Below are 72,089 nucleotides of genomic sequence, written 5' to 3'. Positions count from 1 at the left end.
CTCCTTTGCGTCGCTTACCCATCGAGACTAGCTTTTGAGTATTGCCGGCAATGAGACTTGTGCACATTAGTGATCGTACTTCCCATAGCATACATACATCATTGTTGCATATCTTGGTATCATCTCTTGTGTCACAAGGTTGTCATCACATACACAATTGCTATCTTGGGTCGTGAAGCATTGCATGAGAAAAGAGCTCAAACAACAAAGAGCCAAACAAGCTTTTAAGCAAAAGGGAAAGATAAGCAAAGAGCTTTTAAGCAAGAACCATAACATCATACAACATTTCATCTTGGATCATATCATAGAAACACCTTGCATAGAGCATACTTGGGATAGAAGTCGTTGCATTTTTGCTAAGTAGGTTGTGCACAAGTATTCGTATCTGCCTATTGTGCAATCGTGCTAGCGTCTCTCTAGTGTTGTGCAACAAGAGCATTTTTGTGGATTCCACATTTTGGCTCATCCTTGGTTTCACGACCCCACTTATCCTTTTGCGTGTGTGTTTCCGTGTACCGTATATTGCTTGGTCTACTTGTTGCATTGCAAACTTGCGGATCTTTTCCAACATTATTGAAGCTCACTTACAATTGCATCAAATTTTGTGCCATCATCCTAACCAAGCTCCACCATAAGCTTTTACTTGTGTAGGTGTGATAAACCGACAAGAATTGGTACCAATTGTGCTATTTCCTTGTTCCACATTGGAGTGATCATTGATCCACCTTCAACTTCGGTCAAGGTACATTTGGTATACGTTCTTATCTTTCTACCACTCACATTTTTCTCTTGGAATGATGGATAGGCCAAGTACTTCTACCAACCCACTCTTCATTAAGCACGACGACGACATGAACTCCTACGTCACCAAGAGCCATCTCTTTGGTGCACAACGTGCTTTTCATCAAGAGCAACAAGCAATGAGTGAACGCATTGAGAACCTCGCCGCCGACTTGCGACTCTCCGAGCAACGTACAATGGGCTACTTCGACCACAAGCTCGACAAACACAAGCAAGAGAACGACGGAAGAATGGACGAGATTCGTGCTTTGTTGCTCAATCGCTCTTCTTCCACTTCGTCCTCATCAAGACGGAGCCGTTCAAGTCGACATTCCAACTTCACCCTCTCCGGCTCAAGTACACCGACATCGAACACTCTTCGACATGCCGCGCACAACGATCGTCAAGCAGGCCTCAATCCTCTACGCGAGACCGACTCTCAAGAGCACCGACAACGTCAAACCCAAGCGGCTTTTGCGCTAGCACGAGAACGGCAACAACAACGCCAACATGAAGAGGAAGAGCGAGTGCGTCTACGCCAAGATGCACAATATGCCGATTCACAACGTCAAGAACAACAACTCCGTGAAGCTCAAGCACGTGAGGTGCAACAAGCCCTCCAAGATTCAAGTCGAGCCATAGCCAACCGAGGTCGACAAGCTCGTGAACATGAAGAAGCACTTCACGAAGAAGCTCACGAACGAAGATTTCAAGCTCGCGTGCAACATCAAGCTTTACAAGTACCTCCACAAGCTCGCCAAGAACACGAGGTTTGCCAAGAGCATGAAGACAATGGAAATCCTCCACGACAAGAGCAACATGAGGTTTACAACACTCTTCACCAAGAGCAACATGAGCTTGACAATCATCAACAACACGGGCGTCAGCATCCCCGACCCCAACACAATGAAGAGCAACGCTATGGCAAGCTAAACTTCACCATGCCCAAGTTCAATGGAAGCAACGATCCAGAAGAGTACCTTTCATGGGCATTGAAGGTCGACAAAATTTTCCGCTTGCACAACTATGAAGAAGAGAAGAAGATCGCGATGGCATCCCTTGAGATCCAAGACTATGTCCTCATTTGGTGGGAACAAGTCATCGAGCGCCACGAGGCAAGAGGAGAACCACCCATCACTACTTGGGCGCAAATGAAGGATGTCATGACAGCACTCTTCGTGCCTACCTACTACAACCGCGACCTCTTCAAGAAACTTCAACTTCTCAAGCAAGGAACCAAGAGCGTTGAAGAGTACTATAAGGAGATGGAGATTGCCATGATAAGAGCCAATGTCACGGAAGATGATGAGCAAACAATGACACGTTTCTTGAATGGAATCAACCATCCTATCAAGAAGATTGCCGAATTCCAACCATACTCGAACCTCATCGAGCTAGTGCATCAAGCTACCAAAGCGGAACGTCAAGTGGAATGCGATTACAAGTATGCCAAGTTCTCATCCAAGTCATACGGCTTCTCCAACACCCAAGCTTCAACAAATCCAACACAGTCTAGCAAGCCTTCCACAAGCAACATCGACAAGTCGAGTTCCAAGAAAGCTTCGTCAACTCCAAGTCATCCTCCTACAACGAGCAACTTCAAGCAGAGAGCTTCATCATCATCTACCTCAACCGATGAGCCAGTTAAGACAAGTTACTTCAAATGCTTCACATGCGGAGACCGAGGCCACAAGTCCTATGAGTGCACCAACAAGCGGACCATGATCCTCAACGACGACGACACCTATGACTCAATGAGTGAAGGAGAAATGGAAGCCCTTGAGCAAGTGGCCATACACTGGCAAGTGAACGACGAAGAGGAACAATTCTTTTGCGATGAAGATTCAAGTCCCGCTCTTGTTGTCTCCAAGTTCTTGACTCTTCAACATCAACAAGAAGAAGACCAAAGATGCCACATATTCCACACAAAGGCTGGCATCAATGGAAGATCCGTCAAGGTCATCATCGATGGAGGGAGTTGTCATAACCTCGCAAGTGAAGAACTTTGCTCCAAGCTCCAATTGCCCAAGACGAAGCACCCACATCCCTACAAGGTTCAATGGCTTAGCGACTCCGACACTATCCAAGTCGAGCATCGAGTACAAGTCTCCTTCAAAATTGGTGCCTACGAAGACACTTTGGAGTGCGACGTCGTTCCAATGACCGTTTGCCACCTTCTTCTTGGACGCCCATGGAAATTTGATAAAGGTGTCATCCACAACGGCCTAACAAACCACTACATCTTCAAGATGAAGGGAAAGGAGTATGTACTTCGCCCCATGTCTCCAAGCCAAGTGATCGCCGACAAGCAAGCCACCCATCGTGGAGAGAATAGTGAGAAAGCGAGCCACAAAAAAGAGAGTGAGCGCCACAAGCCCAAATCGAGTGCCTCCACGATGAGCGGCAAGAAGAACTTAGTTCTATTTGCCACCAAAAGTGAGATAAGAGGAGTGTGTGAGAACCCATCTAGTGTCCTACACTATGTCCTTTTGTGCAAGGACAATGCAACACAAGCTAACACCTTTACTGTTGTCTTCTCTTTTGCAGGAATTTCAAGATGTTTTCCCCGATGATCTACCTCCGGGACTACCTCCACTACGAGGCATCGAGCACCGCATCAACCTCATCCCCGGAGCACCTCTTTCGAACAAAGCTCCATACTGCGTCAACCCCAAAGAAACCAAAGAAATACAAAAGCAAGTAAAGCATCTCATAGACCGTGGACATGTGCGTGAAAGTTTGAGCCCTTGTGCCGTCCCGGTCATTCTTGTGCCAAAACAAGATGGTAGCTTTCGCATGTTCTCCGATTGTAGACCTATCAACGCTATCACCGTTCGCTATACGTATCCCATTCCACGCCTTGATGATATGCTTGATGAACTTAGTGGTGCCACTATATTCCCCAAGATTGATCTTAAAAGTGGTTACTATCAAATCCGCATACAAGAGGGTGACGAATGGAAAAGCGCTTTCAAAACCAAGTTTGGGTTGTATGAGTGGTTAGTCATGCCTATGGGTCTATCGGAAGCACCGGGTACTTTTATGCGTCTTATGAATCATGTCTTTCGCCCTTACATTGGTGTGTTTGTTGTGGTCTACTTCGATGATATCCTTGTTTATAGCAAATCTCTTCAAGATCATGTCACCCATGTTCGAACCATTTTGCAAACTCTTTGAAACAAGCATCTCTTTGCTAACATGGAAAAGTGCCTTTTCGGCGTTGATAAGCTTGTTTTCTTGGGTTTTGTTGTATCTTCTACAGGTGTTCATGTAGATCAGTCCAAGATCAATGCTATTAAGACTTGGCCCCAACCAACCAACTTGCAACACGTGCGAAGTTTTCTTGGCCTTGTGGGTTTCTATCATCGCTTTGTGAAAGATTTTAGCACCATTGCTTCGCCCTTGCATGCTTTGAGAAAGAAAAATGCGCCTTTTGTTTGGGGACCATTCCAAGATACCGCTTTCAATGAGCTTAAGAATTTGCTTACTTGTGCTCTCGTGCTTGCATTACCCAACTTTGACAAAACCTTTGAGATTCATTATGATGTTAGTGGTAATGGCATAGGAGGCGTGTTAACGCAAGAGAAGCGCCCCATAGCTTACGTTAGTGAGAAACTTTCCGGAGTGCAACTCAATTACCCCATCTATGACAAAGGGCTATATGCTTTAGTGCGCGTTTTGCATGAATGGGAACACTATCTTCACCCTCATGAATTCATCATTCATGCCGATCATGAAACACTCAAGTATCTTAAGGGCCAAACCAAGTTGAACAAGTGTCATGCTAAATGGAGTGAATTCATAGAGTCTTTTCCTTATGTCATCAAGTACATCAAAGGTAAGGAAAACATTGTGGCGGGCGCTCTTTCTTGCATATGCATGCTTGTTACTCAACTTGCATTGGATGCCATTGGCTTTGAGCACATAAAAGACTTGTATAAGCATGATCCTACTTTTGCTATTCCTTATGCAAAATGTTTGAAGCATTCCTTTTGGGAACGCTATTACATCAAAGATGGATATCTTATGAGAGCTAACAAACTTTGCATCCCCGAGTCCTCTCTTCGTTTGTTGCTTTTGCAGGAATCCCATGGAGGAGGACTAATGGGACATTTCGGATGCGACAAGACTTTTGTTACGCTCTCCAAGAAATACTATTGGCCCAAGATGTTTCGCGACATCAACCGCTTCACCAACCGATGCTCTACATGTCGCAAAGCTAAGTCTAAAGCTCAATCCCATGGCCTTTACATACCTCTCCCAATTCCATAACAACCATGGGAAGACATTAGCATGGATTTTGTACTTGGTTTTCCTAGAACTCGAAATGGAAAGGATTCAATATTTGTCGTTGTGGACCGTTTCTCTAAAATGGCACATTTCATTCCTTGCAACAAGATAGACGATGCTTCACATGTTGCAAATCTCTTTTGTAGGGAAATATCACGTCCACACGGAGTTCCAAAGACGATCGTCTCAGACCGCGGCATCAAGTTCCTAAGCTACTTTTGGAAGACCCTATGCGCCAAGCTCGGAATCAAGCTACTCTTCTCCATGGCTTACCATCCTCAAACCGACGGCCAAACGGAGGTGACCAAGCGCACACTCTCCGCTCTACTTCGAGTGCTCATCAAGAAGAACATCAAGGAGTGGGAGGAGTGTCTACCTATCGCCGAGTTCGCCTACAACCGAGCAAGACACTCAACAACCGGCAAGCCCCCCTTCAAGGTCGTCTACGGATTCAACACATTCTCCCCATTGGAAATTCTCCCTCTACCACTACAAGAGCTCATCAATATGGACGCAAGTGCACGTGTGAACCATCTCAAGAAGGTGCATGATGATACAAGGCACACCATCGAACGCCAAGTACAACGACTTGCGACCTAGCGGAGCATTAACAAGCACCCCATGGTATTCAACATTGGAGATCTTGTGTGGCTACACCTTCGCAAGGACCGCTTCCCCCATGAACGCAAGTCCAAAATTCGACCACGAGCGGATGGACCCTTCAAGGTGCTTGAACGCTACAACAACAACACCTACAAGATTGACCTCTTGCGCGACAAATACTCCGTCAGCAACATCTTCAACATCAGGGATCTTCGCCCTACCATGGCGATGAGGATTCCAATCCAAGGTCGGATCTTTCCCAAGGGAGGGGAGATGATGCGGATCATCCTACGGTCATCCCCATGTACCTACCATCGTCTAACGAAGTGCCAAGGACCCATGACTCGAGCTAGAGCTCTCGATACCGAGGTGACTTCTCTCCTTAGTGATACTACATATGATCCTCTCGAGACATGGCTACTACCTAAGTCCGAGACATTGTGCATGATTAGGTACCAAGAGGACCTTCCCGAAGATGCACGTGAAGACGGACAAGCCCCCAAGTCCACGGATGAAGAGAACCAACGGAAGGAGACAAGAACACCTCCCAGGCCCCGGACGTCCGGCCGTGACCCCGGACATCCGGCCCCTGGAGCGTCGTCCACTACAGCTGCTCAACCACCAAGTGCCTATAGGCCCCGGACATCCGGCCCCGCCAGCCCGGACATCCGGCCCTTCCCGAGCTCCCGGATATCCGGCCTCCAGCTCGGAAATCCGGACACCCCCGAACCCGAGAGCGACATGGCCAGCTTCACCAGCCCGGACATCCAGCCCCCACAGCTCGGACATCCGGCCTCCACAGCCCGGACATCCGGCCCGACGCCCGGACATCCAGCCTCCCCTGTCTGCACACAGTGTAAGGGCCGAGGCCCGTGTACCCCTTCGCCCACCTAGACTATATATACTCTTCTCCTACCTACGTTTTAGGGTTAGCATTGGTTTAGCTCATATTAGAGATAGAGCATTTCTCATCCACATTGGATCTACTCCACGAGAGAGACTGCGGCCCCTCTTCGGAGAAGATCCCTTTGGATTCAAGACCTCCTTGCGGAGAAGACCATCAAGACCTCCTCATGGAGAAGACCGGCTACATTTGTATCGTCCTTAGTTGTCCATGGATCGTGTGATCTCTTATGTACTCGAGGATCTAGCATATGTGTGACTATTTCTTACTGGTTTAGTGATTCTCTCGTGTTTCCCCTCGTGTTTTCCCTCGCGTTCGTCGTGTTCATCGCGGGATCCGCTCCTTTCGTGAAAGATCGGGCGATTAGGGTTCCACCCCACATCACCATTTCAACAAATTAGAAGTAGTACAAGCTAGGAAAGAATGCGAGATGTAACCTATATCACACTCCCAAGTTAAACGTGTCTTATGATAAATTATTGTTGCAAGTTACACAACAATAGTTCTTTGATGTATGAACATGGTGTGATAGACATATATTGTATATTCTAGAAATAGGAACACATGTCTTATTCACAAGTATAATGTGTAAAGTAAGCAGATGAAATTCAACGAAATTAGATGCAATACAAGCTAGACATCATACATAACATGCAACCACATATAACAGTGCCAAGTTAGAGGGAGCACCTGTGATGGTGGACTAGGGAAGATGTGCTCATCATCAACATAGCTACATTGAGTGTCTGTGCATGTGTTGTCTTCCAAATCTTGTTGGGGGGGGGGGGGTGGCGGAGTAGAATCTGTAGAGGCCTTCTATTTCAGTTGGTTGGAAGGTACACATTATACACTGCCTTACTAATTTCCTTCTGCTGTATTGATTTTGCATTTTCAAGTAAAACCAACAAGAAAAAACAATAAATTTCACTCATCAGAACTCATTCATGCATGATACCGACAATCATTACTTTGATGTAAGGCAAACACATGATACGAGGATGGAATATGTACGAAAAACAGGACGGCATGGCATATTCACAACTATTTGTGTAAACTAAGTAGAAGTATTTTAATCAAATTAGAAGCAATACAAGCTAGACACCATATGCAACATGCAAGACAATATCACACTGCCAAGCTAGCACTAAAAAAAAGACACATCCGTGACATTTTGGGCCGAACACATTTTTTTCTATCATTCTTATGACACTTCTATGACAATAATTATGACAAAACCCGGTATCATCATATATGTCGTGGGCTCCTACTTCCATGATAAAAAATCATGACAGAAAATGGGCTTTTCGTCCTGGGCGGACCAGAGACGTAGCTGCATGACATTCTTTGGGCCGTCCATGATGGAAAAAATCGTGGTAGAAGCGAGGGCGAGGACAATATCGGGGAGTTCCCGGTTACGGTGGGTGGTCAGGGACGAGCGATGCACAGAGGTTTCCGCGTGTCTCTCATGTACGCGCGTATGTGCGAGGCATTGGCTAACTGAACCCGAGTGATCGATCCCTTGGCTATTAACTGAACCCGAGCGATCCATTCGCTGCTGATTGAATCCGAGCAATTCCTGCGCTGCTGCTGCTAACTGAACCCAAGCGATCGATCACTACTGCTGCGCTTACTGAAGCCGATCGAGCCCCCGTGTGAGACGTAGCCAGTCGGTGTTGGGTTGCATCTCTATGAAGAGTGACTGTTGCTACCATGCACGCGTTACGTAGAATGAGTCGAAACATGGTGAGTCGAGCTAGTTGGTTGGCTGTGGATGAACAGTTCCCAGTGGGATTTGGATGAACAGGACCTCTGGAACACCCAAGATGTGGCTATATCTCCCGCGTGTCAAGGCACGACTTAGAGGCATAACCGCATGTTGGTTTTGTCGCAAGAAGGGTCATCTTCACACAATCCCATGTAATGAATAAGAAAGGGATAAATAGATAGTTGGCTTCCAATAGCCACGTCACACAATGATCAAATAGTTCATACATCATTCAGAGTACACACATCCGACTACGGACAAATCCAAATGAACATAATATAACCCCAAATGCTAGATCCCCGATCGTCCCAACTGGGCACCAGTACTGATCATCAAGAAAAGACACGTAGTAACTGCCAAGGTCCTTGCCGAACTCCCACTTGAGTTCAATAGCATCACCTGCGCTGGTATCATCGGCACTTGCAACTGTTTTGGTAGTATCTGCGAGTCATGAGGACTCAGCAATCTCAAAACCCATGAGATCAAGACTATTTAAGCTAATGGGTAGGATGTGGTTATGAGGTGGACTTGCAGCAAGTGCTAAGCAAATATGGTGGCTAACATACGAGTACAAAAGTAAGAAGAGAAACTACACAACGATCGTAAGACTAGAAGCGATCAAGAAGTGATCCTAAACTACTTACGATCATACATAACCCAACTATGTCCACTTCCCGGATACCGCTGAAAAGAGACCATCATGGCTACAGACACGGTTGATGCATTTTAGTTAAGTCAAGTGTCAAGTTCTCTACTACTGGATATTAACAAATTCCAATCTGCCACGTAACCACGGGCACGGCTCTCGAAAGTTTATACCTTGCAGGGGTGTCCCAACTTAGCCCATCACAAGCTCTCACGATCAACGAACGATATTCCTTCTCCCAGAAAGACCCGATCAGTCTTGGAATCCCGGTTACAAGACATTTCGGCAATGGTAAAACAAAATCAACAAGACCGCCCGATGCGTTGACAAATCCCGGTAGGAGCTGCACATATCTCGTTCTTAGGGCTCACCGGATGAGACATCCTACAAGTAAAACCAACCCTCAAGTTTCCCCGAGGTGGCCCCGTAGTCTACTCAGTTTGGACCAACACTCAGAGGAGCACTGGCCGGGGGGGGGGGGGTTGAATAAAGATGATCCCCGGGTTAATTACTCCCTAGGCAAAATTTTAGGTTGTTGTTAGACAAATGTTAAAACCAAGGTTGGGCCTTACTGGAGGAGTTTTATTCAAAGCGAATTGTCAAGGGGGTCCCATAACCCCAACTGCGTAAGGAACACAGAATCCAGGAGCATAACACCGGCATGACGGAAACTAGGGCAGCAAGAGTGAAACAAAACACCGAGCAAAAGGCCAAGCCTTCCATCCTTTGTATACAGATGCATTAATAAGAGATGTTGTGATATCCCAACATATCCATGTTCCAACATGGAACAACCTGCAAGGCACCTGCAACTAGCAACGCTATAAGAGGGGCTGAGCAAAAGCGGTAACTTAGCCAAACAACGGTTTGCTAGGAAGGTGGGTTAGAGGCTTGACATGGCAATATGGGAGGCATGATAAACAAGTGGTAGGTAGCGCGACAGAGCGATAGAATGAACAACCAGTAAGCAAAGATAGAAGTGATATCGAGGGTAATGATCATCTTACCTGTAGAGTCTCAAAGTTGTCGAAAGCTTGCTCCTGGAAACGTACTCAACAGGTTCCTCGTTCATGAACTCGTCTCCCGGCTCTACCCAAAGCAATAACACAAGCAACGAAACAACAATCAATCACGGTGCAATGCACAAGCAACATGATGCAAGACATGGCATGGAATGCAAGGTATGATGTGCAATGCATAAGGATACTCCGGAAGGGAAAAGCTGATCAAGGAATCAACTTGGAAAACCAAGCATGCGGCTAGAAAGATGGGGTGATTTTGGTCCAAATCGATATAAGGATCACTGGAAACGGATGCGCGGTTTGCAAATGATGAGCAAAATTAGAATGATGCAAAACTGTGCTTAAGAACATCATAACACTTAAGATGCAACAAGAAACTATGCTACAACACTCCAACATAGCAACAAAGCACACAGTAGTAAAGTACAAGTGAATCTCTACAAATCATGAACACTGAGATCTTGCTAGAACTCACTAGAACAAGCTTAAAATAGCATGGAAAAAATTCAAATGATAACAGCTTCACAGACTTAGAGAAAATACTAAACATGGTATAAACAACATCAGGTAGCAATGTTTAGAGCTAGCAAACAACATGCTACAGGAACGTATCATGGCAAACAAAGGCATGGCATGCTAGTACTGAAGAAAAAAACAAAACTCCCTTACTGAACTTTAACCAAAGATGCATGGAAAATGAGGTAGCACCCATGCAAACATGGCAAGTGATATGATTAGTTTCAGACTTTGCAAGCTCATGTCACTCACCACAAGACATTACATGGCATCACAAGGTAACCAACAGTAAGTAGACACATTTATGAAGATAAAAATGGCAAGAGCTAGTTCATAGGGTGCATGGATCCATAGCAAAACACATGGCAAAAATGAACTTCATGTTAACAATCTGCCAGCAACAATATTTAGCAAATGTAGAGCATGGTAATGACATGCTAGAGTACTCCATAATTGCAACCAGGGGCATGAACGGATAGAGCATAACCATATCTTCAAAACACTCTTATTGAACTAGCTCAAAATGTGAATGGATCTACTTGTAGCAGCAAGACAACATATCATCATAATGTGACAGGAAAGGACTGTGAAAATACTAAGTGTCTGAAATCAACAACATCATATAGCCTACTTTGCATGGTTGTGCTAGTCACCACAGAGCTCATAAAAATACAAGTCTTGCACCACTGTAAAGGTGTCATGGAGATGCCCCAAAAACATGTAGACATCATGCTCATAGGATGCACACACAAAATGCAATGAAAATGACAAATCATCAAGTTATGATAAATTCCAGCAGACAACATCATATAGCACTTTTGCAACGAAGATTAGGGCATCAATATGGACAGTAACATACATAAAAATGACACTAACATGAAGAGCATCACGAGACGCACATTTCGATATATCATGCACGCAAAATGGAGCTACAAGCATGGAGATATCGCATGTCAAATGGGTGCACATAATGTTGGATCCCAGGGACTTGGACGGAAATATCACCTCGCGGATCTAGGGTTTGTCCGCGACACGCGAACCAAGGTCGCCAGAAAAGTCGCCAGAGTCGAGGGAGAGGTGGCCGGAGTCGACGGGGATCGCGGGAGATGGCCGGGGAAGAGGTCCCCAGCGAGGGGCTGGCCGGATCTGGCCGGCCGGTGCCGGATCCGGTGGCGGCGTCCGGTGGTGCGGCGCGCGTCGGCGGCGGGGCGAGGAGCGGCGCTGGCGCAACGGCAGCGGCGGGTGGTGGTCGTCGTCGGCGGCGGGCAACAACGGGTGATGGGCCGGAGGGGGCCCGCTACGGGCTCGGGCGGGTTGGCCGAGGTGGAGGCGGCAAGGCGACACATGGCGAGGCGCAATAGATCCGGGCGGCGGCGGCGAACGCATCCGGTGGCGCGGAGGTGGTGGGCGCTAGGGTTTCGTCCATAAAATGAGGAGGGGGAGGCATATTTATAGGTAGGGGGAGCTAGGAGAGTCCAAATGAGGTGCAGTTTTCGCCCACATGATCGTGATCCAACGATAGAGAGCATGGAGAGAGTTTAGATGGGCTAGTGGGCTGTTTTGGGTGCTGGGCTGCAAAGAGACAAGGGCTTTTGCGGTTACCCGGTTAACCGTTGGGGCATCAAACGACCTCCAAATGGAACGGAATTTGATAGGCGGCCTACCAGTGATGTACCATGGCCACTCGACAAATCTCGACCCATTCCGAGAACATTTTTCTCCTGCTCACGAAACAAGATCTGAGAGGTGCAACTGGTGCATGTGGGAGTGTCAGATTCCGAAACGGACAACGGGGAAAAGACCGGATGCATGAGACGAACACGAATGCAAATTAGATGCAGATGATGACATGAGATGAAATGCATGACATGAACAAAATGTAACACGAAAGACAAAACCCCAACCATGAAGGATATAGCATATCACATAGCCGGAAATGGCAAGAGTTGTAGTTACAGTTATGGAAAGTTACATCCGGGGCGTTACAACTCTCCACCACTACAAGAGGATCTCGTCTCGAGATCTAGGACTGAAAGAACTCCGGATATTCGGAACGGAGGTGATCCTCACGCTCCCAGGTGGCTTCTTGGTTGGAATGGTGCGACCACTTAACTTTCAGGAATTTGATCGACTTGTTGCGAGTTTTGCGGTCGGTTTCTTCAAGAATGGCAATGGGATGCTCATGATAAGACAAGTCTTCTTGGAGATCAATATCTTCAAAGTTGATAGTGTGCTCGGGGGTCTTGAAGCACTTGCAAAGTTGGACGGCAGCTCGAGTTGATAGGTGAGGTCGCCTCTTTTGCCAATGATCTTGAAAGGACCCACATATCTAGGGGCAAGCTTCCCTTTGATACCGAAGCGTCGAGTGCCTTTCATTGGAGAGATGCGGAGGTAGACATGGTCTCCGATCTCGAAAGCCAAGTCACGGTGCTTGCTATCATAGTAACTCTTCTGGCGTGATTGCACGGCTTTGAGATTTTCACGGATGACTTTACACATTTCTCCAGCTTCTATGATCAAGTCATTGCCAAGAAGTTGGCGTTCACCAGTCTCGGACCAATTGAGAGGAGTACGACACTTTCTGCCATATAGAATTTCAAATGGGGCCTTGCCAGAACTTGCTTGGAAGCTGTTGTTGTAGGAGAATTCAGCATATGGAAGGTAATCTTCCCACTTCATACTGAAAGAGATGACACAAGCCATGAGAATGTCTTCGAGGATTTGATTGACTCGCTCGACTTGGCCACTTGTTTGAGGATGGAAAGCCGCACTGAAGCGAATGTTGGTGCCCATGGCCTATTGGAAGGAGTCCCAGAACTTAGAAGTGAAAATGCTTCCGCGGTATGAAGAGATCAATTGCGGAATACCGTGCAAGGAGACAATTTTGGAGGTGTATAGCTCTGCCAACTGAGCTGCCATGATAGATTCTTCGATTGGAAGGAAATGATCCACTTTTGTAAGCTTGTCAATGAAAACGAAGATAGTGTCATTCCCACGCTTGGAATTTGGAAAGCCAGTGACAAAGTCCATTTTGATATGATCAAACTTCCATTCTGGAATAGCAAGAGGTTGGAGGAGACCAGCTGGTCGCTGGTGTTCTACTTTCACCCTTCGAGAGACATCACATTCATTCACGAATTGAGTGATCTCTCGCTTCATTCGAGTCCACCAATACGACTGCTTGAGGTCATGGTACATCTTTGAACTACCTGGATGAATGGAAAGAAGAGAATTGTGCGCTTCATTCATTATGACCTTCCTTAGATCACCTTTAGGAACCACCATCCGGTCCTTAAAGAATAAAGTGTCTCTGTCATCAATGCGACAGCACTTTTATTTGGGTAAGCCCTTGGCAATACCGTGTTTCACCCTCTTCACCATGGTATCAAGGAGTTGTGCCTCATGAATTTGGTCTTCCAAAGTTGGAGTGACTTGAAGGTTGGCAAGAAAACCTTGAGGAACAACTTGGAGGTTGAGCTTGCGGAAAGCTTCACAAAGATCCGGTTGGAATGGCTTGAGAATTAAGCTGTTACAATAAGCCTTTCTTCTCAAACATCTGCAATCACATTGGCCTTGCCTGGAGTATATTCAATACTCAGATTGTACTCTTGAATCATTTCAACGCAACGAGTTTGCCTGAGGTTGAGGTTGGGTTGAGTGAAGATATACTTGAGGCTCTTGTGATCGGTGAAAATGTCCACTTGCCTTCCCAACAAGAGATGTCTCCATGTTATTAATGCATGGACAACTGCCACCAACTCAAGATCATGAGTGGGGTAGTTCCTTTCGTTGGGCTTCAACTGACGAGAGGTATAGGCCACAACTTTCTTCTCTTGCATTAACACAGCACCGAGACCTTGCAATGAGGCATCACAGAAAACTTCGAATGGCTGGGATTCATCAGGAGGAGTTAAGACAGAAGCTGAGATTAGCTTCTCTTTGAGAGTTTTGAAAGCAATGTCACACTCAGGAGTCCAGACATACTTGACATCCTTCTGGAGGAGGTTGGAAAGATGCTTATCAATCTTCGAAAAATTCTCAACGAATCTTCAACAATAGCTTGCAAGCCCAAGGAAACTATGGAGCTGCTTGACATTCTAAGGAGGTTCCCAATTCACAATGGCAGAAACCTTCTCCGGATTAACAGCAATGCCCTTGGTGGAGATGATGTGGCCAAGGTAAAGAACTTCATCAAGCCAAAACTCACATTTAGAAAACTTCATATAGAATTGATACTCTCTGAGCTTGTCGAGCACCAATCTCAAATGTTTGGCATGATCCTTCTTATTCTTGGAGAACACCAAGATATCATCGAGATACACCAGGACGAATTCATTTGTGTAGAGGTTGAATATGAAGTTCATCATATGAGAGAATGTTGGAGGAGCATTGACAAGACCGAAATACATGACAGTATATTCATAAGAACCAAAGCTTGTTCTGAATGCTGTCTTGGGTATATCTTCTTCACGGATGCGAATCTGATGATAACCCATACGGAGGTCAATCTTGGAAAACACCTTTGCACCTTTAAGTTGCTCGAATAGCTCATTGATGTCGGGAAGTGGATACTTGTTCTTGATTGTCTTCTTGTTCAATGGACAGTAATCGATGCAAAGTCAGTCCATGCCATCCTTCTTCTGGACAAAATGAACACCACAACCCCACGGAGATGAATCCGGTCTGATCAGACCCAAATGCTCTTGTTCATCGAGCTGTTTCTTCAATTCCTTCAGCTCCTTTGGTCCAATCTTGTATGGACATTTGCAAACGGGTTCAGTACCAGGCTCCAGACCGATAACGAACTCAACTGGCCGGTGAGGAGGCATACCCAGAAGCTCTTCTGGAAAAACATCTTGGTACTCACAAACAACTGGAATCTGAGAGATAGCGTCTAGCTCGCCCTTCTCATTGAGAGAGAACAACCGAATGGTTTCATCACGAGCGGCATATATGATCACATCCTCAGAAGAGTGTGTCAACCTAACCTCCCTGGCAGCACAATCAAGGAAAGCCTTGTGCTTAGAAAGCCAGTCCATGCCGAGAATTAGATCAATATCCGAGTCGCCAAGAACAATTGGAGAAGCCAGAAATTTATAGTTGCCCAACTTGATAGAGACATCGAGAGCTACCAAACTAGAAGTCATAAGCTTTCCCGGAGAAACAACTTGCATAACTTTGGAAAAAACCTCTGTGTCAACATTGTGCTCCGATGCAAATGGGTATGACATGAAAGAATGCGATGCACCAGAATCAAACAATAGTTTTGCAGGAATGGAGTTAACTGAAAGGTTGCCCATGATCACATCTGAAGAATCCTCTGCTTGAGCTGCATTCATCATGTTCACCTTAGCATGCATGGGATTATGCTTGACCACTGCACTGCTAGAAGATCTCACAGGAGGAGGAGTCGGAAGGCGCCTTTGGTTGAAGCACTTGTTCGCATAGTGACCTCACTACAAAAAAATACACTTCCGTGATGATACGTGTTTGTCACAGTAGGTCGCTTTTTTGTCATGCATGTACATCCATGACAAATTTATGACAGAATCAATATAGTCATACCTATGCTGTCGTAGAAGTGTTCCATGACATTACCAAAATTATCATCACGGAGTGTCCACTTCCATGATGATAAATCACGCGTCACAAAAGTGTTTTCGTCAAGGGTGACCGACACGTGGCATCCATCGTAACGGAACACCGTTAAGCTATCGGGTCGGGTTTTGGATCCGATAACCCGTTAACAGCCCCGACTAATGGGGATTTTCCACATGTAAAATCATCATTGGCTAGAGGAAACACGTGTCAGCTCATCGTCGGGACAGATGTCATCCACTCACTGGACAGAAGGCGCCTATGATACGTCGACACGTGGCACGGCCAAACAAGTTTAAATGGGCCGGCCCAACTAAAGCCCACAAGATTTTGCGGACCATAATGGGCCGACCCAGCTAAAGGCCCACGAGATTTTGCGGACCATAATGGGCTGGCCCAGCTAAAGGCCCACAAGATTTCGCGGGCCATAATGGGCCGGCCCAGGTAAAGGCCCACAAGATTTTTGTGTGCCATAATAGGCCGGCCCAGATAAAGGCCCACAAAATTCTTGCGGATCATAATGGGCCGGCCTAGGTAAAGGCCCACAAGATTTTTGTGTGCCATAATAGGCCGGCCCAGATAAAGGCCCACAAAATTCTTGCGGATCATAATGGGCCGGCCCAGCTAAAGGCCCACGAGATTTCGCCGACATTAATGGGCCGGCCCAGCTGTAGGCCCACAAGATTTTGAGGACCCTAGTAGGCCGGCCCGTTAACTGGCTGCCATGTTTTGGGCCAAATGCCGGCCCATATTTGATCCGGTCTATTAATGGCCTGCCACGCTCCGGGCCTAATAGTGGCCCGTATGAGATCCGGCCCATTAAAAGCCTACCACGTTCTGGGCCAAATTACGGCCCAGATCAGGTCTGGCCCTTTAAGAGGTTTTGGGCCTAATTATGGCCCATATCAGATTCGGCCCGTCAACTGGACACTATGCTTTTGGGCCCACTTGCTAAAGGCCCACTTAGTAATTCGGCCTGATATTAGTTTTGGCCTGTTAAGGGCCTGTTTAACATTTTGGCCCTATATTAATTTCAGCCTGTTAAAAGCCCGTCATATAGTTGGGCCTAACTACGGCCCGGTTTGCATCCGTCCTGCTCGCAGCCGATATCTTATTGGGCCAAACAAGGACCGAGACAATTTTTTGGCCTATTAAAAGCCCGTGATTTGATTCACACAATCATGGGCCGGGGTTCATTTCGGGCTGCTGCCGGCCCGTGAGCTGGTCGGCACGTTTCAGGCCCAACCTACATCGTGATTGCATGACGGCCCGATTATGTACCGTAATTTTACGGTTTAGCCGGTTTACTGCGAAGACATGATATATATACAGTAAAATAACTGCAGCATCGTGAATAAGAAAAAACCTATACAATACAATAAAGAAATTACGACATATTACATCCACTGGGCATCAAAGTTCGCCACTATGATAATAAAGCACAAGCAGATAGCAGATTACATACACTGGGCATCAAAGATCGCCACCAGTGCAAATAAACACGCCGACAAAATAATATATAAAACCGACAACACTTCAATAGAGTTCAAGAAAGGTTAGCCCTGCTGGGGAGCTGCAGCGCAAGCAGCTGAGCAAGATGATGAGACTGCGCTTGTTCAACACTTATATCTTCCTCACTCTGAAAGATAAACAAGCAGACAGATGATAGGTTTTGCACATAAAAGTATCAGTGCTGACAATTCATCACATTTCTTACTGACGAATAAAGTAAAACAGTTTAAATTCACAATATGGTATTGTTCAGGTTAAGACATGGCAGGAAATGACATTGTGAAGGAGTTGGCAGCTTCACGACACCACTGGATTACAGATCAAGAACTCATAAGTATCAATGGTTAGTGTTCTGTCAATTTATACCATTTCAGATTGGCAAATAAAGAGACGATTTAAATAATAGTAGAATGATATGACATTTTTCATAGTTCATACATTGCAGAATATGACATTGTGCTGTAGTGGGTAGGTTTACCACACCACTGGATTACAAATGAAGAACAGAAGCATACATGCAGTGTAAAAGAAGATCACTTGCTCTGTATAGTTTAATTTACATGGTATGAAGAAGGAACTTGGTTGTACAACTGAAAACTTAAATTGAGAAAGGACGAACTTTTGTTTATGAACTACATACAATAAACTTTAAACAAGCAATTTGATGCAAACACCAAAAAATAAACAGTTGTTGCAATCATGCCTAACCAAATATATACAACAAAGTTTGAAGGCTTGAGATGGACAAACTTACATTATTGGTGAAGACAGGCTCTATAAAGGCCTTGTCCATGCTGATGGGGGGGGGGGAATTCAAGAAGTTTACCACAGAATATTTTTCAGAAGCATTGCCTTTATTCTACATTTTGTTAAGAGTAAATATAGATGTGATAATATACGAAAAAATGGAGAATATTTAAGATAAGATGAAGAGTGATGCTACATAACCAAGTAGCTATAAATGTAAGTGCAGGGATATAGGCAAAAGGTACAACCAAGAGCAATGCACAGCTAAACTTCTTCAGTACCAACCTTATGGTAAGAGTAAATATATATCTGATGTGTAGAAAATGGAGGGCAAAGGAAAATAAGCTGCAGAGTGATGGTATATGAACAACTACCTGTCATTATAAGTACCCTGATAAAGGACAGCATGTACTTACAAGAACAATGCAGAGCTAAAAAAACATTGGCATTGGATATATTCCACACTAATGTAACCATTCATACAGATCAGATAATTTGGAGTGAACAATTGATAAGCAAGCTATCATGCATACTGCTGTCACATAATGAACCAGGTATGTATGCAAGTACATTGATATAGGACAACAGGTACTAACAAGAGCAAAGCAACGGGCATCATATTTGCGATATCCTGTCGTTCTTGTCAAACCGGAATTCTTCTTCGAGCAGATTTCCTGCAAAAAAGATCCGTAAGGCACATGCGGAAAAGTAGAAGTTCAAATTGTCATGTGATTTCATAGACAGTACCTCATCCTGGGAACGAGACCAGTGCATAACAAGGTTTTTCCATTCAATGTCTTCTAAATTTAGCACAGGAGACTTCACCAGAAATTCGTTTATAGACTTGCCATCAAAGTGTGATTTCCTCAGGTAACACCGATACTGCTGCAATGCTTCCTTGAAAAGCACAAGCAAGCTTTGCTCGTCATGACTATCCAGATTGACCCTCGCCTATTTACAACAATGTAATGTAAATCATTGATGTGTTCAATCAGCAGAAAATAGGAAAATAATAACCATGAATAATAGCACTTACACGTAAGTTGGACAGGAAGATGTGAAAATGGTGTTTGTCTTCACAATAATCTTCCCATGATGGGAATATATGCACGTAGTCCCTAACAACATTGAAAGCATTGTCTTTTAAACTGGGAATACATGGAATGGGGTTCCAATCTGCAGGAATTGGCCGTCTCTGCAATTGGGATAGGTCTTCGGCCGGTGGACTTACTGTACTTTTTGCCGGAGTGGGATTTTTCTGTGGTACAGCTGGTGCTATGGCAAATGAAATCGGTATACCTTTTGCTGGAGTGCAGGTCCTGTGTGGTGGGGCTAGTGGTGTGGCCAGTGAAGTATGGGTATAGTCTGCTGGAGTCGGTCCTATGTTTTGTGTCACTGGTTGTACAGCCAATATAAGTGGGGTGTTGTCTGATTTCTCCGGCACCACCACATTTTTCAAGGACTTTGCCGGTGCTCCTTCAGGTTCGGCAATCACCCTCTTCCTTTTTGATGTCTGATGCACAAGAACAACATTTGAGTGAAAAACATGGTATGATGACAGATGGAATATGTATTGATAATGGATGGGCATGGCATCTTGACATATATGATGAGTAAACTAAGCAGATGGCGGTGCAACAAAGTAGAAGAAATGTAAGACAACATATGCAAGATACGCACAATCAATAAAACCTTGCCAAATTAGAACAGACACCTTGATGGGTGAACAGGACATGCCATCTGCCTTTGACTCCTCGAGGTTAGAATAGTCATTAGGATGATATTCTGAACAAGAATCAACAGGTGGGGAGCGGACGAGTTTCATTGCTTCCAGAATGGCACTCAATGCCTTGCTGCCAATTTTGTAAGTCATTGCAATGTTCCACAATATTCTTTTGATGCGCGGATTCTGATATTTACTATAATTGCATATAATATCTGAGAACCATGAAAACATAAATAGTTGTGAGATTATCTTTGTAATGCAGATGATATTCTAATATAGGGGCACCCCTGTAGACACTTGTGTGCTATCACTGGATTCTGATGAGAGAGCTCATGTGTGCTGTAATATGGTGCGTGCATTTATATAATCTGGCACAAGTACACAAAAAAATAGGCTCCAGAAGTAAGGATAGCTGGCAGATGATAGGTTCATAATATACTGTATAGAGAGTTTATTGCCAAACCATGATAACAAGAGCACACAACAACTAGGCAGATCATAGTGTACAATAACAGGGGTACACCATAACCAGGATATATAAATCGGGAAAGTGGAACTGGCTGGAAATTACGGTGTTGTATCGCCGCTAGTAATTGAAAGCCTATCGATCACGTACAGGCCAGCTCTATCAGCTGTTGACTGCAAATGTCCCTGCTCCCCTTCCTGACAAGGAACATGCTGTGCTTCCCATACAGAACACCGCACGGGCCGCCGGCCGAACCACCAGCCCCACCGCCCGTGTTCCTCCGCCACCCCCACCCGCGTCGAGTTTTCTTCATTCGACGAGGCCCCACCACCGCCCCCACAACCACCGTCCCCACCCGAGCCCCTTCGATCGCACCGGCGAACTCCGGCGAGCTCTGAAAAATCGACTGACCCAATTTTGAAATTTAGTCTACTGTGATTTAACTAGTGTGGAATATAAAAGGGGAAAACCATAAGCATTGCGAGTATGGTGTTGAGCGTGCCATGGCGGATCTGAAGGTTTAAACCGGACAAAGGCAACTTCGCAACCAAGACAAGAAATCAGAGTAAAGCAGTGGTGATCTATTTTCTTACTGCGATAAATAAGTTGAGCAGATACGAAAGAGTACCGCCTCTGGTGCGGCGCCGTGTATGCATCTGCTGAGAATTTGATGGTGCTGCGGTAGCGATGGCTGTCGGCGGCATGGAAGCAGATCTAGGAGGGTAGATGGTGGCGGCGGGGCGCGGTGGACGAGACGGTCATAGGAGTGGCGCTGGCAAGGTGGACGACGGTGGGGATGAAGCGAGAGGACAGGATGCAAGGATCCCGGTCCGAACCGTGGATGAGAGAGGTCGATCTCTTGTAATGGACGACGGCGTCGGGGTATCAGCTCCAGCATGGTGGAGGAGGACAGCGGTGGATGGGGTGGCGGACGGCGACGGACGGAGGAGGGTGGGGTGGAGAGGGTGTTTTGGCGCCCACGGAGTACAAATGGGGAAAAGGGAGGTAGAGAGGAAGGGGGAACCATGTATTCAGGGCACGCTTGTCTCAAATGCGAGGAAATTTACAAACTTAGCCCCCGTTTCAAATTTCTACTACATCACAGCAACACTAGTCGGTTGGGGATAGGACGGTAATCTCGCATACACCGAATATTTGCCGACGAGAGTTTGTTTTTGGCGCCCACTGTGTATGAATATGAATCAGGGAGGGAGTCGATTTCGGCCGAGGACACACTGTGTTTTGGCGCCCACCATGTATGAATCCGGGTGAGGCGGTTACGTCATGTTTGGGTGAAATTACAAACCTACCCCTATCGAAACCTATAGAAATCCAGCATACAGGCTTTGCGTGGCAGGGATAGGCAGTAGCGATTTCCATCTTGCAGATTTTGGTTTCGGGCGGTTACTGCGACTTTCCCCGCTTCATTCAAATTTTGCAGAGTGCATGTTTACCGTGCCAACTCAATTCGAATCCTGTTTGTATTCTATTTTTTTCGGACGGGATCCATTTTCAATTGGAATTACATTCTATATACATCATTTTTTATATATACTTTCAAAAGCACAACAAAGAATTCTGCTCCTTTATATGTATAATATGATTTACAAATACAACGATCTCGAAATCTTAAGGTTGAATTCGAATTTTTTTAACCAAATTATGTTCTACTAAAATGTATGGATCAGTAATATGTACATATTAAATAACATAGATGTGCGTGAATTCATATGAGTATGCATGTTTGATAGATCAATTTTGGTTTGAGTATGGATTACATGTATCATCATCTCGAATTCAAATATTTGAATCCCTTTTTTGTTCACTCCTTTCATGCCCATCTCTCTCGCATGCATGCTCCTTCAGGTAGCTATCACTCTCTTTTCTCCAGCTCACCTGCACGCTCACTTCATGTTGCTCCTATTCTCGCAAACATGGTCTCTCGACGTCTCCCTTGAGAAGTGTCACACTCTCCCTATCATTATAAATTACACGGTTTTCATTATCTCTCATGTCTCTACTGTTCTCTGGTATCACTCGATACCTAAGCTTTCTTTTTCACCGCCAAACACACAGTCTCCACTCGTCTTTCACTTTGTCTTTCTCTCTATGGGATTCTCTCACACACCCTATATGTCTCTACATATGACTCATACCACTAAAATTACTCTCTCCATCTCTCCTGTAGACACAACATTTGTTGCGGTCTCCTTTTCGTCTCCATCCCAGACTGACATTATTCATTTGTTTACCGATCAGACAACCCCGAGTACCGTCTCCTCTCTCTCTCTCACAGACACACACGCACAACTCCTGCTTCCACTCCCCTTCCCGACTACCGTCTCTCTCTCTCACACACAAAACTCTCGCTTTCGCACCCCGACTCATATTTCTCTCACAAACATTTATCGACTAGCTAGCCTCTAGATAGGTTTATACACCCGCACACTCGTGCTTCCACCATTGCATACATGTCTCTCTCCCGTTCCTTGTATCTATGTAGATTTTTCTTCCCTTCTTGAGACACGCCCTCTCGATCGTGCACACACACACTATTGCCTCATTTTAAGCTGATACCTATCACACACACACTCCTTGTGTCTTTGTCACACATGCACTACGTCCTCCTCCACTCGCCCTCTCTCTCACACACACATGGGCTTTTTGCAACAACTAGCAAGATGCCCATGCGTTGCATGGAACATCAAGATGCATTTGTATGAGTAGTTTATCTTGTGGGGGAAAAGGATGAATGAGGGAAGGCCTTATTTGCAAATGTGAAGAGGGGTGTGGGTATCCTTTTGAAAAATTGCCATAGTTTCCTTCCTATCTGTCAGATATAGATCGGACAGCCTATATTGCAGGATGGCATGCACATGATCATCACCGACAATGCTTATTATAAGGGTAGGGATAAAAAATAGAGTTGGTGATGATGGTGGGCCTGCTGTCTGTGTCAAAACCGGCGGATCTCGGGTAGGGGGTCCCGAACTGTGCTTCTAAGGCAGATGGTAACAGGAGGCGGGGGATACAATGTTTTACCCAGGTTCGGGCCCTCTTGATGGAGGTAAAACCCTACGTCCTGCTTGATTAATATTGATGATATGGGTAGTACAAGAGTAGATCTACCACGAGATCAGAAAGGCTAAACCCTAGAAGCTAGCCTATGGTATGATTGTATGTTGTCCTACGGACTAAAACCCTCCGGTTTATATAGACACCGGAGGGGTTAGGGTTACACAAGGTTGGTTACAAAGGAGGAGATACACATATCCGTATTGCCTAGCTTGCCTTCCACGCCAAGTAGAGTCCCATCCAGACACGAGACGAAGTCTTCAATCCTGTATCTTTAGTCTAACAGTCCGGCCAATGGATATAGTCCGGCTGTCCGGAGACCCCCTAATCCAGGACTCCCACAGTAGCCCCTGAACCAGGCTTTCAATGACGATGAGTCCGGCGCGCAGTATTGTCTTCGGCATTGCAAGGCGGGTTCTCCTCTGAATATACCACGGAAGAATTTGAATTCAAGGATAGTGTCCGACCCTGCAAAATAAGTTCCACATACCACCGTAGAGAGAACAATATTTCCACAGATTCAATTTGCTGACTTGTTTTGGCAACATGACATTATGTCACGGCCCGACGATTATTCAAACCGTTTCTTTTAACTAGCCCCGCACATGACGCAAGGCAATTTTTTGACATGTCTCGTCAAAGCAAAGATCATGTCCCCTTATCACGGGATTCTCATCAATACGGGCATGGGTAACCCAACCGCGTCTAGGACTCCTAGATTATAGGCAAGCCCCAAACGGCCACGGAGAGGACGCTTGGTATTCACCCTCTTTATAAAGGGCCAATGCTTTCACTTTTTCCCTCCCATGCTCAATTGAATCCTTCCCCCGCCTCGAGTTCTAACACCCAAAGCCCAGGTCAGGTGCTCCGGATATTCAACCATGTCCGGATCCAGCCTTCAAGGCCGATGGATCCCTCCTCCGTTACGGAAGAGGATATTAAGAAGTTGAGGGAGGCCAGATACCTGACCGCCGAGGTTTCGCATCGGCTGCCTGCCCGAGGGCAGGTCATCCCTACTCCTGAACCCAACGAAGACGTCGTGTTCATCTCCCACTTCCTCCGAGGTCTAGGCCTCGCTCTGGATCCCTTCGTAAGGGGTTTGATGTTTTACTACGGGCTAGACTTCCACGATCTAACCCCTGATTCCTTTCTTCACATCTCGGAATTTATTGTCGTGTGTGAGGCCTTCCTCCGCATTACCCCTCACTTCGGCCTGTGGCTCAAGACCTTTGATGTGAAGCCGAAGACAATCGAGGGACAGCACGCAGCGTGCGGAGGAGCATTAATAAGCAAGATTGCGGGAGCTCCGTGGCCAAAAGGTTCCTTTCCAGAGGTGTCCGGATTATGGCAACAAGAGTGGTTTTTCATCACATCCCCCAGAAGTACCAAGTGGGTGGCTCCCCCCGCTTTCCGCTCGGGCCCCCCCACCACAACTGATGTCATGGATTAGCAGAGGGCTGAGCTAGGGTCCAGCCAAGGACGTGCCTATACTGCAAAGCCGCATTCGAGATATCTTCGAGGGAGATTTTAATTTGGTTATGGTAATGCAAGTCATGCTGGTTCATCGAGTCCTGCCATGCAAATGCCGGCCCCTTCGCTTGTGGGAGTTCAACCCAGAAGGACCGCGCGCTATTCAAAGTTTCCTCGGCCTGACGCACGAGGAGATGTACAAGTCATTCTTCGGACCTCAAACAGAGTGTCCGGACACTACCGAGGACGTGGGCCTGAGTAGCAACCGCACCGCCGAACAAGTAAGTAATCCTCTAGCCGAACACACCATCTTTTATTTACCATGACGTCATTTCTGAGAAATCGCCCTCTGACCAGGACTGGATAACAAAGGCGAAGATGATTCGGTGTTCGGCCCCCCTCCCTGAGGGTTTGGAAAATTCGGTACTGGAAAAGATGCTCGAGCTCGCACCTTGCCCGGAGCCCTCGAAGGAAGACATGGGGGGGGATAATATGGGCAAAAGCGGGCCCCCGTCGCTGCCAGTTCCAACCGAGGGAATGAGCGCCTCCATAAGGGAGTATAACCAAGGAGAAGATTTTGGCCTTCTCTCGCTACGGGGGAGGAAGAGGACTGCCTCTGTGGATCTGGAAACCGAGGCCTCCAAATGGGAGAAGAAGTCTCCAACAGAGGGTCCTGCCTCGGGGGGTGCTCTTGCCACACAAAGTCCGCGCGGGGATCAACCCTCCAACGAGTTGTAAGTAATCAAAAAATACTTTAATAGTGAAGGTATACTACGTTTCCTCTAAGAAAAATAACCGAAGAATATATCTTGCAGTTCGGATCTTAGCCCTTCTCAGTCGAGCTCGTATTCGAGGGATCTTCTTCCGGAGATGATGGAGAGCGAGACGCCTCCCCCGGACTCCCCCGCTCAAGAAGCGGGCGACCTCGAAGTGTCGTCACGGAGGGCCTCTCCGGCTCTGGTGAGGCCAGAAGATAATCCCATAGTCACCCGAAGTCCCCAACGTCCGGCTCTCAAAGAGAGCAAACAAAAGTGTCCGGCACCGTCTGGTATGCGGTCGGACGTTCTGAGGGAGCTGTTGGAGCGAGCGGCCATCTCAGAAGAACACTGTACGTTGATGGGTACGGTGATGGAAAGAATTTCGTCCGCCGAAAGCGGATTACATGAAGCCTTTATGAGTCTACTGACGGGCTTTGAGGTACGTGAAATGACATACTTTTTGATAGTACTGCACATGTTAGGTGTGCCCTATGTAGATAGTAGCCCCTGAGACTCTGGTTGTCGTTGAGAACAGCGGCGAACAGAGGATCATAGTCCCAGGTAATAACCAGACTGCCTTTATATGCAGGTGGTGGAAGCTCCGGTGGCTAGCCAGACTAATGAGTTTGCCGAACTAAAGTGACAACTAGATGCGGCAGACGCCGACATCTAGCTTGTTAACAAGCGGCTTGATGAGTCGCAGGGTAAGTAATGTTTTCCTGGGGAATGTCACATAATAAGAGAGCATGATGCCAATATCTTTAATATGTTGTGACTGTAGACGGAGCTGCCACCGTGGAGACCCTTCGGGCGGAACTTGCCCGAGCCAAGGAACAAGAAAGAGTTAGTAATGCGGCTGCTTTGAAGGCGGTCGAAGAGTTAAGAGCCGAGAAGGCCGCTCATTGAGAAAGCAAAGAGAAGATGGCCAAGATGGCCGTAGAATTAAAATACACTACCGACCGTTGCCAGTTCCTTGAAAAAGTGAACCTAGTGAAGGCAGCAGACCTTGAAAAGGCCACGATGGTGACCAGAGACACTCGCTCTGCTATGAGGGCGAAGAAGGAGGCGCTACGCGAAGCCGGGGGCATTGCGGCTGGGAAGCCCTTTCTGCTGCAGAGGAAGTTCGGGGATCCGCGGTATGCCCCTCTGGATCGGCTGTGGAGTTCGGCAGACGCATATATGGACTTGGCGGCAAGCGCTGTCGATGCGGTCGAATACTTCTGAGATCAGACAAATCGTGAAGTGGACAAGCTGTTCTGGTCGCAGTTTAACGTTCCAGAGCGTCCGGTTCCCTTGACTGATCAGCTAGCCGAATGTGCCAAACTTAATAGGTTGTCCGGACTTGCCATGAGGTCCGTCGTAGATCATTTGTGGCCGGAGAAGCCGAAGCCGAACAACTATTTCAGCTTAGTGCATCAGTTCCTTGGTGTGGTGCCGTGCATCAATGCGATGGAGAGGTCGGCGTGCATAGAAGGCTCGCGGATGGCCTTTGCCCGTGTCAAGGTATACTGGGCGGAGATGGATGCTACCACTGTTGCGGCGCAAGGTTCGGCCATAGGCCGAGTGGCTGCCGAGCACTATTTTGAAGAGGTTCTTGAGGGTGCTCGTTTGATAGAGTCCCAGTGCTCAAAGAATATTATGTTTGAGTGACATGTATTCCCATTGTAAGCACAATGTTTTTATGAAATGTAGTAAGGCTGTATTTATACTTTTGCAGGAAAGTAATATGTTGCCTCCTGTGCGACCGTTTATGTATATATGTATATAACCTGAAAGATTGCAGTCGTCGGCTTCAACCCCCACGCATATAATGCGGAGGTGCTCGCAGAAAACACATGTTCACACTTAACCCAATGTCTTGGTCCTATTAAGGAGGTGATAGCACAGCGAACGAGGCAACCGGACTATGATGCTTTAACACTTTCACTTAGCCATAGGAGTTTGACGGTGGGGCTACTATATAGCCCCTGGTGGCTCCGCACTCTCCCGAACTCGGGGTGCGTATATGCCTGGCCGGGAAACGGCCCTTCGTTAAAGTGGAGGAATTCTAATATTCCAATAGGTCATCGAGTGGTTGACCAGTCTCGCGCTATATCATGACAGTCAGTTTTCGGCTTTCTCTACTGAGGTGCTCGTCCGGACGAACCAGGGCACAATCGCAGTAGTTCTCCTGGTGCTGCCTTAGCCGATAGAACGGAACATAAGGCACCAAAACACAGGAGCTAGGCAAACCCAACATTTGACCAAAGACATGATTTAGAGCTGATGCATATAAGGCCAAACTCACGACGCCGAACACTCCCTTAGGTATTCGGTCTTTATGGTATAAACCGGGCCTAAATAGTGCCCTTTGTAAGAAGCCCCTTGTGTCCGGGTACGTGCGTTATTCTGACGTGGCCACATGCCAAGACGTCAGCATCCTTCTCAATTATACTGAGAATCCTAGGGATGTATATCAACAAGAGACAGTAAAAAAGGTTTATGCAGGGTCTTAATCTAAAAAGAATCCTTGGATCGGGTCCCTGCTGCATGTCTGCGCCTGTGTCTCCGTTGTGCCGTATCCTGGACGGGTGTAGCACGATGGTCATCTGTAAAAGAGAGGAACTTAGGTGAAAAGTTGTCGTGAAAAAGGTAGTTTTTAAAGAAACCATGTATAATTAAAGATGAGTAAAAATTGCCACTTGTCTGCGTGTTTTGAGCCCCTTGTATTTGTAATAGGGGTGTGGCCATCAATCCGGTATGAATTACATGTAGCTGCGCCGGACTCGTCTAACCGTGTCCATGGTCTTGACGACCTATCAAGTGCTTTAGTTGGTGAGGCCGTTTTTAGTGTGCGGCTGCCAAGGCGGCCGCACTCTCCTCGGCGCGCAAATATCGCTCAATATTTCCATTCACTATAATGATGCCACGTGGACCGGGCATCTTGAGCGTGAGGGAGGCGTAATGCGGTATTGCATTAAAGCGAGCAAAAGCTTCGCGTCCAAGTAGTGCTTGATAGTCACTTTGGAACGGAGCAATGTGGAAGGTTAAATGTTCGCTATGGAAGTTATCGGGGAAGCCGAATATAACCTTTAGTAGCAGGGAACCCGTGCAGTGAGCCCCTGGGCCAGGCGTTACTCCTTTAAAGGTAGTGTTGCTGTGGCAAATTTTCGTTGGGTCTATCCCCATTTCACGGATTGTATCCTGGTATATCAGGTTTAGACTGCTGCCACCGTCCATCAGGACTTGTGTAAAGTGGTATCCGTTATTTACTGGGTCTAATACCAGGGCAGCCCATCCTGCATGCTGGATACTTACTGAGTAATCACGATGGTCGAAGGTGATCGGTTGAGACGACCAGTGGCAGGACTCCGCGGTGATAGGCCCTTGGGCATATTTTTCTGGGAGTGCCGCTTTGTTTCTCCCCTTGATCACGTGTAGCACGTTGACTGTTTTGACTTATGGTGGAAACTTCTTTTGTTCCCCAGTGTCTTGCTTGGGAGGCTCATCCTCGTCTTCGCTTGGTGTATCCTCCCCCTTGCGTACGGCGTTGAGCTTGCCGGACTGCTTGAAGACCCAACATTCTCTGTGGGTATGATTAGCGGGTTTACCGGGGGTGCTATGGATCTGACATACTTGGTCCAGAATTTTGTTTAGGCTGGACAGTTCGTCTCTGGCACCTTTAGAGGGCTGCTTTTGCTGACTTGGCCGAGAGCTTCTGAATCCGGTGTTTACTATCGTGCTCTTCGTGCTGTCTTCTTTATTCCGGCGTTTGTTATTGTTGTTGCACCGTGATTTCCCGTTTCCATCTCTAACTACGGATGTACTTGGGTCGCTGATGCTGCATCTGGCTAGCCAGCTATCCTCACCCACGCAAAAGCGGGTCATGAGGCTTTTTAATGCTGCCATTGTTCTCGGCTTTTCTTGGCCGAGGTGTCTGGCAAGCCATTTGTCACGGACGCTATGCTTAAAAGCTGCCAAGGCTTCGGCGTCCGGACAATCGACTATTTGGTTCTTTTTAGTAAGAAACCTATTCCAAAGTTTTCGGGCTGACTCTCCGGGCTGTTGAGTTATATGACTCAAATCGTCCGCGTCCGGAGGTCGGACATAAGTCCCCTAAAAATTTGCCCGAAAAGCATCTTCGAGATCTTCCCAGCTTCCAATGGAACTTTCGGGGAGGCTCTTAAGCCAGTGCCGAGTTGGCCCTTTGAGTTTGAGGGGTAAATACTTAATGGCGTGGAGGTCATCTCCTCGAGCCATATGGATATGGAGGATATAATCCTCAATCCAGACACCAGGGTCTGTTGTTCTGTCGTATGCCTCTATATTTACGGGTTTGAATCCCTCTGGAAATTCATGATCCAGCACCTCATCGGTGAAACATAGGGGGTGTGCGGCACCCCTGTATCCGGGTGTACCGCGTTCTTCGGATGTTTGTTGTGTTGTGTTGTATGCTGGAGCGCGCTTACATGGTCCATAGATGGATCTGGTTGTGCTATCCTTTTGATGCGAGTCCTCGCATGGATCGCGTATTGGCTTATGTGCAGCGTTGTTTGCCGCTCTATGTTGGCCGTGAGGTCGCCTATCCGGCCAGATGGCTGTTTTGATTTTTGGTTGTGGGGGATCTAAGGCCTCCTCATCGAATTCAGGTAGCAACTTCCGCTTCGGGTAGCTCTTGGTAGGGAGATTACCGCTGTACTTCGCTGCTGTGTTGAGTACTTTGTTCCATCTAATTTGGAGTGTGTTTTGCGCAGCCTTGAGCCTTTGCTTCTCCTTTTTTAGACTTCTCGCGGTGGCAACGAGCCTTTGATGGGCATTCTGTTGCTCCGGATGTCTGTCCGGTGTGACGTCATCTAGACTATGATCTTTGACAGAGTCGGGTTGTTCGGCTTGATTCTCCGTGTTGCCGTGGTCCAACAATGGTTCCCCCTGCTCTAACGCTGGGTCTGTATGATCATTGTTTCTACCGAGGCGGGATTTGGGGCGGTGCTTACGCTGCCGTTTTGACCGCGTTTCGAGGGAACAACCCTTCATTGCGTCCTTCCGTTCCTCATCGTCGTTTTCCTTTGGTGTGTCCACCATGTATACGTCATGTGGTGAAGTGGGCGTCCAGTGCCCTGGGGGCAGTGGTTCCTGTTCGTCTCCTGCATCATCGTCCATACCGTCGATGTCTTCGGAGTCGGAGTCGAGCATGTTGGTTAAGTCATCGACAGTGGCTATTAAGTGGGTGGTGTGTGGGCAACGAATTTCTTCGTCATCCGCATCCCAATCCTGCCGGGCATAGTTCGGCCAGGATTCTCCTGACAAGGAGAGAGACTTTAATGAATTCAGTATATCGCCAAAGGGCGAGTGTTGAAAGATATCCGCGGAGGTAAACTCCACGATTGGCGCCCAACCAGATTCGATCAGAACGGGCGCAGGTGGTTCAAAGTCCATGGCCGGAGAAGTATCCGACAGTTTAACAAGACGGCTCTCGTGCAAGGTAAAGTTGATGTTCGGCTCGATCGCCGCTGAGGGTAAGGCCTCCGTGGCGGGGTCCATGCACCCGTCCGCGGAAGGCGCAACTGGCTCTAAATTGAGGGTCGAAGCAGCTGCCGGTGCGATCTCCTTAACATCGTCCGATGGTAGAGCTAAGTCATACTCATCGTGACCGCATGACGCACAAGGCAGAGGCTCGAATCCGTCAAAGATCAAGTCTCCACGGATATCGGCCGTGTAGTTTAAGCTTCCAAACCTGACCTGGTGGCCAGGGGCGTAACTTTCAATTTTCTCCAGATGGCCAAGCGAATTGGCCCGCAGTGCAAAGCCGCTGAACACGAAGATCTATCCGGGGAGAAAAGTCTCACCCTGGACTACATCGCTATCGATGATAGTAGGAGCCATCAAGCCTAACGGCGACGACATAGAGGAACTCTCAATGAAAGCACCAATGTCGGTGTCAAAACCGGCAGATCTCGGGTAGGGGGTCCCGAACTATGCGTCTAAGGCAGATGGTAACAGGAGGCGGGGGACACAATGTTTTACCCAGGTTCGGGCCCTCTTGATGGAGGTAAAACCCTACGTCCTGCTTGATTAATATTGATGATATGGGTAGTACAAGAGTAGATCTACCACGAGATCAGAGAGGCTAAACCCTAGAAGCTAGCCTATGGTATGATTGTATGTTGTCCTACAGACTAAAACCCTCCGGTTTATATAGACACCGGAGGGGTTAGGGTTACACAAGGTCGGTTACAAAGGAGGAGATACACATATCCGTATTGCCTAGCTTGCCTTCCACGCCAAGTAGAGTCCCATACGGATACGAGACGAAGTCTTCAATCCTGTATCTTCATAGTCTAACAGTCTGGCAATGGATGTAGTCCGGCTGTCCGGGGACCCCCTAATCCAGGACTCCCACACCTGCCATCCTACAATGTAGGTCGTCTGATTTATATCTGACGGATAGGAAGGAAAATATGGCAATTTACCCGCACTCTTCACCACATTTGCAGATAAGGCCTTCCCTCGTTCATCCTTTTCTCCCACAAGATCTTGATGTTCCATGCAACGCACGGGCATCTTGCTAGTAAGAGTAGAAATTAGACATATACCACTTCTCGAATCTTGAAACCAACAACATTCCTCCCTTATCTCATCAAAACCGCCAAAGGAATATATTTTGAGTGAAACATAACATACTTTTAGTGATATATGTATTTCAAAGCTAGACTTTTTTCTCTCTATCGAATCGGTGAATATGTATTAATCCAGTGGCGGAGATAGGCCTGGGGCAGCTAGGGCTATAGCCCCAGGCCTAGAAACAACTTCCTTTGTAATTTCTTCATGAAAGCATAGAAAATCATAGAAGTTTATCACTCAACATAGCACAACCCCAGGCGTAGTCTGCATCTAGCTCCGCCACTGTATTAATCTACTTTGATCGTGGGGCAACGCATTGGCACATTGCTAGTAGTTATTATAATTTTTTGGACACCAGACAAACGGTGGAGTACATATACGAAGAGAAGAGGCGCACACACATAGTCGGCCTCTCGCTGTCTCACACGCATGAGTGTTACGTAAAGGCGATGTTAACAAATAAACCCAAAAACCCTAGGGGCACGATTGCTGCATTCGCGGGTACCGGGTACGTGGTGGAGCACCTTTGTAGGAATAGTCGGCTCGCGTGATAATTTGATCTGTAGGATTTGATGGTCGGGACCATAGGTGAACGACTTGGAGCGCGGTGGCTCGCCAGTTGCCAAAGATCGAGTAACCGTGTTTGAAATATCGTTTTTTAGCGGGGTTAAGAGTTCTGATTTGCAATGGCGCGTTATAAGTAGTAAGTCGTTTTTAGAATGATTGGTATGGAGCGAAAATGGAATTCATAGTACTACGTACCTCCTTGGCGTATGGTTGTATGGTTTGTTTTTTTGCAATGGAGGTTGTATGGGTTTATGTTGTGAGATGTTGAACCTGGTAGTTCTAGGGCAAATACTATGGTTTAGATTTAGATGCTGATTTTCTTTAATGAAAATCGGAAGGGGAAACCCTTCTTCGATTAAAAAAAACTACTACCTCTATTCTGGTTTACTAGTCCCCATCGTACTTTGGGTCAAAGTTTGTCCATGAACTTTACTTGTAAAATGTGAATGGAAAACGAGATTTTGTTATACCCAAACAAAAAAGGACTGGAGGGAGTGATTGCTCTGACACGGACGCGACCTCTCATAGCGCAGGCATTGAACCGGCGCGCCGGCCAAGAGGGCCGCACTCGCTGCAGGCCCGGCTGAGCATGCCTCCTCGCCGCGTGCAACCAGCTTAAGACTGCCCCACCTGCCTTCATTGAATCCGCGCGTGTGCCGGCAACACGTCCTTCCGCGAGCCGACAGGCATTTTAGAACACAAAAAATGACTAAAATATAATTAATTTACGCATGGTCTTGACTTGTTGTGCTCGCACTGGTAGCAGGAACTAGTAGAGGATTTTCTTTATTTATAACTCTCCTCACATTTTTTTGGCTTTGAAGTGAATCATGGTTGTGAACATTATGTATGAATGTGCAGATATATGTGAACATGAGTTTGATGTGGAAGTTGAACTTGGAATGTCGGGCTTGCGCGTGAACTATACCATGTCCAATGCTTCGTCTGTTACTGTTTGGAAAGTAATTGCTGTTATTACATGACCCGAAAAAAAACATTTTGTGCCACATCAGTAGATGCACGGACATCACAACAGGCATGCTGACTGGATAAACATTTGAACCTAGCTATTATGAAGGAAATTTTGTATTGACAACAGTTTTGGATAGCAGGAGACGCCTAGCCTGCTCTGCCTCTGCTAGCTTATTTCTGGCTTCTTCCATCTCTTCTTTGACAACATGAATCCGGCCCAGGTACATGCTCATGGTCCCCTAAACATAAATAAGTAAATAAATAAATAAATAAAGCTAAATGCTCATGCACCAGTTCTTTGGGAAAATAGGTAGCCCAGTATTTCTTTTTGAAGAATACCCAAGCTAGGCCTATTTGTTTTCTCCGAATTACTGGGCTGCAAATCTTTCAAGAGGAGGAGGGATGCATTCCGGCCTGGCTTAAGAGTATGGTCAATGTCTGTTAAAAGTAATATCAAAAGGGGTTGAAAATTCCAAAAAAATTATAGCAAATGGGATATAAGTTTCTTTTTTTGTTTTTGTTCTTCACTGATATCTTATACGTATTTCATTGGATTTAACATGACATAGTACTAATTTATTTTTAAATTTGTTTTAGTATGGCTATTAATTTTTGGATTAAGAATATTTCGTTCCCCAGCAAAAATTTGCGAATTTTCAAAATTTCCCACATATTTAGTGAATTGTTTGACCCTGGTACTAACCAGAAAAAGGCCAACAATTCTAAAAATGGAAAAAAGGGCTGCAATAAATTCCATATGAATTAGAAAATGAGTAAAAATTATAAAAATAATAGCAAATGGGCTGTACACGCCACCGATTTCGAGGCTGACTTGTTCACACAAGGCTTTGTCAGTGAACACACGATTCGAGCAGCAGTTAGTGTTGGATGTCCATCCAACGGCCGACGTGCTTCTTCAATCTCTGATCTTCCTGCTCCAGCCGCCTAAACTAGCGCCGGCGAGACTGCCTGCTCCCTCCTCTTGTGGCCTGCTGTGATGCCGCGCAGGCTTCCCCGGCCCACCCTACTCCCTCCGCTGGCCTGGCCACACGCAATCAACTGCCTCCTTATTACGTGAAAAAATGATTCCTCCCACTGACATCTGGGGCACACCGGTTGGGAGGCTGACCTATGGGCCTACTAAGTTGACACGTACACATGGCTTGTCAACTTAGTCAACAAACGATTCTAGCAGCAGTAACCGTTGGATTTGAATCGAACGGTCCTGCTGCTTCTTCAATCGCTGCTCTTCTTGCACCAGCCGCCCAAACCAGCGCCGGGGAGACCGCCTGCTCCTGCCTCCAGTGGCCGGCTCTGCTGCCGATGAGGCCTCATCACCCCCTACTACTCCCACCGCTAGCCAGGCCCTGCGGCGACGGCAGCCTCACACCGCAGCCGAACCAGTGAACCCTCGTACTCCTCTCCGCATGGGCATCCACTGCCGCGTCTTCCTCGGCTCCGCGTTGTCCCCTTCCTAGGCCTCGCCGTCATCCACCGCCTTGGTGCTCTCGGCGTGGCATGGTCAACGTGGTCAACAACATTCCATCGGAAGAGTACTGTACGTGGAGAGGCTGATAGCTAGGTCCATGGCCACAGCCTAGTTTTTTTGTGATTTGCCAAGTTGGGCTATTGGGCTGCAAATCTTTGTCAGGCCTGTTGGGCTGCAAATCTTTCAAGAAAAGGAGAGCTTTCATTCGGCTGGCCGAGAAAATGGCCCATCAGTAATGAGAAATGGGCTGTACATTTTTAAAACACATCAAACCGGCAATTAGTTTCAAATATCTTTTTTTTCATTTCGAGATTTGAAATTACATTAATTTTTATGCGTGGAGAATTTGTTGGATTTTATATTGATATAAATTTATTTTTAAAACCAGTTTGAATGTGAGTCGAAATTTCGGGATTAAAAACAGTTCGGACCGCACCGAAATATGCAAAATTCCGTATAATTTTTTAACCGTGGCCACAATATGGCCTGTAATGCTAACAAAAAGAATATGGGCTCCAAAAAACCTTAATAATTAGCAAATGGGCTGTAAATTATTAGAAATAATGGCAGATGGGCTGTATGCTGTTTTCCATAGATTTGAGGCTTTCCTAAAAAAAGGTTGACGCACAAGCAGTGTGTGATAGCCTGGCTTAATAGGGATGATAGATTACTCATATCAATAAGGAATTCCTTCTTTTCCGGGAGCCCATTCAGACAGAACTCCAAAGTTAAGCGTGCTTAGCTTGGAGTAGTGTCAGGATGGGTGACTGACCGGGAAGTTGCTCCCGGGTGCGCACGAGTGAGGACAAATTGCGCAGAAAGGACTAGTATTGATCTGTGGGGCCAGTCTAGATCCCGCCAGGAGTAACGACCACCGGCGGGTGTGTCCAGGGCGTTACAAGTTGGTATCAGAGCCGACCCTCGCGGTTACACGGATGTTTGCGGACAGGTTCGCGGTCATGTTGTTCATGACGTTTGTGACCCGTCGTGGCACCCGGCATGGCACATGTACCGGATTGGATGCACAGACGTATGTGCCAAGAGGGAACGTTCTTGTGGCCCGACGAGGACGTTGGTTCCTCTGAGTGGGGGTGTATGTGATAGCCTGGCTTAATAGGGATGATAGATTACTCATATCAATAAGGAATTCCTTCTTTTCCGGGACCATTCAGACAGAACTCCAAAGTTAAGCGTGCTCAGCTTGGAGTAGTGTCAGGATGGGTGACCGACCGGGAAGTTGCTCCCGGGTGCGCACGAGTGAGGACAAAGTGTGCAGAAAGGACTAGTATTGATCTGTGGGGCCAGTCTAGATCCCGCCTGGAGTAACGACCACCGGCGGGTGTGTCCGGGGCATTACACAGTGACTGTTGGATGGCCATCCAACGACCGTCGTCCTTCTTCAATCTCTGCTCTTCCTGCTCCAGCCGCTCAAACAGGCGCCGACGGGACTGCCTGCTCCCTCCTCCCCACGGCCGGCTCTGCTGCCGCACATGCCTCACCGCCCCACCATACTCCCATCGCTGGCCTCGCCATCCCTCTACTCACCCACACCTGCTATTATTCTCCGGCGACGGCAGACAAACCAGTAAACCCTCATACAGTCATACTCCCCTCCGTGTGGGAAACAACTGCCGAGTCTTCCCTGCCTCCGTGTCGTTCCCTTCCTAGGCCTCGCCATCGTCCACTGCCCTGGTGCTCTCGGCGCGGCCTGGTCAACGTGGTCAACGACCGACATGCATCTGAAGTGGACTTTACGTGGAGAGGCTGACAGCTGGGTCCACGGCCGCACGCAAGGAAATGCCTCCTTATTACGCGCAAAATAATGATTCCTCCACCTGACATCAGGGACCCACCGAAAGGGCCTCTGTATTTCGCAAAAAAAACATTACCGCCGCTGATAGCTCGGACCCACTAGCTATATCTTCGCAAGCAAGGAAGTGCCTCCTTATTACGCACAAAAAAATGAATACTCCCCCTGTTAGCTGGGACCCAGTATAGTGGCAGGCTGACTTGTGGGCCTACTAAGTTGACGGGGACGAAGGGCTTTGTCAACTTAGTCAATATGCACGATTCTAGCTCCAGTGACCGTACGATGTCCATCCAACGGCCGTAGTGCTTCTTCAACCTCTGGTCTTCTTGCTCCAGCCGCCCAAACCAGCGCCGGTCGTGCCTCGTGCTCCTGCCTCCCGTGGCCGGCTGTGATGCGGTGGAGGCCTCACCGCCCCCTACTACTCCCACCGCTGGCCAGGCCATCCCTCTACTCACCCACACCCCCTGTTATTCTGCGGTGACGGCAGCCTCACACCGCAGCGAACCAGTGAACCCTTGCACTCCTCTATGCATAGGCATCCATTGCTGCGTCTTCCCCGGCTCCGCGTCGTCCCCTTCCTAGGCCTCGCCGTCATCCACCGCCCTGGTGCTCTCGGCGTGGCGTGGTCAACGTGGTTAAGGAACGGCTTTCATCGGACGTGGACTGTACATGGAGAGGCTGACAGTTGGGTCCACGGCCGTAGCAAGGAAGTGCCTCCTTATTACGTGCAAAATAATTATTCCTCCACCTGACAGCGGGACCCACCGGACGGGCCACCGTATTTCGCCCCCTGACTGCTGGGACCCACCATCTACATCTTCGCACGCAAGGAAGTGCCTGACAGTCGTGACCCACCTGGTCGCAGTGTATGTAGCATTGTCATTCTGGTCGCGAACGTGTACTTACATATATACTGGTCGATGTAGAGGCACGCACGTGTCGTAGTAGAGGAGGCCAGGGTGCAAGAAAGAAAATACGGCCACGTATGTGTACATACGGGCGGGGTCTCGAACGCCTACTCGTGCATACGTACGGCCAGGGCTCGTGTACATGGCTGGGTCGGAACGGAGAAACAGCGTCGTCGTCGTGTTCATGGGGAGGCAATGGAATGCGTCGTGTTCATGGGGAGGCAACGGAATGCATCGTGTTCATGGGGAGGTAACGGGATGCATCATGTTCATCGGGAGGCAATGGAATGCGTCGTGTTCATCGGGAGGGCTTGGACGGAACATGCGATGGAAACGAGGCCTGGCGTACCGTAGAACGGAGGAAATGGCCTTGTGTTCGACCGACCACGTTCGAAATGGGATCCTGTTCATCGGGAGGGGTGTGGCGTACTGCAAAACGGAGGAAACGGACCTCCTATGGTCGAAACGGGGGTCCTGTTGATCGGGAGGGGTGTGGCGTACCGCAAAACGGACGAAACAGACCTCCTACGGTCGAAACGGGGGTCCTGTTGATCGGGAGGGGTGTGGCGTACCGCAAAATGGAGGAAACAGACTTGTGTTGGAGCGCTACATTCGAAACGGGGGTCCTGTTCATCGGGAGGGGTGTGGCGTACCGCAAAACGGGACTCCACGAGATACTGTTCATCTCCACCGTCGACCTCCTCTAGCCTCCACGGGCTCTTGTTCATCCAGCCTCCATGGGCTCCTGTTCATCCAGCCTCCACGGGCTCCTGTTCATCCAGCCTCCACCGCACGCTAGTCCACCGACTACTGTTCAACCACCCCTCCACCGTCTACTGTTCATCCAGCCCTCCACACCACGGGGTCCTGTTCAACCACCCCTCCACAGGCACCCCTCCACCGTCTACTGTTCATCCAGCCCTCCACACCACGGGGTCCTGTTCAACCACCCCTCCATGGGCACCCCTCCACCGTCTACTGTTCATCCAGCCCTCCACCACACCACGGGGTCCCATTCATCCAGAGGCAACGCCACCGCTCACTGTTCATCCAAACCCCCCCGCAACGCTCACTGTTCATCCCAGAGGCAGCATCGATCGGCTTTAGTTAGCAGCAGTAGCAAAGGAATCGCTCGATCGGGTTCAGTTAACATCCATCGATCGATCGCTCGGGTTCAGTAATGCGTAGCCTGCAGTTCAATCGCTCGGGTTCAGTTAGAGCCCAACGCCTCGCTCGGGTTCAGTTAGAGCCAATGCCTCACACACACACGCGTACATGTACGAGAGAAACGCGCATCGCTCGGCCCCGACCTCCCACCGTAACCGGGAACTCCCCGAAATTTTCCTCCCCCTCGCTTCTACCATGGTTTTTCCATCATGGACGGCCCAAATAATGTCATGCAGCTGCGTCTCCGGCCCGCCCAGGACGAAAAGCCCATTTTCTGTCATGATTTTTTGTCATAGAAGTAGGAGCCCACCACATCTATGATGATACCGGGTTTTGTCACAATTATCGTCATAGAAGTGTCATATGTATGACAGAATTTTTTTTTCGTTCGGCCCAAAATGTCACAGATGTGTCTTTTTTTTGTAGTGCCTTTTTGCTGACACTTGTTGCAAATAACTTCTGAGAGCGGACGATGATAAGAAGTAGGAGCACTTGTCCTGGGAGCTTGAGTCTGAGACTTGTTTTGATAGCCCGGGTTGGGTGGGTGGGAAGATCCATGGCCACCTTTGTTCTTCTGCTGGTAGGGCTGATGAAAAAGAGGGGGCGGAGGAAGCCAGAACTTTTGTTGCTTAGCTGCCACTTGTGAGGAAGAGGAAGACTAAATTGCATCCCTGATTCTCTTCTTTGAAGTCTCACACTTGAGCTGAGCACCTTCTTGCTTGAGGGACATGTTATAGAATTGATCGAACTTAGTAGGCTTAACAAGAATGAGCGCTAACTGCAGATCCTCTCTGAGGCCACCTCTGAAGTGATAGATCATGCTCTTTTCATCAGGAATGTCCTGCCTTGCGAAGCGAGCAAGTTTCTGAAACTAGATGTTGTATTGGTACACAGACATGCTTCCTTGCTTGAGATTGCGGAATTACTTGCACTTGCTCTCAACAACACTTGTTGGAATATGACAAGATTTGAAATCCCAGCAGAAGTCATCCCAGGTAATCTCGACCTCCTCTAGAATCTTTGTATTGCTGATACCAATCAACTGCTTGGTCCTTGAGCTGAAAATAAGCAAACTTGACATAGTCCTTAGGCCTGACATTGCTACATTCAAAATGCTTGCTGATGTCCATGAGCCAATCATCGGCATCCGTGGCCTTTGCATAGTTGCTGAAAGACTTTGGCTGATTTGCAAGGAACTGGTCGAGGGTAGCAAACTGAGGTTGATTGTTGAATTGCCCTTGACCTTGATTCCCTTGGTTGCCTGGACCTTGGTTGCGGTCTTGCCAGAGTTGCAAAAGCATCTGAGTGTTCGCGTTGGTGGCTGCCATGGCAGCTTGCCATGCCTCCGAAGGCAGAGGAGGTGGCGAAGGTGGAGGGTTTGCCTGTTCCCCATCATTGCATTGCGGATTCAGACATGTTGGAGGAGCCATCCTGAAGAGGGTGACATCTGTTAGAACCATGATAGACAGATAGACAAGCTGAATCAACGTATAGAAATCACAACATATAGTCTTCACAAAAAACATTCGAACAGATAATGAACGAATGAATTCCAAACTTAACATTACACTACCATTAGGGTGAGAAGCCACTTAGATAAAGGTTGATGAATGAAACAACAAGGTACAACTGGAACAAATAAGTGGTAAGGATTACCCAATCACAAACCAAATATCTGCCGGAAGAATAAACTAAGAGCTACTTGAATTCCCACCTATTAACTCCCGAAACTTTCTGGTTATGCAATCTGGTGTTGGGGATACAGGGATGCACAATATATATCACACAACTTGAAGGAAAAATGCCCTAGAGGCAAAAATAAAGTTATTATTTATTTCCTTATTTCATGATAAATGTTTATTATTCATGCTAGAATTGTATTAACCGGAAACTTAGTACATGTGTGCATACATAGACAAACAGAGTGTCACTAGTATGCCTCTACTTGACTAGCTCGTTGAATCAAAGATGGTTAAGTTTCCTAGCCATAAACATGAGTTGTTTTTTCATTAACGGGATCACATCATTAGAGAATGATGTGATTGACTTGACCCATTCCGTTAGCTTAGCACTTGATCGTTTAGTATATTGCTATTGCTTTCTTCATGACTTATACATGTTCCTATGACTATGAGATTGTGCACCTCCCGGATACCGGAGGAACACTTTGTGTGCTACCAAACGTCACAACGTAACTGGGTGATTGTAAATGTGCTCTACAGGTGTCTCCGATGGTACTTGTTGAGTTGGCATAGATCGAGATTAGGATTTGTCACTCCAATTGTCGGAGAGGTATCTCTGGGCCCTCTCGGTAATGCACATGCAAGAAATGTGACTAATGAGTTAGTTGCGGGATGATGCATTACGGAACGAGTAAAGAGACTTGCCGGTAACGAGATTGAACTAGGTATTGAGATATTGACGATCGAATCTCGGGTAAGTAACATACCGATGACAAAGGGAACAACGTATGTTGTTATGCGGTTTGACCGATAAATATCTTTGTAGAATATGTAGGAACCATTATGAGCATCCAGGTTCCGCTATTGGTTATTGACCGGAGATGAGTCTCGGTCATGTCTACATAGTTCTCGAACCCGTAGGGTCCGCATGCTTAACATTCTGTGACGATTTGTATTATGAGTTATGTGATTTGATGACCGAAGTTTGTTTGGAGTCCCGGATGAGATCGGGGACTTGATGAGGAGTCTCGAAATGGTCGAGACATAAAGATCAATATATTGGAAGGCTATATTCGGACATCAGAAAGGTTCCGAGTGATTCGGCTATTTTTCGGAGTACCAGAGATTTACAGGAATTCGTATTGGGCCTTAATGGGCCATACGGGAAAGGAGAGAAAGGCCTCAAGGGTGGCCGCGCCCCTTCCCCATGGACTGGTTCGAATTGGACTAGGGAAAGGGGGCGCCCCCTTCCTTGCTTCTCCTTCTCCCTTACCTTTTTCCTATTCCATGTGGGAGGTGGAATCCTACTAGGACTAGGGAGTCCTAGTAGGACTCCACACTTTGGGCATGCCCTATGAGGGACGGCCTCCTCCTCCCTCCATCCTTTATATACGTGGCCAGGGGGCACCCCAAAGACACACAAGTTGATCATTGACCCCTTAGCCGTGTGCGGTGCCCTCCTCCACCATAATCCACCTCGGTCATATCATCATAGTGCTTAGGCGAAGCCCTGCAACGATGGCATCATCAATACCGTCATCATGCCGTCGTGCTGATGAAGCTTTCCCTCGACACTCAGCTCGATTGAGAGTTCGTGGGACGTCACCGAGCCAAACGTGTGTAGATCACAGAGGTATCATACTTTCGGTACTAGGATCGGTCGATTGTGAAGGTGTACGACTACATCAACCGCGTTGTCATAACGCTTCCACTTACGGTCTACGAGGGTACATGGACAACACTCTTCCCCTCTCGTTGCTATGCATCACCATGATCTTGCATGTGCGTAGGAATTTTTTGAAATTACTGCGTTCCCCAACAGTGGCATCCGAGCCAGGTTTATGCGTAGATGTTATATGCACAAGTAGAACACAGAGGAGTTGTGGGCGTGGGTATATACATATTGCTTGCTGTCACTAGTTGATTCTTGATTCAGTGGTATTGTTGGATGAAGCGGCTCAGACCGACATTACGCGTACGCTTACGCGAGACTAGTTCTACCGACGTGCTTCACACAGGTGGCTAGTGGGTGTCTGTTTCTCCAACTTTAGTTGAATCGGATTCAATGAACAAGGTTCTTTCTGAAGATCAAAAAGCAATCACTATACCACGTTGTGGTTTTTAGGCCATAGGTAAGAACGGTTCTTGCTAAGCCCGTAGCAGCCACGTAAAACTTGCAACAACAAAGTAGAGGACGTCTAACTTGTTTTTGCAGGGCTTGTTGTGATGTGATATGGTCAAGACGTGATGAGATATAAGTTGTTGTATGAGATGATCATGTTTTTTTGAAGTTATCGGCAACTGGCAGAAGCCTTATGGTTGCCTCTTTATTGCATAAGATGCAAGCGCCAAATAATCGCTTTACTTTATCGCTATGCGATAGCAATAGTTGCAAGAGCAATAGTTGGCGAGACGACCATGTGATGCCACGTTGATAGAGATCAAGATGATGGAGATCATGGTGTCAGGCCGGTGATGATAGAGATCATGACGGTACTTTGGAGATGGAGATCAAAGGCGCAAGATGATCATGGCCATATCATGTCACATATTTTGATTGCATGTGATATTTATCCTTTATGCATCTTATTTTGCTTAGTTCGAAGGTAGCATTATAAGATGATCTCTCACTAAATTTCAAGGTACAAGTGTTCTCCCTGAGTATGCACCGTTGTGAAAGTTCGTCGTGCCGAGACACCACGTGATGCTCGGGTCTGATAAGCTCTACGTTCACATACAACGGGTGCAAGCCAGTTTTGCACACGCAGAATACTCGGGTTAAACTTGATGAGCCTAGCATATGCAGATATGGCCTCGGAACACTGGAGACTGAAAGGTCGAGCGCGAATCATATAGTAGATATGATCAACATAGTGATGTTCACCATTGAAAACTACTCCATCTCACGTGATGATCCGACATGGTTTAGTTGATTTGGATCACGTGATAATTTTGGTGACTAGGGGGATGTCTATCTAAGTGGGAGTTCTTAAGTAATATGATTAATTGAACTTTAATTTGTCATGAACTTAGTCCTGATAGTATTTGCATAACTATGTTGTAGATTAATAGCTCATGATGTAGCTCCCCGTTTATTTTTTATATGTTCCTAGAGAAAAACTATGTTGATAGATGATAGTAGCAATGATGCGGACTATGTCCGTGATATGAGGATTATCCTTATTGCTGCAGAGAAGAATTATGTCCTTGATGCACCTCTAGGTGACGGACCTATTGCAGGAGCAGATGCAGACGTTATGAACGTTTGGCAAACTCGGTATGATGACTACTTGATAGTTTAGTGCACCATGCTTTACGGCTTAGGACTTCAAAAAACGTTTTGAACGCCATGGAGCATATAAGATGTTCGAAGAGCTGAAATTGGTATTTCAGACTCATGCCCGAGTCGAGAGGTATGAGACCTCTGACAAGTATTTTGCCTACAAGATGGAGGAGAACAACTCAACCAGTGAGCATGTGCTCAAAATGTCCGAGTACTACATTTCTTGAATCGAGTGGGAGTTAATCTTCCAGATAAGATGGTGATTGACATAGTTCTCTAGTCACTATAACCAAGTTACTAGAACTTCGTGATGAACTATAATATGCAAGGGATGACGAGAACGATTCCCGAGCTCTTCGTGATGCTAAAATAGACGAAGGTAGAAATCAAGAAAAGCATCAAATGTTGATGGTTGACAAGACCACTAGTTTCAAGTAAAAGGGCAAGGGAAAGAAAGGGAACTTCAACAAGAATGGCAAGCAAGTTGCCACTCCCATGAAGAAGCCCAAAGATAGACCCAAGCCTGAAATTGAGTGCTTCTATTGCAAAAGAAATGGTCACTAGAAGTGGAACTGCCTTAGATACTTGGCGGATAAGAAGGATGGCAAAGTGAACAAAGGTATATTTGATATACATGTTATTGATGTGTACTTCACTAGTGTTTATAGCAAGCCATCAGTGTTTTATATTGGTTCAGTTGCTAAGAGTAGTAACTCGAAACGGGAGTTGCAAAATAAACAGAGACTAGTTAAGGACGAGGTGATGATGAGAGTTGGAAGTGATTCCAAGGTTGATAAGATGTTTGCGTTGAACCTAAAATAAATGTTATTTGGTGTTTGCGTTGAGCATAAATATGATTGGATCATGTTTATTACAATACGGTTATTCATTTAAGTCAAAGAATAATTGTTGTTCTATTTACAAGAATAAAACCTTCTATGGTCATACACACAATATATGGTTTATTGAATCTCGATCGTAGTAATACACATATTCATAATATTGAAGCCAAAAGATGCAAAGTTAATAATGATAGTGCAACTTATATGTGTGTGACGCTCCGAGACCGATGTGCCAGGTGTCCTCCTGTTATTCGCTGTTGTTGCGTTGTCATGCATTGCATATCATGTCATCATGTGCATTTCATTTGCATACATGTTCGTCTCATGCATCCGAGCATTTTCCCCGTTGTCCGTTTTGCAATTCGGCGCTCCTATGTCACCCGGTGTCCCTTTCTACCTCTTTTTCATGTGCGGGTGTTAAAAATTTCTGGATTGGACCGAGACTTGCCAAGCGGCCTTGGTTTACTACCAGTAGACCGCCTGTAAAGTTTCGTACCATTTGGACTTCGTTTGATACTCCAACGGTTAACCGAGGGACCGAAAAGGCCTCGTGTGTGTTGCAGCCCAACACCCTTCCAATTTGGCCCAAAACCCACCAAAACCCTCTCCATCATCTAGAGCGTTCGATTATGACCGCGTGGCCGAAAACCCCACCTCATTTGGACTCTCCTAGCTCCCTCTATCTATAAATAGGTGCACTCCTCCGAATTTTCGGGTCCAAACCCTAGCCTCTTCTTCCCCGCACCACCGGACAAAAACCTCGCCGCCCGGACATGTCCGCCCCGCCGCCTCAGCCACTCCCGCGCCACCACGTCACCTCCGCCGATCCACGCGCCGCCGAGGCCCGACGGGCCCAGATCAGGCCCTCCCGGCCCGTTCCTCCGCCGCCCGCGCCCGACTCCTTCTCCCCCCGAGCGCCGCCCGCGCCCGAAGCAGCGCCGCCGCGCGCCATCGCCGGTACCTCGCCGCCCCGCCGCCGTGGTCGCCGTTGCTGACCTCCGCCGTTCCGCCCGCTTCCTCCACCGCCTCGCCGGCGTCCGCCGAACGCTGCGCCACCGCCCGGCTTCCACGACACCGCCCTCCGCCGCCCTCCTCTCCCGGCCGGCGAGCCGCCCCGGCAAGCTCCCTCACTCCGGTGAACTTTTCTCCGGCGAGATCCGTCTCCGGCGAACCTCGTGCCGCGTGCGTGAACAGTACCCGCGCTGGATCTGGATTTGAAATCCCCCTCGATTGACTTTTTCATCCCTAACCCTAATTATTTTGCCATCTTCATCTTGTCGTAACTTTGCATCGATAGATCCGTTTCGATCATGTAGCATATCAAAATGTTCGACTCAGAGAGCACATCATTTCATCTCATTGCATCATTTTCATTTGAGCTCATCTTGATGCCCGAAATGCTATTGGAAGAGTGCTATTTGAGTTAATTGTCAGATCTGCTGCTCCAAATAGCTATTTGTCATTTTTGCCATGATTAATGTGTGCATGATATGCTCCTGAGCTCTACATGTGTTTTGTTAAATGCTTTGCCATCTTTCCAGAGGTGCTATCCATGTATTTTTGTGATGTGTGTGGTGACTAGCACAAGCTTGCAAAGTAGTGCATTCGTTAATGCTGATTTCAGGGACTTAGGATTTCATTAAGTCCTTGATCTGTTTTTATCAATATGCCATATGTTCATGTTGTTTCCTAGTGATCCGTGCCTCTTTTGAGGATGATCAGTAAGGGTGATATTATTAATATTGTGGTGCTCTATCCATCCATGTCTTTGTTTGCATTTATGGAGCATCCTAGCTTGAGTCAATCGAGCTCTACTTTTGCTATTTCGTGAATCTGGGCAGATTGTCTACTTGTTAGCAATTTTGCCAAGGATGTTGTTGTTGATCCGTGCATGCTATGTTGTTGCTCTTACCATGTCTAGCTTATACAATGTATATTCTTGATGGGTGCATGCTTAGATTGTCATGCCTTGCTCTGTAGTGAGTGCATCGAGCTCGCGAACATGCCTACTCGTTAACAGATTTGCATGCTCCAGTTTTTCTCTAAGTCCGAGATCTGATTATGTTTTTGCCATGTTCACATGCCTTCAATTGTATTTTCTGATCCCTTTTGGCTCAAGGTCACTAAGGGACTTTTGTTAAGCTCTTTGAGTAGCTCCATGCCATGCTTTACTTTGCCATGTTCAGTTCCTGTAGCATATAGTTTTATTGCTCCAAAGTGTGGTACCTGATATGAATTCCAGGCTTGTGTTAATTTCACTAAGTCTGAAACCTCTTTATCAATTGCACTTTTTCCATGCTTGTTTGAACCTGTTAATGGATGCATTGGCCGTAGATAAGTGTTCATCTTTTGTTAAGCATCATGACTGGATACCTGCCATGTATTTTGTTGTCTTGTTTGAGTGCTGTAGCATGTTTCTTGTTGCATTTAGATGGCTACTTGCTATTTATCACAGACCGATGCCATATTTGTTTTGCTTGCCATTTCCAAACCGTGCCTCCGATTCTGGTGTACTTTATATCGATTCCAACCGAAATCACCTCACCTTTCAACCGGCACACTTGGTTTTCCAAGTTGAGGCCAGGTTCAATCATTCCTTGTCAAATCATGCATATGCATCGCATACCGCATCTCGCATATCATACCATGTTCATGTGTTGGTTGTTTACTATGTTGTGTGCTTCTTTCCGGTGTTTGCTTCTTCGGGTTGGTTCCGGTAACATCGCGGTTGTGAGGATCCGTTCGACTTCGTTCGTTTGTCTTCTTCATGGATTCGTTCTTCTTCCTTGCGGGATCTCAGGCAAGATGATCATACCCTCGAAATCACTTCTATCTTTGCTTGCTAGTTGCTCGCTCTTTTGCTATGCCTATGCTGCGATACCTACCAATTGATTACCCTGCCTCCTATATTGTTGAACCAAGCCTCTAACCCACCTTGTCCTAGCAAACCGTTTCTTGGCTATGTTACCGCTTTGCTCAGCCCCTCTTATAACGTTGTTAGTTGCAGGTGAAGACTGAAGTTTGTTCCTTGTTGGAACATGGAGATCGTTCCTTGATGGAACATTGTTTACATGTTGGGATATCATAATATCGCTTATTTACTTAATGCATCTATATACTTGGTAAAGGGTGGAAGGCTTGGCCTTATGCCTGGTGTTTTGTTCCACTCTTGCCGCCCTAGTTTCCGTCATATCGGTGTTATGTTCCCGGATTTTGTGTTCCTTACGCGGTTGGGTAATAATGGGAACCCCTCGACAGTTCGCCTTGAATAAAACTCTTCCAGCAATGCCCAACATTGGTTTTACCATTTGCTACCTAGCCTCTTTTTCCCTTGGGTTTCGCGGACTCAAGGGTCATCTTTATTTTAAACCCCCGGGCCAGTGCTCCTTTGAGTGTTGGTCCACCTCGTCAGCCGCCGGTGGCCACCAGGGGCAAATCTGGGCTGGCCTACCGGAAGTTTAGACAATCCGGTGTGCCCTGAGAACGAGATATGTGCAGCTCCTATCGGGATTTGTCGGCACATTCGGGCGGTGTTGCTGGTTTAGTTTTATCTTGTCGAAATGTCTTGTAACCGGGATTCCGAGTTTGATCGGGTCTTCCCGCTAGAAGGAATATCCTTCGTTGACCGTGAGAGCTTGTGATGGGCTAAGTTGGGACACCCCTGTAGGGATTTGAACTTTCGAAAGCCATGCCCGCGGTTATGGGCATATGGGAATTTGTTAATGTCCGGTTGTAGAAAACCTGAAGTTTATCTTAATTAAAATACATCAACCGCGTGTGTAACCGTGATGGTCTCTTTCCGGCGGAGTCCGGGAAGTGAACACGGTGTTGGAGTTAGGTTTGACGTAGGTTGTCTAGGATCACCTCTTGATCATAGTTGTTCGACCGTGCTTTTGCCTTCTCTTCTCGCTCTCATTTGTGTTTGTTATCAACCATATATGCTAGTCGCTTGCTGCAGCTGCACCTCATACCTTTACCTAACCCATAAGCTTAAATAGTCTTGATCGCGAGGGTGCGAGATTGCTGAGTCCCCGTGGCTCACAGATACTTCCAAAACCAGCTTGCAGGTGCCGATGATGCCATTCCAGGTGACGCAACCAAGCTCAAGGAGGAGCTCGACGAAGATCTTGTCCTTTGTGTTGTTTCGCTCTAGTTGATTAGTAGTGGAGCCCAGTTGGGGTCAATCGGGGACCTTGTCGCTTTTGGGGTTCTTCTTTTATTTTTGTTCCGTAGTCGGACCTTGATTGTATCTGGTTGATGTAATGCTTTATTCATGTCATTGTGTGAAGTGGCGATTGTAAGCCAACTATGTATCTTTTCCCCTATTGTATTACATGGGTTGTTTGCGAAGATAACTCACTTGCGACATTGCTTTCAATGCGGTTGTGCCTCTAAGTCGTGCTTCGACACGTGGGAGATATAGCCGCATCGAGGGCGTTACAAGTTGGTATCAGAGCCTTCCCCAACCCTAGGAGCCCCCACTGCTTGATCGAATTAGTGGACGAGTTGAGTCTAGAAAAAATGTTTTGAGTCATTTAGGAATTATATATCGGAGAGTTTAGGAATTCTTTTTACTCCCCAGTCCCTTCATTGCTCTGGCAAGGCATCCTGACTTAGAGTTTTGACTCTTCTCTTCTCAAATTTCACTAAATTTTTTTTTAGGATCACGCGGGTATCTTGGAATCGTTCCGATGGATTTGTGACGAGAACATTGTTCTTGGTGCCTCCTGTCATTTAGGGCTTGTGGCAGTGTCCCGAGGAGTTGAGCTCCGAGGTGTTGTCGTCACAATTTTATCATTGCAGTTCTGGAATACCTGAGTTTAGTTTCGCCGACATCGAAAATCTCTTTTATGCAGTTGTTGGTGAGATAACCTCGACGCCACCCAGTACTGGGGCGGGAGTTCGGGAGTATTGCCATAACTTGTATAACGGATGCTTTTCGAAGGTTGAGGTAGATGATTTCCGAAGGTTTCTTGGTTATGTGTTGAAGGATGGATACAGCTGGATGTAGGATTTGCTAGATTTGGGTGAGATATTATGCTTCCCCTGTATCCCCAACACCTGATTGCATAACCGGAAAGGTTCGGGAGTTTCATAAGTGGGAATTCAAGTAGCTCTTAGGATATCCTTCCGACGGATGTATGATATGAAATTGGGGTTCGACGTCTAGTGGTCCTCCTATTCACGGTTGGTTTTATAGTGGTCTCGTTGTGTCTTAAAGAGTCCTTGGCTATGCCGACTCGGGGACGCTTCGTATGTCATGTGCACTGCCTTGTACATGATGGTGTTGTACGATCGATCCCGTGTAGGCCCCACCATGAAAACTTCGGACGAAATATCTATCATATGTTTGTTCCGGCTTATTCTGCAAGCCAATACTTGTTTTGTTTTGAGTTGTGGTATTCGAGTTGCTTCAATGTCAAATGTTGATTCCATACCTTTTCCTAAGTGGTGTTCTCATATTTCTATGTGGATAGTAATCCTTCTCGATCATCGAGTTTGTCGTGTCAATCCTTTTCACCAGTGTGTTTCTCTTCTAGTGGTTCCGATCATTTCAACATCAGCAAAGTCAAGTATCAGTTCTTCTCAACGTTGGTTGTTTTCATCCATCCCAAGTTGCCTTTGTTTTTCCCACCCTCCCACCCTTGTTTCTTCAAGGACCCAGATTTCTTATTCAAGTATCCATTTTATTGATGGAAGTCTCTCCATTCCTTTTCCGTCAATGTTCTTATCCGATGATTCAGGAAGATTCTAATGGAGCTTCAAGTTCGTCATTCTTCATTCTTTTTCTTCTTGGTGGATTCTATTCAAGATTTTGGTGTTGATCATACCCTTTTCCTCATTTCAATGCTTTCTCATGCCGGTGCAATTCTTAATCATTCACCTCTCGCTATTCAGTTGTTCCGGAGTGCTAAAGATATCTCGGAAGGCTCGTTTTTCCTTCAAGATCCGTTCAAACCTAATCCGAGGTTGTTATCTCATTCAAGCCATTTTATTTAACCAGTGCTTTCTCTCTTTCAAATCGTTCAACGGTGTATCTTTTGAGTGGGCCCTAACCCACAGGTCTTTTCCCAGGATCTTACCTGACTCTTCTTATTTTCCCGGAGCTATCCTCAAATTTTATTTTCGAAGTTTGACGTAAGAATGAATTTTCATCAGTCAGAGGGTTTCTCCAAGATCTTTCAAATTCTTTTCATCGTTGGCTCAACCTCTTTGTTTTGATTCTTCTGGAGTGCCTAAATAAGTCATGATGGTATTTCTCGTCGTCATTTTCAGTTTGGAAGACCGAAGAAGATTCTTCTTTCAACCTTGCTCCATTCTCTTCAAGACTCGTCATTCGAGATTGTTGCCATCCTCTCATAATTGTTTCGGTTGTGAGAATTACTTTTCACCTATCTGGAGCAATTCAAGAGTCTTCTCAGTTTGATTATCCGGAGTCCATCAATTTAGGTTTATTCATTCTTAGCTGTCAGTTTTCATTCTTTTGTTCCGGAGGCATTGCGATATTGCTTTCTTCAACCATCATCTCGTTTCATCTAAGATCATGTTTTTTCCTGTGCTTATCCATCTAACCGGAGTGTTGTGTCATCTCTTCTAGTTCTTTTCAGCTTATCAAGTCTTTCATCTCTTTTCAACCGAAGTGCTGTCCGAATTGGTAATTCCTTGTTTCTCTTCCCTACCAGAGTGCTTTCAACTTTGTTTCTTCTTTGTTGCATTCTTTCTTTATATGGTTTAAACTTTTCAAGGTTCTTTGGTCTCGCTCCTTTGTCAAAGAAGCAACTTAGTTTTACCTCTTCTCTCTCTCTTCCGTTTTCCCTCCGGTGCCATTCTAGATCTCGGGACGAGATCCTCTCGTAGTGGTGGAGTGTTGTGACGCCCCGAGACCGATGTGCCAGGTGTCCTCCTGTTATTCGCTGTTGTTGCATTGTCATTGCTTGCGTGTCATGCATTGCATATCATGTCATCATGTGCATTTCATTTGCATACATGTTCGTCTCATGCATCCGAGCATTTTCCCCGTTGTCCGTTTTGCAATTCGACGCTCCTATGTCACCCGGTGTCCCTTTCTACCTCTTTTTCATGTGCGGGTGTTAAACATTTCCGGATTGGACCGAGACTTGCCAAGCGGACTTGGTTTACTACCGGTAGACCGCCTGTCAAGTTTCGTACCATTTGGACTTCGTTTGATACTCCAGCGGTTAACCGAGGGACCGAAAAGGCCTCGTGTGTGTTGCAGCCCAACACCCTTCCAATTTGGCTCAAAACCCACCAAAACCCTCTCCATCATCTAGAGCGTTCGATCACGATCGCGTGGCCGAAAACCGCACCTCATTTGGACTCTCCTAGCTCCCTCTATCTATAAATAGGTGCACTCCTCCGATTTTTTGGGTCCAAACCCTAGCCTCTTCTTCCCCGCGCCACCAGACAAAAACCTCGCCGCCCGGACATGTCCGCCCCGCCACCTCAGCCACTCCCGCGCCGCCACATCACCGCCGCCGATCCGCGCGCCGTCGAGGCCCGACGGGCCCAGATCCGGCCCTCCCGGCCCGTTCCTCTGCCGCCCGCGCCCGGCTCCTTCTTCCCCCGAGCGTCGCCCGCGCCCGAAGCAACGCCGCCGCGTGCCATCGCTGGTACCTCGCCGCCGTGGTCGCCATCGCCGACCTCCGCCGTTCCGCCCACTTCCTCCGCCGCCTCGCCGGCGTCCGCCGAACGCCGCGCCACCGCCCGGCTTCCACGACACCGCCCTCCTCTCCTGGACGGCGAGCCGCCCCGGCAAGCTCCCTCACTCCGGCAAACTTTTCTTCGTTGAGATCCGTCTCCATCAAACCTCGTGCTGCATGCGTGAACAGTACCCACGCTGGATCTGGATCTGAAATCCCCCCTCGATTGACTTTTTCATCCCTAACCCTAATTATTTTGCCATCTTCATCTTGTCGTAACTTTGCATCGGTAGATCCGTTTCGAGCATGTAGCATATCAAAATGTTCGACTCAAAGAGCACATCATTTCATCTCATTGCATCATTTTCATTTGAGCTCATCTTGATGCCCGAAATGCTGTTGGAAGAGTGCTATTTGAGTTAATTGTCAGATCTGCTGCTCCAAATAGCTATTTGTCATTTTTGCCATGATTAATGTGTGCATGATATGCTCCTGAGCTCTACATGTGTTTTGTTAAATGCTTTGCCATCTTTCCAGAGGTGCTATCCATGTATTTTTGTGATGTGTGTGGTGACTAGCACAAGCTTGCAAAGTAGTGCATTCGTTAATGCTGATTTCAGGGACTTAGGATTTCACTAAGTCCTTGCTCTGTTTTTATCAATATGCCATATGTTCATGTTGTTTCCTAGTGATCCATGCCTCTTTTGAGGATGATCAGTAAGGGTGATTTGTTAATATTGTGGTTCTCTATCCATCCATGTCTTTGTTTGCATTTATGGAGCATCCTAGCGTGAGTCAATCGAGCTCTACTTTTTCTATTTCGTGAATCTGGGCAGATTATCTACTTGTTAGCAATTTTGCCGAGGATGTTGTTGTTGATCCGTGCATGCTATGTTGTTGCTCTTACCATGTATAGCTTATACAATGTGTATTCTTGATGGGTGCATGCTTAGGTTGTCATGCCTTGCTCTGTAGTGAGTGCATCGAGCTCGCGAACATGCCTACTCGTTAACAGATTTGCATGCTCCAGTTTTTCTCTAAGTCTGAGATCTGATTATGTTTTTGCCATGTTCACATGCTTTCAATTGTATTTTCTGATCCCTTTTGGCTCAAGGTCACTAAGGGACTTTTGTTAAGCTCTTTGAGTAGCTCCATGCCATGCTTTACTTTGCCATGTTCAGTTCTTGTAGCATATAGTTTTATTGCTCCAAAGTGTGGTACCTGATATGAATTCCAGGCTTGTGTTAATTTCACTAAGTCTGAAACCTCTTTATCAATTGCACTTTTTCCATGCTTGTTTGAACCTGTTAATGGATGAATTGGCCGTAGCTCAGTGTTCATCTTTTGTCACGCATCATGAGTGGATCCCTGCCATGTATTTTGTTGTCTTTTTGAGTGCTGTAGCATGTTTATCTTGTTGCATTTAGATGGCTACTTTCTGTTTATCGCAGACCTGTGCCATATTTGTTTTGCTTGCCATTTCCAAACCGTGCCTCCATTTCCAAACCGTGCCTCACTCTTTTGTTATGCCTATGCTGCGATACCTACCACTTGATTACCCTGCCTCCTATATTGTTGAACCAAGCCTCTAACCCACCTTGTCCTAGCAAACCGTTGTTTGGCTATGTTACCGCTTTGCTCAGCCCCTCTTACAGCGTTGTTAGTTGCAGGTGAAGACTGAAGTTTGTTCCTTGTTGGAACATGGAGATCGTTCCTTGATGGAACATTGTTTACATGTTGGGATATCACAATATCGCTTATTTACTTGATTCATCTATATACTTGGTAAAGGGTGGAAGGCTCGGCCTTATGCCTAGTGTTTTGTTCCACTCTTGCCGCCCTAGTTTCCGTCATATCAGTGTTATGTTCCCGGATTTTGCGTTCCTTATGCGGTTGGGTAATAATGGGAACGCCTTGACAGTTCGCCTTGAATAAAACTCTTCCAGCAATGCCCAACATTGGTTTTACCATTTGCCACCTAGCCTCTTTTTCCCTTGGGTTTCGCGGACTCAAGGGTCATCTTTATTTTAAACCCCCGGGCCAGTGCTCCTCTGAGTGTTGGTCCATCTCGTCAGCCGCCGGTGGCCACCAGGGGCAAATCTGGGCTGGCCTACCGGAAGTTTAGACAATCCGGTGTGCCCTAAGAACGAGATATGTGCAGCTCCTATCGGGATTTGTTGGCACATTCGGGCAGTGTTGCTAGTTTAGTTTTATCTTGTCGAAATGTCTTGTAACCGGGATTCCGAGTTTGATCGGGTCTTCCCGCTAGAAGGAATATCCTTCGTTGACCGTGAGAGCTTGTGATGGGCTAAGTTGGGACACCCCTGCAGGGATTTGAACTTTCGAAAGCCGTGCTCGCGGTTATGGGTAGATGGGAATTTGTTAATGTCCGGTTGTAGAAAACCTGAAGTTTATCTTAATTAAAATACATCAACCGCGTGTGTAACCGTGATGGTCTCTTTCCGGCGGAGTCCAGGAAGTGAACACGGTGTTGGAGTTATGTTTGACGTAGGTTGTCTAGGATCACCTCTTGATCATAGTTGTTCGACCGTGCTTTTTCCTTCTCTTCTCGCTCTCATTTGCGTTTGTTATCCACCATATATGCTAGCCGCTTGCTGCAGCTCCACCTCATACCTTTACCTAACCCATAAGCTTAAATAGTCTTGATCGCGAGGGTGCGAGATTGCTGAGTCCCCGTGGCTCACAGATACTTCCAAAACCAGCTTGCAGGTGCCGATGATGCCATTCCAGGTGACGCACCAAGCTCAAGGAGGAGCTCTATGAAGATCTTGTCCTTTGTGTTCTTTCGTTCTAGTTGATCAGTAGTGGAGCCCAGTTGGGGTCAATCGGGGACCTTGTCGCTTTTGGGGTTCTTCTTTTATTTTTGTTTCGTAGTCGGACCTTGATTGTATCTGGTTGATGTAATGCTTTATTCATGTCATTATGTGAAGTGGCGATTGTAAGCCAACTATGTATCTTTTCCCCTATTGTATTACATGGGTTGTTTGTGAAGATTACCTCACTTGCGACATTGCTTCCAATGCGGTTATGCCTTTAAGTCGTGCTTCGACACGTGGGAGATATAGCCGCATCGAGAGCGTTACAATGTGGCACAGCCGTTTAGGTCATTTCGCTGTAAAGCGGATGAAGAAACTCCATGATGATGGACTTTTGGAATCACTTGATGCTTGCGAACCATGCCTCATGGGCAAGATGACTAAGACTCTATTCTCCGGAACAATGGAGCGAGCAACTGACTTATTGGAAATAATATATACTGATGTATGCGATCCGGTAAGTGTTGAGGCTCGCGGTGGGTATCGTTATTTTCTGACCTTCACAGATGATTTGAGCAGATATGGGTATATCTACTTAATGAAACATAAGTCTGAAACATTTGAAAAGTTCGAAGAATTTCAGACTGAAGTGGAAAATCATCGTGACAAGAAAATAAAGTTTCTACGATCTGATCGTGGAGGAGAATATTTGAGTTACGAGTTTGGTCTTCATTTGAAACAATGTGGAATAGTTTCGCAACTCACGCCACCTGGAACACCACAACATAATGGTGTGTCCGAACGTTGTAATCATACTTTATTGGATATGGTGCGATCTATGATGTCTCTTACCGATTGACCACTATCGTTTTGGGGTTATGCATTAGAGACAGTTGTATTCACTTAAATAGAGCACCATCTAAATCCATTGAGATGACACCGTATGAACTATGGTTTGGCAAGAAACCAAAGCTGTCGTTTCTTAAAGTTTGGGGTTGTGATGCTTATGTGAAAAAGTTTCAAACTGATAAGCTCGAACCCAAATCGGAGTAGTGCGTCTTCATAGGATACCCAAAAGAAACTGTTGGGTACACCTTCTATCACAGATCCGAAGGCAAGATATTTTGTTGCTAAGAATGGATCCTTTCTAGAGAAGGAGTTTCTCTCGAAAGAGGTGAGTGGGAGGAAAGTACAACTTGATGAGGTAATTGTACCTTCTCCCAAAACTGGAAAGTAGTTCATCACAGAAATCAGTTCCAGTGATTCCTACACCAATTAGTGAGGAAGTTAATGATGATGATCATGAAACTTCAGATCAAGTTACTACAGAACCTCGTAGGTCAACCAGAGTACGGTCCACACCAAAGTGGTATGGTAATCCTGTTCTAGAAGCCATGTTACTAGACCATGACGAACCTACGAACTATGAGGAAGCGATGTTGAGCCCAGATTCCGCAAAATGGCTTGAGGCCATGAAATCTAAGATGGGATCCATGTATGAGAACAAAGTATGGACTTTGATTGACTTGCCCGATGATCGGTGAGTCATTGAGAATAAATGGATCTTCAAGAGGAAGACCGACGCTGATAATAGTGTTACTATCTACAAAGCTTGAATTGTCGCAATTTTTTTCCGACAATCTCAAGGTGTTGACTACGATGAGATTTTCTCACTCGTATCGATGCTTAAAAGTCTATCAGAATCATGTTAGCAGTTGCCGCATTTTATGAAATCTAGCAAATGGATCTCAAAATTGCATTCCTTAATGGATTTCTTAAAGAAGAGTTGTATATGATGCAACCAGAAGGTTTTGTCGATCCTAAATGTGCTAACAAAGTGATCAAGCTCCAGCGATCCATTTATGGACTAGTGCAAGCATCTCAGAGTTGGAATATATGCTTTGATGAACTGATCAAAGCATATGGTTTTATACAGACTTGCGGTGAAGCTTGTATTTACAAGAAAGTGAGTGGAAGCACTACAACATTTCTGATAAGTATATGTGAATGACATATTGTTGATCGGAAATAATGTAGAATTTTTTGGAAAGCATAAAGGAATGTTTGAAAGGAGTTTTTCAAAGAAAGACCTCGGTGAAGCTACTTACATATTGAGCATCAAGATCTATAGAGATAGATCAAGATGCTTGATATATTTTCAATGAGTACATACCTTGACAAGATTTTGAAGTAGCTCAAATGGAACAGTCAAAGAAGGAGTTCTTGCCTGTGTTGCAAGGTGTGAAATTGGGTAAGACTCAAAGCCCAACCACGGCAGAAGATAGAAAGAGAATGAAAGTCATTTCCTATGCCTCAGCCATAGGTTCTATAAAGTATGCCATGCTGTCTACCAGATCTATTGTATGCCCTACACTGATTTTGGCAAGGGAGCACTGGACAACGGTCAAAATTATCCTTAGTGGAATAAGGATATGTTTCTCGATTACGGAGGTGACAAAAGGTTCGTCGTAAAGGGTTACGTCGATGCAAGTTTTGACACTGATCCAGATGACTCTAAGTCTCAATCTGGATACATATTGAAAGTGGGAGCAATTAGCTAGAGTAGCTCCATGCAGAGTATTGCTGACATAGAAATTTGCAAAATATATACGGATCTGAATATGGCAGACCTATTAACTAAACTTCTCTCACAAGCAAAACATGATCACACCTTAGTACTCTTTGGGTGTTAATCACATGGCGATGTGAACTAAGATTACTGACTCTAGTAAACCCTTTGAGTGTTGGTCACGTGGCGACGTGAACTATGGGTGTTAATCACATGGTGATGTGAACTATTGGTGTTAAATCACATGGCAATGTGAACTAGATTATTGACTCTAGTGCAAGTGGGAGACTGAAGAAAATATGCCCTAGAGGCAATAATAAAGTTATTATTTATTTCCTTATTTCATGATAAATGTTTATTATTCATGCTAGAATCGTATTAACCGAAAACTTAGTACATGTGTGGATACATAGACAAATAGAGTGTCACTAGTATGCCTCTACTTGACTAGCTCGTTGAATCAAAGATGGTTAAGTTTCCTAGCCATAAACATGAGTTTTCATTTGATTAACGAGATCACATCATTATAGAATGATGTGATTGACTTGACCCATTCCGTTAGCTTAGCACTTGATCATTTAGTATATTGCTATTGCTTTCTTCATGACTTATACATGTTCCTATGACTATGAGATTATGCAACTCCCGGATACCGGAGGAACACCTTGTGTGCTACCAAACATCACAACGTAACTGGGTGATTATGAAGGTGCTCTACAGGTGTCTCCTATGGTACTTGTTGAGTTGGCATTGATCGAGATTAGGATTTGTCACTTTGATTGTCAGATAGGTATCTCTGGTCCATCTCGGTAATGCACATCACTATAAGTCTTGCAAGCAATGTTACTAATGAGTTAGTTGCGGGATGATGCATTACGGAATGAGTAAAGAGACTTGCCGGTAACGAGATTGAACTAGGTATTGAGATACCGACGATCAAATCTCGGGCAAGTAACATACCGATGACAAAGGGAACAACGTATGTTGTTATGCGGTTTGACCGATAAAGATCTTCGTAGAATATGTAGGAACCAATATGAGCATCCAGGTTATGCTATTGGTTATTGACAGGAGATGAGTCTCGGTCATGTCTACATAGTTCTGGAACCCGTAGGGTCCGCACGCTTAACATTCTGTGACGATTTGTATTATGAGTTATGTGATTTGATGACCGAAGTTTGTTCGGAGTCCCGGATGAGATCGGGGACATGACGAGGAGTCTCGAAATGTTCGAGACGTAAAGTTCAATATATTGGAAGGCTATATTCGGACATCGGAAAGGTTCTGAGTGATTCGGGTATTTTTCGGAGTACCGGAGAGTTACGGGAATTCGTATTGGGCCTTAATGGGCCATACGGGAAAGGAGAGAAAGGCCTCAAGGCTGGCCGCACCCCTTCCCCATGGACTGGTCCGAATTGGACTAGGGAAAGGGGGCGCCCCTTCCTTCCTTTTCCTTCTCCCTTCCCTTTTTCCTATTCCATGTGGGAGGTGGAATCCTACTAGGACTAGGGAGTCCTAGTAGGACTCCACACTTTGGGCGCGCCCTATGAGGGCCGGCCTCCTCCTCCCTCCATCCTTTATATACGTGTCCAGGGGGCACCCCAAAGACACACAAGTTGATCATTGATCCCTTAGCCATGTGCGGTGCTCCCCTCCACCATAATCCACGTCGGTCATATCATCGTAGTGCTTAGGCGAAGCCCTGCGACGGTAGCATCATCATCACCGTCGTCACGCCGTCGTGCTGACGAAGCTCTCCCTCGACACTCAGCTGGATCGAGAGTTCATGGGACGTCACCGAGCCTAATGTGTGTAGATCGCGGAGGTGCCATACTTTCGGTACTAGGATCAGTCGATTGTGAAGACGTACGACTAGATCAACCGCATTGTCATAACGCTTCCACTTACGGTCTATGAGGGTACATGGACAACACTCTTCCCCTCTCGTTGCTATGCATCACCATGATCTTGCATGTGCGTAGGAAATTTTTGAAATGACTGCGTACCCCTACACAACTAACAAGCCCTACGCTCCAACTGTTTCCATCCGTCAACACATAACCAAGAAAACTCCGGAAATCATGTACCTCAACCTTCGAAAAGCATCCTTTATACAAGCTATGGCAATACTCCCGAACTCGCTCCCCAGTACTGGTTGGCATCGAGGTTATCTCACCACTAACTGCATAAAATAGATTTTCAATGTCGGCGAACTCAGGTATTCCAGAATTGCAACGATAAAATTGAGACAACAACACCTCGGAGCTCAATTCACCGGGACACTGCCACAACCCCTAAATGTCAGGATGCACCAAGAACAATGTTCTCATCACAAGAATACCGGAATGATTCCCAGATACCCGCGTGATCCTAATTTTTTTATAGCAAAAATGAGGAGAGGAAAGTCAAAACATCTACATCAGGAGGCCTCACCAGAGCGATGAAGGGGACTAAGGAGTAAAAATAATCCTACTCTCCAATATATATAATCCTAAGACTCAAACATTTTGTTCTATACTCAACAACGTTAGCGATTCGATCAAGCAGGGGGCTCCTAAGTCGGGGATGGCTCTGATACCAACTTGTAATGCCCAAGATGCGGCTATATCTCCCACGTGCCGAGGCACAACTTAGAGGCATAACCGCATGTTGGTTTTGTCGCAAGAAGGGTCATCTTCACATAATCCCATGTAATGAACAAGAAAGGGATAAATAGATAGTTGGCTTACAATCGCCATGTCACACAATGATCAAATAGTTCATATATCATTCAGAGTACACACATAGTACGACTATGGACAAACCCAAATGAAAAGAAGATAACCCCAAATGCTTGATCCCCGATCGTCCCAACTGGGCACCACTACTGATCATCAGGAAAAGACACGTAGTAAGGGCCAAGGTCCTCGTCGAACTCCCACTTGAGTTCAGTAGCATCTCCTGCGCTGTTATCATCAGCACCTACAACTGTTTTGGTAGTATCTGTGAGTCACGAGGACTCAACAATCTCAAAACCCATGAGACCAAGACTATTTAAGCTAATGGGTAGGATGTGGTTATGAGGTGGAGTTGCAGCAAGCGCTAAGAAAATATGGTGGCTAACATACGAGTATAAGTGTAAGAAGAGAAACTATGTAACGGTCGTAAGACTAGAAGCGATCAAGAAGTGATCCTGAACTACTTACGATCATACATAACCCAACCATGTTCACTTCCCGGACACCACCGAAAAGAGACCATCATGGCTACACACGCAGTTGATGCATTTTAATTAAGTCAAGTGTCAAGTTCTCTACAACCGGATATTAACAAATTCCCATCTGCCACATAACCGCGGGCATGACTCTCGAAAGTTTATACCCTGCAGGGGTGTCCCAACTTATCCCATCACAAGCTCTCACGATCAACGAAGGATATTCCTTCTCCCGAAGAGACCCGATGAGTCACGGAATCCCGGTTACAAGACATTTCGGCAATGGTAAAACAAGACCAACAAGACCGCCCAATGCGGCGACAAATCCCGATAGGAGCTGCACATATCTCGTTCTCAGGGCACACCGGATGAGACATCCTACGAGTAAAACCAACCATCAAGTTTCTCCAAGGTGGCCCCGTAGTCTACTCGGTTCAGACCAACACTCATAGGAGCACTAGCCCGGGGGGGGGGGGGGTTGAATAAAGATGATCCTCGGGTTAATTACTCCCTAGGAAAAATTTTAGGTTGTTGTTAGAAAAATGTTAAAACCAAGGTTGGGCCTTGTTGGAGGAGTTTTATTCAAAGTGAACTGTCAAGGGGGTCCCATAACCCCAACTGCGTAAGGAACGCAAAATCAAGGAACATAACACCGGTATGACAGAAACTAGGGCGACAAGAGTGAAACAAAACACCGAACAAAAGGCCAAGCCTTCCACCCTTTGCCAAGTATATAGATGCATCAATTAAAATAAGAGATATTGTGATATCCCAACATATCCATGTTCCAACATGGAACAACCTGCAAGGCACCTGCAACTAGCAACGCTATAAGAGGGGCTGAGCAAAAGCTGTAACTTAGCCAAACAACGGTTTGCTAGGAAGGTGGGTTAGCGGTTTGACTTGGCAATATGGGAGGCATGATAAACAAGTGGTAGGTAGCGCGACATAGCGATAGAACGAACAACTAGGAAGCAAAGATAGAAGTGATATCGAGGGTGATGATCATCTTGCCTACAGAGTTCTCAGAGATGTCGAAAGCTTGCTCCTTGGAAACATAATCAACAGGTTCCTCATTCATGAACTCGTCTCTAGGCTCTACCCAAAGCAAGAACACAAGCAACAGAACAACAATCAATCGCGGTGCAATGCACAAGCAACATGATGCAAGACATGGCATGGAATGCAAGGTATGATGTGCAATGCATAAGGGTACTCCGGAAGGGAAAATATGATAAAGGAATGAAGTTGGCAAACCAAGCATGCCGCTAGAAAGATGGGGTGATTTCGCTCAAAATCGATATAAGGATCACTGGAAACGGATGCATGATTTGCAAATCATGAGCAAAACAAGAATGATGCAAAACTGCGCTTAACAACATCATAACACTTAAGATGCAACAAGAAACTATGCTACAACACTCCAACATAGCAACAAAGCACACGACAGTAAAGTACAAGTGAAGCTCTACAAATCATGAACACTGAGCTCCTGCTAGAACTCACTAGAACAAGCTTAAAATAGCATGGCAAAATTGCAAATGATAACAACTTCATAGACTTAGAGAAAATACTAAACATGGTATAAACAACATCATGTAGCAATGTTAAGAGCTAGAAAACAACATGTTATATGAACATATCATGGAAAACAAAGGCATGGCACGCTAGTAATAAAGACAAAGAACAAAACTCCCTTACTGAACTTTAACCAAAGATGCATGGAAAATGAGGTAGCACCCATGCAAACATGACAAGTGATATGATCAGTTTCAGACTTGGAAGAAAAACATGACATGGCAGAAACAGATTCATGATAGCAACTTTGCAAGCTCATGCCACTCACCACAAGACATTACATGGCATCACAAGGTAACTGTCGGTGTCAAAACCGGCGGATCTCGGGTAGGGGGTCCCGAACTGTGCGTCTAGGTCGGATGGTAACAGGAGGCAGGGGACATGATGTTTTACCCAGGTTCGGGCCCTCTTGCTGGAGGTAAAACCCTCATCCTGCTTGATTAATATTGATGATATGGGTAGTACAAGAGTAGATCTACCACGAGATCAGAGAGGCTAAACCCTAGAATCTAGCCTATGGTATGATTGTTGTTCGTCCTACGGACTAAAACTCTCCGATTTATATAGACACCGAAGAGGGCTAGGGTTACATAGAGTCGGTTACAATGGTAGGAGATCTACATATCCGTATTGCCAAGCTTGCCTTCCACGCCATGTAAAGTCCCTTCCGGACACAGGACGAAGTCTTCAATCTTGTATCTTCATAGTCCAGGAGTCTGGCCGAAGGTATAGTCCGGCCATCCGGACACCCCCTAATCCAGGACTCCCTCAGTAGCCCCTGAACCAGGATTCAATGACGACGAGTCCGGCGAGCAAATTGTCGTCGACATTGCAAGGTGGGTTCCTCCTCCAAGTACTTCATAGAAGATTTTGAACACAAAGGTAGTGTCCGGCTCTACAAAAATAAGTTTCCACATATTTCCATAGAGAGAATAATATTTACACAAATCTAATCTGCCGGCGTATTCCGTAGCGTGACATCACACCACGGCCAAGTCTTTATTCGAATTGTTTTATTGTCCCACCTCAGTGTGTTTAGCGAGGCATTTTCCTCGGCACGTCTTGTTAAAGCAGAGATCATGTCCCCTTATTTCGGGATTCTCATCAATACGGGTGTGGGTAACCCAACCGCGCCATTGACTACGACGCTTGGGAGATAAGTGAGGTTTACCAGGCTGGTGGGGGCGCATAGTCGCGTCCGCCCATATAAGGGGATAAGGATCCATCTTTTCATCCACGCCTTCTTCCTCCTTTGCCTATCCATTTTCGCGCACTCGAGCTCCAGCGCCCAAGTCCGCACACCCCACCTCAACCTTCTCCAGCCATGTCCGGAGCGGGAGGCAAGTGGATGGTCTCCTCCGTCATGGAGGGACACATCAAAAAACTGAGGAAGGCCGGATACTTGTCTAACGACATTGCGCACCAGCTTCCCGAAGAGGGGCAGCTCATCCCCACTCCCAGGCCCCATGAGAGGGTGGTGTTCCTCCCCCATTTCCTCCGCGGACTGGGCTTCCCTCTCCACCCATTTGTCCGGGGGCTCATGTTCTAATATGGCCTGGATTTCCACGATCTGGCCCCAAACTTTGTCCTCAATATCTCGGCGTTTATCGTCGTGTGCGAGGCTTTCTTCTGCATCCGCCCCCATTTTGGCCTATGGCTCAAGACTTTCAATGTCAAGCCGAAGGTGGTGCGTGGCACTCAGGCGGAGTGCGGAGGCGCCATGGTGGGCAAGATGCCCAACGTCCTATGGCCCGAGGGCTCCTTCGTGGAGTCCCTAAAGGGGTGGCAATCGGGGTGGTTTTACATCACCGAGCCGCGCGACCCTGAATGGGTCGCAGCCCCCGAGTTCCGATCCGGACCCCCTATGCGTGTAACGCCCTCGATGCGGCTATATCTCCCACGTGTTGAAGCACGACTTAGAGGCATAACCGCATTGAAAGCAATGTCGCAAGTGAGGTAATCTTCACACAATCCATGTAATACATAAGGGAAAGAGATACATAGTTGGCTTACAATCGCCACTTCATACAATTACATGAATAAAGCATTACATTCATCCAGATACAGTCAAGGTCCGACTACGGAACCAAAATAAAAGAAGACTACCCCAAATGCTACACAGATCCCTGATCATCCCAACTGGGCTCCACTACTGATCAAATGGAAAACGCAACAACACAAAGGACAAGATCTTCATCGAGCTCCTCCTGAGCTTGGTTGCGTAATCTGCACGAACTCATCGGCACCTGCAAGCTGGTTTTGGAAGTATCTGTGAGTCACAGGGATTCAGCAATCTCACACCCTCGCGATCAAGACTATTTAAGCTTATGGGTAAGGTAAAGGTATGGGGTGGAGCTGCAGCAAGCGACTAGCATATATGGTGGCTAACCTATTCGCAAAAGAGAGCGAGAAGAGAAAGCAAAGCACGGTCGAACAACTATGATCAAGAAGTGATCCTAGAACAACCTACGTCAAGCATAACTCCAACACCGTGTTCACTTCCCGGACCCCGCCGAGAAGATACCATCACGGTAACACACGCGGTTGGTGCATTTTAATTAAGGTCAACTTCAGGTTTTCTACAACCAGACATTAACAAATTCCCATCTGCCCATAACCGCGGGCACGGCTTTCGAAAGTTCAAATCCCTGCAGGGGTGTCCCAACTTAGCCCATCACAAGCTCTCATGGTCAACGAAGGATATTCCTTCTAGCGGGAAGACCCGGTCAGACTCGGAATCCCGGTTACAAGACATTTTGACAATGGTAAAACAAGACCAGCAAGACCACCCAGATGTGCCGACAAATCCCGATAGGAGCTGCACATATCTCGTTCTCAGGGCACACCGGATGAGTAAGACGTCGGGTGGGCCAGCCCAGAGTTGCCCCTGGTAGCTCCGGACATCACTCGGTTGGACCAACACTTAGTCAAGCACTGGCCCGAGGGGGGGGTTAAAAATAAAGATGACCCTTGGGCTGGCCTAACCCAAGGGAAAAAAGGCTAGGTGGCGAATGGTAAAACCAATGTTGGGCATTGCTGGAGGAGTTTTATTCAAGGCAAACTGTCAAGGGGTTCCCATTATAACCCAACCGCATAAGGAACACAAAATCCGGGAACATAACACCGATATGATGGAAACTAGGGCGGCAAGAGTGGAACAAAACACCAGGCATAAGACCGAGCCTTCCACCCTTTACCAAGTATATAGATGCATTAATTAAATAAGAGGTATTGTGATATCCCAACAAGTAAACATGTTCCAACAAGGAACAAACTTCAATCTTCACCTGCAACTAACAATGCTATAAGAGGGGCTGAGCAAATCGGTAACATAGCCAAACAACGGTTTGCTAGGACAAGGTGGGTTAGAGGCTTGGTTCAACAAGAGGGGAGGCATGATAAGCAAGTGGTAGGTATCGCAGCATAGGCATAGCAAAAGAGTGAGCAACTAGCAAGCAAAGATAGAAGTGATTTCGAGGGTATGATCATCTTGCCTGAGATCCCGCAAGGAAGAAGAACGAGTCCATGAAGAAGACAAACGGACGTAGTCGAACGAATCCTCACAAACGCGACGTTATCGGAAACGACCGGAAGAAGCAACACCGGAAAGAAACAAACATCATAGTAAACAACCACCACAGAATCATGGCATGATGCACAATCAAGTATGATGCATGTCCGGTTTAAATTTGCATGACATGGCAATATGGGCACAAACAAAACTACAAGTTAAGTGGAGCTCAATATGCAACGAGTTGCATATTGACGAAACACCACATCAATTATTTAGTTTTCTCTCGTTTAGGTACTCAACAATATTAAATGTTGATTAACATGGCAAGAGGTGAAGCATAACAAAACTATACCATCTAACAATTTAAATGGGGCCAGATATAACAAATAACGAATCCGGTAAATCCTCATATCCCTTAGTAATTTATTGCAACAACAATCTAATATTTTAATTGTTGTTATCATGATGCGGATGACATGAACATGTTTATGCAATTTATATTACAAGTTGACAAGAGCATTATGAAGCATTTGTCACCGTGGTGGAAAGGAAAGGGGTGCCACGGCAACGATACCGAAATGGTGCCACGGCAATGTCCCGGTTCCGGTAACTCGATTGAGATACCGATGCAAAGGAGAAATGTGCGGATGCGTGCAAAAGATGGTGGGGCACTCCCGGATACCGGGTGTCCCATGAGTCGACGATGGTGACAGGCAAAAGAGGGGCAACGTGCACCGACAATTCAAGAACGGAGCAAACACGAGCATCTCATACATCACACATGCATTCGTTCATGGGCGGTCGTCTCATGGTTATACCTTCGAAGCGTGCAAGCGGGACAGTTCTCGTTTGGTGCAAAGTAGAGGAAGTAGACGTTCTCGCGACGACGGTAGTGGAAGTAGTCATTCTCAATGCTCTAGGGTCGACGGTAGAGGTTCTCGCGATCTCGGCGATGGTAGTCGTTCACGTTCGTACGGAGAGGTGCTTGATGACTCCGACGTCTTCGGGGCGATGGTAGTTGTACACGGTCCACGAGACGTTGATCATTCGGGGTCCGACTTGCGGGTCTTGCCGACATGAGTGGTACTTGGCATTTTTGTGAGGACGAACTTGGCGCATCCTAAGGGTCACACTTGTCGTCGTGAGAACTTGGTGAATCCGAGGTCTTCGAGGTCGACGGTAGTTGTATATCTCATAATGGAACTTGACGGATCCGAGGACTCCGGGCGTCGTGGTACTTGTCGCGTTCCGGAATCAAAGTGGTACTTGGCAATATTCGGGACGGTCTTGGCGATTCCGGAGACACGGTATAGGTACTTGACGCGTCACAATGTAGTCGAACTTGACGAAAAAACGGGTCTCCTCGGGGACTTGATGCATCTGAGTTCTTCGGGTTTGTAGTTGTACTTTCATTCGGAGTCCGGGTCTTGCCGGTGGTGGAACTTGGTGTCGTTGTAGTCGATCTTGCCGCGTCCAACACAAAATAACAAAAGGGCCTTAGGATGCCAACAACAAGGAGGCGATGGTGGTAGCTGCGAGCTCCTGTGCAGGGGAAGGAGAGTGCAGCCTCGTGGTCGTGGTGGTTGCTGACAGGGGCGACTCTAGTCGAGGCCGGGTGCAAAGGAGGGAGGCGGCCATGGTGCGGCCGTGGCCTGGTTCTGCGGATGCGAGGCGACGAGGTGGAACAGGGCCAGCGACGAGGCAAGGCGACGAGGTGGATACTGCGAGGGACCCTGGCGGGGAGGAAGATGAAGGTGAGGTGGTGGAGGCCAGGTCCGATGCGGGGAGACGACAGTGAGACGCGCAGGAGAGGGAGCTGCATCGCGGCGCTTGAATCCGGCGGGATCGAGGGAGGAGTGGGCGGCAGCCTCTAGGCGTGTGGCTGCGCAGGCTCCAAGTGGAGGAGACGGACGGCAGCGACCTGTCGGTCGCCGGCAGGGGCGGTTGGAGGAGCTTGGCGGCGCTGCGGCAGGACGAAGCAGGGAGGCGCACGAGGACTCAAGTGCGGCAAGGCAGCGGTGCTGGCGACGGGGAGGTCTCGCACGCGGGTGAGGGCGCCATGGGAGGCGGCTGGAGGTGCTAAAGGTGGTGCACGACGATGGGGTTGCATCATAGGGCACGAGAGGGAGATGGGAGGTACGGGCGTGGGAGATCGAGAGAGGGAGAAAGGATCACGGCGAGAGGAGGGAGTCGAGCGTGGGTCTCCTGGTAACGGCGCTAGGAGGGAGAGAGGGATCGAGAAGGAGATGGTTTCGGTCGGCCTAGGGTTGCGACACTAGTGGGAGGCGGCTGGGTCTAGCAGGCCGTGAAGCAGAATGGGCCGGCCTGGCTAAAGGGCTTGCGGTAGCCTAGGCCTTGGGCCAAATTGGTCCGACTGGACAAAAGTGGCGGCCGGGTTTCTCTCTTCCTCCTTTCTCTTTACATTAACAGAGAACTAGAAGGAAAGAAGACAAGAGAAGTGTAACGCCCTGAGACCGATGTGCCAGGTGTCTTCCAGTTATTCGCTGTCGTTGCCATGTCATTTGCTTGTGTGTTGCATCTTATCATGTCATCATGTGCATTGCATCATCATGTTTTAAAACTTGCATGCGTCCCGGCCTCCTCGTTCTCTCCGTTGTCCGTTCTGAGCCCAGACACACTTGCACGCGCCCGCGGCATGTCCGAAATAGCATTTTATAAGTGGCTAGAAAAATGTTCTCGGAATGGGTCGAAAGTTGGCGTGCGGTCTTATTATAGTGTAGATAGACCGCCTGTCAAGTTTCATCGCATTCAGAGTTCGTTTACTAGCCCAACCGTTAAACTATAGCGACAATATATTCGGTCTAACGTCGGACGTTTTCGGTCTCCGGAAACAGTTGCCGGGCTGCACTCCTCTCCTCTCATCTCAGCCCAACCTCTCTTCACAGCCCACTAGCCCACCTATCTAACCCCCCTCCACTCCGGGTCATCCGATCGAGATCGAACGGCTCCGGAACGGACAAAACCCCCCAACCCTAGCTCATCCTGCTATATATAGCAGCCCCCTTGCCATTTTTGGCCTTCTATTTCCTCCTCCTCGAAATCCGCGCCCCCAATCATCAGCCAGCCGCCTCCCACCTCCTCTCCTCTATTTCCACCGCCGGCCACCTCGTCCCTGCCACTTGGCGCCATCCTGGTGGCCAGCTGCCACCACACAGGACGCCCTCAGCCAACGGGAAGCCGCCACGTCGCCTCCCCGCGCCCCACATCGCCCCGTGCTGCCAGGGCCGCTCCAGGCCCGCCCGGGCCCCGATCTGGGCTCTGAGGCCCGCACCGCGCTGCCCCTGCTCCCCGAGCTCCAGATCGGGAGAGGAGATCCCGATCCGAGCTCCTCCACCGCGTTGACCCGTCGTCCGCGCTCACCGGCGACGAGCGTCGCCCATCGCCGGAGACCTCCAGAAAGACAGCCACGTCGCCCCGCCTCTCTACTTCCTTCTCCTCCCTCCCTCGGCCTCTCCCTCTAAATTCTCCCTCTCTCTCGCAGGTGCCCGCTGCCGCCGCCCAGGGAGCTCGTCGTTGGCCCCGTCTTCGCCAGATCCGGCCGGGATCCACCGGATCCGGGGCCCTGCGACCCGTTCCCGGCCTCTCCAGCTTCGCCGAACCCCGCCGTCGCCGGAGTTTTGTCACGCCGCCGCCGTCTTGTTCTTCTGCCCGTTAGGCGCACGGGAGAAGGACGACGCCGACGCTCGCCCCTCTCGCCCGCATGGGCCACCGCTCGCCCTGGCCTGGCCCATCTCCCCGCTCGGTCTCCAAGGCCCAGCTCCTCTTCGCCAGATCCGCTGGCCCGCCGCTCTGCTTCCCCTTCGACCCGTTGGCCCAGTGTGAGAAGCCACCTTTTTCCCTCGCCCTGTGTGCTGCATACTATCCTGCGCCCATGCTCTATTCCAGATTCGGCCCGTTGTGTTTTTTTCCTGGTCCTACGAATTTTGCTAATTTCCTGAGACTGCAGTTTTACAAAAAAGTCCCCCTGGTTCATGCATTTAATAACTCACTAACCGTGCATCGGATTAAAATGTCTTATATATGAAACTTGCTTAGAATTGTGTCTAGTTTAATAATATGTCTTTTCCATCCATGTTTAAAATGTTTAAAATGTTGTTTGTTTTAATTTGCCCCTATGCCATGCTAAAATGATTTAATTCATAACTATTTAACCGTAGCTCCAAACCTAACAAACTTTATATGTAAATGGGGTAGGATTTTGCCTAGTTTATCATGTTGACTTTGTTTTTCATGCCTAACAACTCTAAAATATGGTTTTGGGCAGAACAGGACCTAACCTAATATATGCACATGAGGAGATTCCGGAATTGTTGTTTGTTGTTCCCGGCCTCGTTTAAATTGGACTAGATGGGTAGTTTTCTTTTGCTTCACCATCTTGCCATATTTAACAATATTTAATATTGGTGGGTACATAACCGAGAGAGAACTAAATAATGGATGTGGTGTTCCATCAATATGCAACCCGTTGCATATTGAGCTCCACTTAATTTGTAGTTTTGGTTGTTGCACTTTGCCATGTCATGCATATTTAAACCGGACATGCATCATACTTGGTTGTGCATCATGCCATGCTTATGTGTTGGTTGTTTACTATGTTGTTTGCTTCTTTCCGGTGTTGCTTCTTCGGGTTAGTTCCGTTAACGTCACGTTTGTGAGGATCCGTTCGACCTCGTCCGTTTGTCTTCTTCATGGACTCGTTCTTCTTCATTGCGGGATCTCAGGCAAGATGATCATACCCTCGAAATCACTTCTATCTTTGCTTGCTTAGTTGCTCGCTCTTTTGCTATGCCTATGCTGCGATACCTACCACTTGCTTATCATGCCTCCCATATTGTTGAACCAAGCCTCAAACCCACCTTGTCCTAGCAAACCGTTGTTTGGCTATGTTACCGCTTTGCTCAGCCCCTCTTATAGCGTTGTTAGTTGCAGGTGAAGATTGAAGGTTGTTCCTTGTTGGAACATGGAGATGTTGTTCCTTGTTGGAACATGTTTACTTGTTGGGATATCACAATATATCTTATTTTAATTAATGCATCTATATACTTGGTAAAGGGTGGAAGGCTCGGCCTTATGCCTGGTGTTTTGTTCCACTCTTGCCGCCCTAGTTTCCGTCATATCGGTGTTATGTTCCCGGATTTTGCGTTCCTTACGTGGTTGGGTTATAATGGGAACCCCTTGATAGTTCGCCTTGAATAAAACTCCTCCAGCAAGGCCCAACATTGGTTTTACCATTTGCCACCTAGCCTTTTTCTTTCCCTTGGGTCGGCCAGCCCAAGGGTCATCTTTATTAAACCCCCGGGCCAGTGCTCCTCTGAGTGTTGGTCCAACCCAGAGCACCGTGCAGGGCCATCCCTTGGCAACTTGGTTTACGCCGGCTCCTGTACGCTTAGCTTATCCGGTGTGCCGTGAGAACGAGATATGTGCAGCTCCTATCGGGATTTGTCAGCACAGCGGGTGGTCTTGCTGGACTTGTTTTACCATTGTCGAGGATGTCTTGTAGAACCGGGATACCGAGTCTGATCGGAATGTCTCGGGAGGAGGTCTATTCCTTTGTTGACCGTGAGAGCTTGTCATGGGC

At 47.0% G+C, this 72,089-nt stretch overlaps 1 pseudogene; it reads right to left on the bottom strand.

Moving 5' to 3' along the window:
- Positions 1 to 15,145: 15,145 nt before the first annotated feature.
- Positions 15,146 to 40,851, bottom strand: LOC147984678 (uncharacterized; annotated as a pseudogene).
- Between the last annotated feature and the right edge of the window lie 31,238 nt (positions 40,852 to 72,089).

This window comes from Triticum urartu, chromosome 2A (assembly GCF_056163025.1).
Source record: "Triticum urartu cultivar PI428250 chromosome 2A, HENAU_Tu73, whole genome shotgun sequence".
Classification (NCBI taxonomy): Eukaryota; Viridiplantae; Streptophyta; class Magnoliopsida; order Poales; family Poaceae; genus Triticum; species Triticum urartu.
The sequence above is the reverse complement of the archived record's forward strand: the minus strand, read 5'-3'. Positions and strand labels throughout refer to the sequence as shown.